Genomic DNA, 72,089 nt, shown 5'->3' with positions numbered 1-72,089 from the left:
AGAGGAAATTGCTCAGGATGTTGAAAGGCCTGGTTCTACATCACCATGAGTCGGGGAAACCAGCTCTTCTGAGCCACCTCAGTGCCCTTTCTGCAAAGCCATTGTTACGGGCTGAATGTTTGTGCCCCCCCCCCAAATTCATATGCTGAAGCCCTAATCTCCGATGTGATGGTATCTGGAGGGAGGGCCTTGAGGAGGTAATTAGGTGGCACAACTGCTTTTAGAGGAAAGATTGACTTATATAGCAGAGTACCCTGTTTTTCGCTCCGTAAGATACACTTTTCCCCCCCAAAAGTGGAGGGGAAAATGCCCGTGCGTCTTATGGAGCAAAAAATACGAAATTTTATTAAATATTTTAACACACCATTTGGTTCAGAATATTTTTTTTCTTATTTTCCTCCTTAAAACCCTCGGTGTGGGTCCTGGCCAATTGGCTCAGTGGTAGAGCGTTGGCCTGGCATGCAGGAGTCCTGGGTTGGATTCCCGGCCAGGGCACACAGGAAAAGCGCCCATCTGCTTCTCCGCCCTCCACCCTCTCCTTCCTCTCTGTCTCTCTCTTCCCCTCCCGCAGCCAAGGCTCCATTGGAGCAAAGATGGCCCGGGCGCTGGGGATGGCTCCATGGCCTCTGCCTCAGATGCTAGAATGGCTCTGGTTGCAACAGAACGATGCCCTGGATGGGCAGAGCATCACCCCCTGGTGGGCATGCCGGGTGGATCCCGGTCTGGCACATGTGGGAGTCTGTCTGACTGCCTCCCTGTTTCCAGCTTCAGAAAAATACAACCCCCCCCCCAAAAAAAAAACCCCAACAACAACAACAAAAAAAACCCTCGGTGTGTCTTATGGTTGGGTGCGTCTTATGGAGCAAAAAGTACAGTAATCACCAGAGCGATCACAGAACCCATCACCCGAACTGTATTCCACATACTTTCATGTCTACTGTCTTCCACTTTAAATGATAAGTCAGAGGGGGAATAAACTCACTAAGATCTGGTAAGTCATCATTTATTTATTAACACAACTCCAAGTTCAGAAACAGCCCTGACATGACAACGTTTCTATCTTGGTTTATGTCCCTTCCAGAGAACAGAGTGACAGGGTCATGGATCCCCCGTCAACAGACCAGAGAGATGCCTGCCCAGCGTGGCCTCTTCAGGGACACACCGTCATTCTGCCAGCCTTGCCAAGGCGTGACACTGGGAGGCGGGTGACCCCCGGGGGAAATGCTCTGTGCTAATTCTATCCAATCTCTCACTTCATCAAGCGCAAGAATCTGTGAATCAGATGACAAATCAGGTAAAGACATAAAAAGGCATTCAGAATAATTCTAGGAAGAGGGGGTGGGCCACTTTAAGAACGCCAGTATCAAAACAAGAGAAAGGAGGAGAAGGAGAGAGAATAGGAATATTTCACCTTTCATTTTCTGGGAATGTCTGCAGTCCACTCCCAACAGAGCAGTTTGAAATAAAGCTCAGGTGACGGGCCTTCGGTTGCCACGGCAATTACTCTGCGGTGTGAAATCACTCCTCTGCTTTCCCTGCCGCAGTGCACACTAGGTCGGCAGAGGACACAAAGTGCCTGCCCCAGACTCTGGGGACAAAGTTTGTCTCTGCCTGGCACATGGCCAGGATGTCTTTACAATTCATTCTGTTCCTTAACATGTTAGTGGTTCTTTTGACATAAAACGAGGCGGGCTGGAGCTCTGGCATACAGGACAGAGAATTTTATTGTTCCATAACTTAGTTACAATTTCTACCTTTCTCTTAAGGGGGTAGTGGAAAAACGTAATCAGTCGTTAGGAATCACTCCAGCTACCAGGGGTTGAGGGAAGGGATCCGGGGCGAGGGGTTGGCCACATACTGCCAGGTGTTGGCAGGGGACATCTGGGCCCCCAGGTTGTCACTTGGACCTCTCTCCTTTCTGTCCATGTGGCTACCTTTCTCCACTGCTCTGTTTCCCCTCGGTGCGGCCCTCCCTGAGATGCTGCCGGGGTCCTCTCTGCATGGACATGGACACAGCGGGCAGGCGGCTCCACTGCGGGGTCCTGACACTGCCCCCCCGGCACTGTCTGTGAGGTAGGGCGTTGACTTCGCTCCCCAGAACCCCCCAAACTCCCTGCTTTCATCACGTTCCCTCTACCTCTTCAAATATTTTTGTAGTTTGTGGTTAGGGAGGACTCTTTCTCCTTTTCTTCAAGTTCCTTCCAAACATTTTGTCTGCCCCCTAACCTTTCCCTTGCCCAGAAGCTTAGAATTTCAGAAATCCAAGAAGACTTTCTTTATTTCTCCTCTGAGATGTTCATTCATTCCTCCAACAAATATTTATTGAGCATCTACTACATGCTAAGTACTGTTCGAGGCTACAGAGATATAGTAGTGAAAAAAAAATACACAAATATCCTTCTGATTGTGGGGCTTATGCTCTAGCAGGGGAGATAGTCAATAAATGTTACAATAGGTCAAGTACAGGGCGAGACAGTAGGCTTGCAGTGGTTCATATGGAAAATAATACAATAATTAATAAATGATAATACAAGAATGAACTGTGTTTTGTGGCCTCACAACTGGAAACCTCCTTTTGTCCACCCCATCTACAGAGTGTGAGGCCAGAGACGCTAGGGAAAGACAGAGAGAAAGTGCAGGGGGGGGGGCGATTTTAGATAGAGGGTGGGCAGGTCTCCTGGAGAAGGTGACATAGGAGCACAGATGGAAGGAAGGTCGAGGGAGTAAGCTCAACGGGCGGGCGTCTTGGGGAAGAGTGTTCCCCGCGAGGGACCGGCTGAAGCAAAAGCCCTGAGTGGGAACATGTTTGGAATTGTGCAAGGACCAGCACGCAGACCAGTACGGCCGGCCGTGAAGGAGGGGGAAGGGAATACAGGGTGAGATCAGAGAGGTGTGTGGGGAGGAGGGTGTGTCTGTGTGCGCGTGCATGCATATATGGGTGTGTGTGTGTGTGTTCCCGCGCACGGGGTAGGGGGTGGGTAGAGGCAGCTTAGAGGTCTTATAAGCCCTGCAAGGACTGCTTCGCTCTGAGTGAGGGGAGGCATCACTGGAGGGTTTTGATTAGGAACATAACCTGACTTAAGCTTTAGAAGGATCACTCTGGCCTCTGCAATGAGAACAGTCCATAAAAGACAAGAGGGAGAACAGGAGACAAGTGAGAGAAACATGGCAGAAACCGAGGCAGGAGGGGGACCAAGGGATGATGCGAGCTGGTCAGATTCTGGGGTGAATGGTTAAACCCTCTTCCACCTCCACCTGCTTTTTTATGTCCCTGCTTCTTCCCTCTCCTCCTGCCCCTCCCCCACAAGCTGGGGCTGTGCCTGTAACACGTGACGGGTTTCCCTGGAGCTCTGCGTCCTGACCAGCAGAACGCCCCGGGATAGCGCAGGTCACGGGCAGTGCCCTGGCGCTTCCTGCCAACATGAGTCATTTAAACATGCTGTCTAGTAACTTGATTTTGCAAATGTCCCCTCAATTTGATTTGGATAATCTAAACTTTATTTAATCCTGGAGGACATGTTCCATCTTATGTTGCACCAATTAAGCACTTAGATTTTTCCTTTTTTTTTTTTTTTTTTTGCTTCCATGTTATAGCAATTTGTCTCACATAAGTGCTATGTAACAGCCCGGCTTTTATCTCCCGGGGCCTCCTGTGACTTTTGAATTAAATCTCAGCTCTTTCCTGGGCATATGCCCATATCCATTCTACACAATGACTTGGCTAGGGTTGCTCTGGTTTAAACCACAGGACTATTGGGAGTATTGGTGCAGGACAGGCCGGGGATGGGTTGGCGGTTTACTGTTACTCCAGCTGCTTTTTGTTCACATTCATTCCAGATACAGAGATTTCTTCTGCTCAGGAGCTTCTGAAGTGTAGTTGCAATGACTGTACCCTTGAAATAAATTTTATCTCTTTATTTCCACTACCTGAAATTCTTCAAGTAATAGTCAAATATATATACATATATATGTTTTGTTTTTAATCTTGTTTCTTTCTTTTCTTTTTTTTTTTTGTATTTTTTTCTGAAGCTGGAAACAACGGGGAGAGACAGACAGACTCCCACATGCGCCCGACTGGGATCCACCCGGCACGCCCACCAGGGGCGGTGCTCTGCCCACCAGGGGGCAATGCTGTGCCCCTCCGGGGCATTGATCTGCCGCGACCAGAGCCACTCTAGCGCCTGGGGCAGAGGCCAAGGAGCCATCCCCAGCGCCCGGGCCATCTTTGCTCCAATGGAGCCTTGGCTGCGGGAGGGGAAGAGAGAGACAGAGAGGAAGGAGGGGGAGTGGAGAAGCAGATGGGCGCTTCTCCTATGTGCCCTGGCCGGGAATCGAACCCGGGTCCCCTGCACGCCAGGCCGACGCTCTACCGCTGAGCCAACCGGCCAGGGCCTAATCTTGTTTCTTAAATCTCTTTAGTTTATTAGGAGCTAAGCCAATAGAATTGTCGGTTGTGACAAAGGGAAATGAAGCCTGGCCGGAAGGGGAAGGGTGTGCGCTAGACCACGGAGACGGTGATAGCTAGAGAACCAGGTTTAAGGTTGGGGGAGCCGGGGAGGAAGGAGAAGGTCAAGGCCAGGGCAGTGGACGCAACATTCATGTCCCCTAAAGTTCTCTGCTCAAAACCTAACCGCGATGGGATGGTGTTGGGGGAGGTCTTTGGGAGGTGATTCGGCAGTGAGTGTGGAGTCTTTATGAACCAGGTTCGTGCTCTAATAAGAGATCCCAGAGAGCTCTCCAGCCCTCGTCCCTGCTGTGTGAGGGCACAGCCGGAAGTCACCAGGCTGCAATCTGGACGAGGGCTCTCTCGCACAAACTGACATTTCCTTTGATCCCAATAGCCAATCTGTCACCAAGTCCTTTTGATTCTTTATAATGTCTCTCGGCCCCTTACTTGTCATTGTTAATTATGCCATCTTTGTTTAGACCCAAGTGACACCTGGGTTATTTTAAAATGCCCAATCAGTCTCCCTGACTCTGGGTTTCCCTACTTCAATTCATCTTACCCAGCATTGGCCAAACTCACCTAAGGACCTGGTTCCGTACAAGTGCCTGGGGCGGACCCAGCAGCGGGTCACCAGCTGGATGTTACGCGCCCCTCCATTCATCATCTTTGTCTACGCGGGTTGGTCCACCGAACACCATGCTCCCATCTCAGCATTTGGTTAGAACCTTCCCATTGCTCCTCTCCCTGCAGAAATAACTTCCTGCTCCGAAGCACGGCACAGTGGTGGCCCTGACCTGTGCCTACCCACACGTGGCCTCCTCCACGGAGGGTCAGGCGGTTTCATTCCTCAGTGCTGATTACATACGCTCTTCCATTCTCTCCACTGGGATGCCTGTCCTTACACAAACTCGTGGTTTTCCTTGAGTGTTTACCTCATTCATTTACTCCATAACTATTGAGCACCTAATGTGTGCACCATATGGTCTTCGATGCATTTTGGGTTGGTCAGACAAGATTCCTGCTCATTTTCAATTAAAAAAAGATTCCTGCTCATGGATCTTATGATTCAGAAGAACACCAACAATGAACTGGAAATAAATAAATGAGATAACTCCCGATGGTGATAAGTATTTTTAAAGAAATAAAACAATATGTGCTAGAAAGCAGAGAGAGGGAGCGGCCATTTACACTGATGTTCAGAGAAGCTTTTCTTAGAGAAAGTGCCATTTGATCTGAGACCCAAATGAGAGGAGAAACTAGCCAAGCAAAGATCAGGGAAGAAGATCCTTTGCACAAGAGCGGGGGCCTGAGCCAGGAACAGTTAGTGTATCAGAGGAACGACGAGAAGCCCAGAGCAGCTGAAGCACAGTGCATGAAGGCGAGAATAGAATACATGGGGTCAGAGAATTAAGAAGGGCTGGATCATATACCGTCTTATAATCTATAGAAAGGATTTTGAATTTTTTGATTCCTCTATTGAATCTTCCCTGACCTTCTTTCACGAGTTCTTCAAGCCCAATTATCTGATCCCGAGTGACCACTACTGAGCACAGCTCGCTGGCCACCCAGCAGTCTCACTCAACGTGCTGTGTGGGTCTCAGGTTATTGTCTCATGTGTTCTTAGACAATGAAACCAGCTTTGTTTCTTTGTTTTAAAATGGCACCAGATTAAAGGGAAAATGCAATTAAAAAGTGAGGCTAGCCTGACCTGTGGTGGCGCAGTGGATAAAGCGTCGACCTGGAAATGCTGAGGTCGCCGGTTCGAAACCCTGGGCTTGCCTGGTCAAGGCACATATGGGAGTTGATGCTTCCAGCTCCTCCCCCCTATCTCTCTCTCCTCTCTGTCTCTCTCTCTCTCCTCTCTAAAATGAATAAATAAATAAAGAATAAAAAAAATGAATAAATAAATAAAAAATAAAAAAATAAAAAAGATAAAAAAAGTGAGGCTATGCATAGCAAACATGTGGTTCTCAATGAATACATTACCCATATTTGCAAATTTGGAGATGCCAAAAGTGTGTGAACGTCGAAGGTCTATGCTATTCTCACCGTCCTTAGTTACCATCTGGTTGTCTATTTTTCAACTGAATTATAAACTCCTTCAAAGGTAGGTTCGGTGTATGAAATTTCTTTTTCTACCATGTCACCTTCTACAGAGCACCAAACACATGTGTGGTTTCATGGTAGGTGATTATTAAGTCTCTGTTTTCACTTTGAAGATCTTTGCTTACACTGACAGAGGGTTGTGTAAAGATGATGTGTAGTAGATAATGGTCAGGTTTATGACCCTCCAGTATTTTGGGGAGAATTTCCCAAGATAAAATGATGTCCCCCTACTGACCAAGATGGAAGCCAGACTTTCTTTCCCTGCCTCCCTTGCAGCTAGGGTACAGACACATAATACTCACTTCTCTGATCGGATACACCTATGTGCCACTTTAATTTGGAAGAAAGCAAAAAGGAAACAGCTGTTACCTAGAATTTAATTTCTGGTTGATGGAGAAACAAGGTATCTATCTTTCAGTAACAGAGGAGGGAGAGTTCTAGAGTTCTGGCATCCAGAACCTGGGGTCAGCAGCAGGAGCCGCAGAATTGGTATCTAGTGACAGTAACTATGTCTTTGCTGGAGTTGCCCTGCAGCTTGGTCTGCATGTTCACAGACTCTTAGTCTGACTCTGTCTTTCCAGGAATTTAGGTAAGTGACCTTATATCCTTTAATAAATTCCAATTCTGTGTGAACTGCTAGCATGCATTCTATTTTTCTCAACCAGGAACTCTGACCGATGAGGGCAGGGTGGAGGAAGCAGAGACACTTTCAATTAAGAGTTAGGATTGAAAACAAATCAGGGATTAAAAACAAAACTTCTGTAAGTTATCACGTAAACCGTGGGAGTGTGATAGCTGATTTATAAAAGCCCAATTTGCTCACAACCTCTTGGGGAGCATAATAACTATTGAAATAACATTGCTTTATTTATTTATTTTTTTTCATTTTTCTGAAGCTGGAAACAGGGAAAGACAGTCAGACAGACTCCCGCATGCGCCCAACCGGGATCCACCCGGCACGCCCACCAGGGGCGATGCTCTGCCCACCAGGGGACGATGCTCTGCCCATCCTGGGCGTCGCCATGTTGCGACCAGAGCCACTCTAGCGCCTGAGGCAGAGGCCACAGAGCCATCCCCAGCGTCCGGGCCATCTTTGCTCCAATGGAGCCTTGGCTGCGGGAGGGGAAGGGAGAGACAGAGAGGAAAGCGCGGCGGAGGGGTGGAGAAGCAAATGAGCGCTTCTCCTGTGTGCCCTGGCCGGGAATCGAACCCGGGTCCTCCGCACGCTAGGCCGACGCTCTACCGCTGAGCCAACCAGCCAGGGCGAAATAACATTGCTTTAAAAGCAGGTATTTGGCAACTAAAAACTTATAAAGACATTTTGACTGTGAAGTACCCCAGTGGGACACTGCAGAGGCATTTAAAATAAGGCTACTCTCTCACTTACCCTTTACCTGGCACACTGCTTGATGGTATTGCATCCTTTTCCAAAATAAGCTGTTTTCCTTCACCCTCAGCCCCCCAAGCATGTACAATGCCACGGAAGTGTTTCTACAGTGAGTTCGGGCAACTGAACGGGAGGTTTGGAACCACTTGGCAGAGCCGGTATTCTTGTCTTATAAATAGTTCAGGGTTCCCCGTTACCCCGACACTGTTTCCACATCCTCTGCTTTACTTCTAATGTAACCATGGTTCCAGGTACAGTATAGTTCTGCTAGTTGGGTCCTAGAGATAAAGCTAGCATCAACCCTGGGCTAAACCCGGAGATAGAACAAATCCCTCCTTAATTCTATCAATAACCCGATAAGGGAAGTATTATTTCTCACATCTTACAGATGAGGAAACTGAGACTCAGGAAGCTGCTGTTATTTGCCCAAGTCCTTGGTTGTGAGATTCATGCACCCGATCGCTGTCTGAGTCTGCCCAGGCTGCCAGAACAACAGGCGTTTCTCACAGTTCTAGGGGCTGGAAACACGGGGTTGGTGGGGGAGCTGGGGTGGCGGGCAGCACAGTGGGGTTCTGGGGTGCCAATGCGGACACTTTACTGTATCTTCACGTGACGGAACCAGGGGAATCCAGGGAGCTCTCTGAGGTCTCCTTTCACAAAGGCACTCATCCTGTTCACTGGGCTTCACCCACACCATCTCCCAGAGACCGCCGCTTCCACACACCAGCACATGGGGGGTAGGATTTCAACACATGCACTTTGGGAGAACACACACATTCCATCCATAATAACTATCATCATCACGTATGTATGTATAACGAGTAGAAAAAGAGTCAGAGTACATTGTGGCTCTCAGGGGTTTTATTTCACGAAACTATAGTTTTAAGGGCTTTTTAAAAAATACATTCAGATGTAAGTACTGGGTAATTATGTAAAATATACTACTTAATGTACATTGTAGTAAAAAAAAAACAAAACGGTTGGAAAGCTAATGTTTTCAGTCCAGTTGCTTGACGTTACAGAAAGGGAGACAGAGGCATAGAAAGATGAAGTGGCCGGCATCACTCGGCTGTTTAGAAGACAAGACAGGGCTAGCAATGAGTGAATTTGGTGTGCCCTAACCCCACAGGATTTGTGTCCTAATAATTTGGACACAGACACGCACACGCACAGAGAGACAACCACGGGAAGACACAGGGGAGAAGTTGGGTGTCTGTAAGTCAAGGAAAGAGAAACGAAACCTGCTGAGAACTTGACTTTGGACTTCCAGCCTGCAGAACGGCGAGAAGACAAATTTCTGTTGTTTAAGCTTCACACCCCGGGGTAGTTTGTCATGGCAGCCTGGCCTGAACTTGAGGCAGGAGAAGAGGGGAGTGCGGTGAGGGCAGGGAGGCCTAGGAGCCGGAGGGCACAGGGCTTCGAAGGTCTTGGTAAGGGCTTTAGAGTCTATCTGAGAGATAGATAAAGGCAGAAAGGGAGCTGAGAGTTCTGAGAGGAGGAATGACATGATGTGCACAGTCTCATTCTGGCTGTCAGGAGCCAAGGGGGCAGTCACAGGGTGGAGTGGGTCACAGGACCGCGGTGAGAGATGGTGGTGGCGCGGGTCGGGGCGGTAGCAGTGGAGTCCAGGTGGCAGTGGAGTCCAGGAGGAGAGGGCCCTCCCTGGATCGGCTGCAGTAGTGGAGCTGCCAGGGATTTGCTGATGGGTTAGACGGAGAGTGTGAGACAAAGAAAGGAGTTACACACACCTCCACGGCTCCTTGGTCTGAGCCACTGAGACACTGGACGGAGGGGAGAGAGCGAGAGTTAAAATTAAGCTGACATTCTCATTAGTCATCCAAATGCAGACGTTTAGGAGGCTGTTGGATACAAGAATTAGGGTTTGGGCGGGACCATTTGGGTGTCATCAGTGAATAGGTGGTATTTATAGCCATTACACTGGATGAGAGTATCTAGGAAGTGGGTGTAGATAGAGAAGATGTCTGATGACTGGGCCCCCACAAACTGTAGAGATTGGGGATACCATGAGGTTGTAGTAAAGGAGGTCGAAGAGTGGCCAGTGAGTACGAAGGAAGCCAGGAGAGGGAGTGGGGTGCAGGAAGCCCCGTGGAGCGTGTTTCAGGAAGGAAGGTGCTCAGCAGTGCCCAGCACGTCTTCTGATGGAGACAGAGGGGAGCTCACCTGTGACCGCTGCACTTAGAACTCTTTCACTGGAGGGATAGGGACAAAAATCTGACTTGAGTGGTATCAGGAAAAACTGGAAGGCCTGACCAGGCGGTGGCGTAGTGGATAGAGCATCGGACTGGGACATGGAGGACCCAGGTTTGAGACCTCGAGGTCGCCAGCTTGAGCGTGGGCTTATCTGGTTTGAGCAAGGCTCACCAGCTTGAGCCCAAGGTTGCTGGCTTGAGGCAACCTGGTCAAGGCACATATGAGAAAGCAATCAATGAACTAAAGTGCTGCAATGAAAAATTGATGCTTCTCATCTCTCTCTCTTCCTGTTTGTCTGTCCCTGTCTGTGCCCCTCTCTGACTCTCTGTCCCTGTCAAAAAAAAACACCCCACCAAAACCAAAAACAACAACAACAAAAAGAAGAAAGGCTGGAAGGAGAGGCAGTAGAATCAGTGAGAGTCAAGGGGTATTTCTGTACAAGGGAGAGAGAAATGGGAAGTGTCTGCATTGGAGATATAAGGTCAGGAGAGGTTTTTAGTTCTATATTTTGCTTGGTTTGTATCTCATCACGTCCTTACGCTGATGGGAGGGAGGGGAAACTTGGCGATGCAGGAAGGAGAGGGGCCACTGCAGGAGGGAGGAGGGGAGTGTTCTAGAGGAGGGCGCGGCTTCACGCGAAGTGCAGACAGCTCCACCCGCAGCAACAGGAGGAGACAGAGCGTAAGGGCCCAGGCGCTGCTACCTGGAAAGATGCGGCAGTGGTCGCACGTAACTTCCTCTTCTAATTGCTCCTATCCTTCAGAGAAATAAACGAGGGCATCAACATCTGGGAGTGAAGAGAAGAGAGGGGATGCCGGAGGTGGGAGGAGAGCAGGAAGTGTGACGTGATTATTCGGGGAGTGCAGACAGGACCGCCAACCTGCAGGCGGAGCCCCCCTGGGGACTGGTGAGGAACCGAAGGTGAGAGCAGCCAGCATGGCGAAAGCTCTCCTCCAGCCGCATGCAGTGGTTTGGGTGTGGGGCAGAGAGGGAGAGGGCTGGCGCTCCGCGAGGCGAGAACAAGGGAGAGGAGCACGAGGAGGACAAGGAGTGACGGTAACGACGCGCTGTTGGATCTGAGCCCGGATGTGGAGCAGGGAGGGGCAGTCGGCAGGTGCCGGGCCAATGGGGTGCGGAGCCAGTGAGGCCCAATCAGGAATCACAACATGTGAGTCGTCCTCCCTCTGGCAAGGGGGTCAGGTTATTGGACCGGGCGTATGACCCAGGCTTCCTCCGTTCCTACAGAATGGATTCTTTTTCAGGAGACTGGGATCCTCCTGCAAACAGCCCTGACACTCCTCCCCACCAGACATGGGTTGCCTCTGGGATCCCTGCGCCATAGTTTGAAACTCAGTATATCCAACTTAAAATTTCTGGGCGACATGCTACCTCTGGAGCTACCTGTAAGGTGGCCACCTTATAACCCCTCCCCCCCATCACCGTACCTCCTGACAGGCAAGGTGATTCACCTGAATTGGCTGTCTTAGCTAATCAAGCTATTAAAAACCAAACTGCAGTACGAAAAAGCGCAAGCTCAATTTAGGTGACACCTCATTGAACACTTGGCCCTGATAGACTATAATTAGGAGGGAAAGAGCCCACAATGGAGCCAAATGTAATAAAAGAGCAGGAGACCAAGTTGAGGGCGAAGGGGACAGGGCAGTGTCATCCACGAATGGCACCTCCTCAGAGATGCTTCTTTTCCCTCTCTCCCTGTCCTCCCAGCCGGTGGCAGCTCCTCCTCCTCAGGTGCAGCCTCCACCTTGGTGGCCCGTCCAGTGAAGCCTTAGGGTGCAGGGAACTTGGGGCGGATCTTAACACCCAGTGCTGGTGTGAGTGGGTGAGCCTGGGGTCCCGTTGAAACCATAGGATGGATTGTAGTGGGAGTCTCTCCTAATTCTCTCTGCCTCTCCTTTTCCAGGACTGTGGTCTACAGCAAAAGAGGCTTCACTGAAGGTCAAGGTCAACCTTCAGAAAAACAGAAAAGGGAAGTGAGGGAAACAGAAAAGCAACAGAGAGGGAGATGTGAGTCTCTTCTGAGACACTGTCCCCTGCAATCCAGTAGGGCTGGCCCTAGCCATAGTCTCTGACATGCTTTTTCTAAAAGAGAGAGACAGTCAAGCTGAAGAGAAGCTTGCCTGAGGGCGGCCACACCCAGAACTTCTTCTGAGCCCCAGAATGGCTGTGCTTCAGGAAGGGTTAAAGGGAAATGCTGAGTTCCACTGTGAGGCTGTCATAGGATCAGGTTACAGCCTGTTTCCGAGGAAGCAGCGACACCTGTGTCCAACGAATAATGATCTTTTATTTTCTCAAATCAATAATCACTAGAAGGTAAACTTCATGAGAGTGAGACTTTTGTCTGTTTTGCTCACTGATATGTCACTAGTGCCTAGAAAAGTGTCCAGCACGTGCAAAGTGCCCAGTACATAGTCTCTGAGTGTCGCTGATGGCTCTCTAACATCTGTGACCCAGAACAGTCCAACAGGACTTTCTGCAACCATGGGACTGTTTATATGTGCTGTTCCACATGGTAGTACTAGCCATAGGTGGAAATGTGGCTACTGCAATGAACAAACTGGATTTTAAATTAAATTAAGTTTAAATTCATTCACGTCTAAATTAAATAACCAGTCTAAATGGCCTTATGTGGCCAGTGGCTACCATCATGGACAGTGCAGTGAACAGCTTGTCACTCAAGTTATGGTCTATGAACCAGCATCTTAGCTTGACCCGAGAGCTTGGGAGAAATTCTGAATCTCAGGCTCCAGCCCCGACCCACAGAATCAGAATCTGTATTTCATTCCCATGTTTTGTGTACACGTCGCCGTCCGAGAGGTCCTGCTCTCACGAACTTGAGCACTTTCCCGTACTTTATTTCCCTGGACCTTCATAACACATTTGCATTGTGGTTACCACTCTTCCCGTTTACCAATGAGGTCACCGAGCCTCTGAAAGGTTATAAGATTTGCTCATAACCAGCAAATGGAGAGGAAGAGACTGGGTCTCCAAGGCCAGCATTTCTTCTGTTGCATTCTCTGTTCGGACTGTTGGGATGGAAGGCAGTAGGCTCGTTTCGGGCAATTTCAGTACCACTCTTTCTTCCAGTACTGCTTGTAAATGGAACAGGATCACAGCACTTCACTGCCGGAAACAGGAACTGGAGATGTAAGTGATAGAGAGAGGGGCTGCGGAGTGGGAGAGGACTGTCGGGGCAGGGAGGACATTAGCTGTTGTTCCAGTCTCTTCCCCAAGCCCAGCTGAGCGAGGAGGAACGAGGACATGGCAGGATGCAATGTCCGGCTGGCTTTTACCCACGAAAAAAGTGCTCCTTTTGTTGCTCAGGATCTATTTCTATTCATAAAGCCAGGGGCAGCAACATGTGTTTTTTTTCTGCTTGTTATTTCATCATGTGAAGAGTGGGAGAGACTTTTTTTTATTTTAACAATTTGGAGATTAAATATTGATTGGTTTGGTACAAGATGTCCTTTGGGAAGTCCCAGGAGTGTGTATGTGTGTGGCTGAATGGCTGTAGGTGAGGTAAAATGACAGAGAGAAATGAATATTGGTTTCAAATATGAATCCCAAATCAAGGGAAGGTCATAGGACTGAGACTCTGAATTATAAGATTTGTTTTGCTGTTGAGCGTCCTGTCATGGTGCTATCTCTCTATATAAGGTTTCAGGTTCACGTGAAATAAAAACACAAATGTATTTAATGATGGTAAATGAGTGTCCCAAGCAAAATTAAGAAGTCTGCAATAAATATGGGCCGGTGGTCACTGAGTTTTCACTGTGGTCACTTTCTTCTACGGAGCAACCCATCATCTGATCAACTTACATGATTTCAGAGGCCCCATCTTTGGAGAACCCAAGCCCTCAAGTGAAGGGCCTCGTTACAAAAGACAGTAGCTCAAGCTGTGTTGTGACTCCTGCTTTGCAAACCAGTAGTGAGAAAGAACAAGCAAAGGAACAAATAAGTAAAAAAAATGAACAAGAAAAAAATAAAATAACAATCAGATGAAAGGTTACCCATGAAGGCTTGAAATAACAGGCATCCCCTCCTCCTGGCCCACCAACCCCGTGACGGGCTCCTCCTCTGCTCTCTGGCATGGAGAATGGTCACTTCTTCACCCAGGCACTTGAACTGGGCACCCTGCAGTCACTAGGGATTTATCTCTGTAGGCATTCTTCACTCATCTCTCCCTCTCACCCTCCACACTTAATTGACCATTAAGTCTGAGCAACTCTAGCTTTTGGATAACTCCATCATATCAGTTCTATTCTTAGGGTCATCGTTTAGGTCTTCATCATTTTAAGTGGAATTTTGCCTCCTAACTACTCCCTTCCAATGCCATCTTTAATCTCATCCCTTAGCAGTTGATCATTTCTGCAAAAATAGAGAGCTAAGCATGGAGGATAATTAAACAATCATCTTTATTTCTGTCACCCAGAATTGCCGTATTTGTGTTGTCTTTTCTAAAATGATACTGCGGTGCTAGATAACACCCTCCTTATTCACTGACTCCTCATTTCCTTCCAGCTCCTCTGGAGGCAACTGCTATGATGAGTTCGGTGTGCATGCTAGATTTCTATTATTTTTTCATAATAACTTACTGCCTCTCGATTCAGTTGTTCTTCCTGGAGGCAGGACATAAAGCCACCATAGTCGAACAGAACCTGACAAAGTTGAGGAGAGCCACGGCTGATCTGCAGCCCTCATGCAATGTGAGTAAAATATAAATACTTGTTCTTGTAATCCATTAAGATACTGGGGTTACTTGTCACACAGCAAAAGCTGACTAATTAAAAATATTTATGCACGCGAAGGCTTACAAGATGCACACAAACGTATCTGTTGTGTTCTTTTTGTATGTCTTGATATATATGTATGCACAAGCAATATGTGGCAACGTGTAGTATGTGTTCTAAGGTTTACACAAATAGTTACATTCTCTCTGTATCTCTCTAGGTCTTGACTTTTATGCTCAGGATTTGTTTGGGATATCTCTCCATGTGCATGTGTATGGGCCTAGCTCATTCCCTTAACAGCTGTCAGAGAAACCTTTCTAAGTCACGCATTTGGTTTTGTCACTGCTCTGTCCAGAAGGGTTCACAACTGAAGGCAGTCATGACCAGTGCTCCCAGCAGCTGGAGTCCCTTGTAGGCGATACGTCAGTGACCACCAGAGTCCGCCCTTGCGCAGTTGGAGCCATCCTTCATGTACTTTCTGCAAGCAGCTCCTTCCGCAGTCCAGTGGGCCGCCTCCCAGGGCAAAGCTTTGGAGAGGAAGGAAGGGTTGTGAGATGAACTAGGGCCCTTGCTGCTGTAACCAGTCTAAGAATCACAGCGGATATCCATCCTCTCTCTCTACCATTCATTCTAGTTTCCTGTCACCATCAGCCACCACTTCTGCTGCCCTCAATGGCTTACTGGTGGTGTGACCCAGACTGGCATCCCCAAGGGGTCTGTGCCCCTGGACACCACAGCCTTCTCAGGTTGGGCTTGCTGCGTTCATGCACTTACTGTCAACATGGTGCAAGTACCAAGAAGCACTCAAGTGGGTCACCTGGGTGTCATATTCCTCCTTGCCCCTTTCCATGGCAGCAACTCAAGGTGGTTTTGCACAAAAAATCAAGCAAAACCCAGGAAGCTAATATTAAACCATTTCCTGAGATAACCAGCCCATTAATTTGATTCCTTTTCATTGCCCAATATAAGTTTATTTTAAAAATCTGATTACAACTGTATGCATACAAAAGCATATGTATAAACATGTGTATATGTATGTGTATGTGTATGTGTATGTATCTGTATAGATTGGAGGCTATAGAAAAATATAAGGGATTCCATGAGAACCACCTGGAATACCAACATCCAGAGGAAAACACTATTATCTTCCCAATATTTTTCTTTTTAGTCTTTCTAAAATAAAAAAGTAAACACATGTATATAGAAATTATTATCTCACCTCTTTTTAACATACCAGTTTGTTGTGACTATTTCCAAACCCCTCTATTTTAAAGTGCATTGAAAAAGTGGCAAAGTAATCAAGCTTTTGTGATTACTTTTAGATAGCATTCTTCAAAGTAATTTTTATAATAAGAACTGGTTGACTCAGTAGAATTGAAAAAAATAATAAGGTGATTTCTCTTTGGAAAACAAAAAGCGGCATACATAACACAGAATGCATATAATAATGACTACCAGAATAATAAGTGTATTATCTCATTTAATTCAAAGTTCGTATTATTATGTCTCTCTCTCTCTCTCTCTCTCTCTCTCTCTCTTTTTGTATTTTTCTGAAGTTGGAAACGGGGAGGCAGTCAGACAGACTCCCACATGTGCCTGACCGGGATCCACCTGGTACGCCCATCAGGGGGCGATGCTCTGCCCATCTGGGGCGTTGCTCTGTTGCAACTGGAGCCATTCTAGCGCCTGAGGCAAAGGCCACAGAGCCATCCTCCATGACTAGGCCAACTTTGCTCTAATGGAACCTCGCTGCGGGAGGGGAAGAGAGAGACAGAGAGGAAGGAAAGGGAGAGGGGTGGAGAAGCAGATGGGCGCTTCTCCTGTGTGCCCTGGCCGGAAATCCAATCTGGGACTCCTGCACGCCAGGCTGACGCTCTACCACTGAGCCAACTGGCCAGGGCCTATTATGTCTCTTATTACTGTTACTGCAGAGAGATTAATCACTTGCCAGCATCACACACTTAGAACACAGAACCAATGTGCAAATCTAGGTTTCCTGGTCTCAAATCCCACACTCATAACTACTAAACGTGGTTAAAACAAGCGCCCTGCGGTGACAGGAGCCCAGAAGACACAGCTCTCAGGGACAGAGGAAGTTTGGCAGAGCAGACAAGTCACAGCATCTGATGAAGACGGGGACAGCCAGAGCGACCAATTGAGGTTCGGAGCCGTGGTCAGAGGGCTCCCCTGAGATGCCAGGAACTCTGACCAGCAGGTGGGTGCAGGAGCACTTGGCCACATCTCAGCACAGGAGCTGGGGCTCCAAGGGGACACCCTAGGGAAGCACACGGGTAGGACGGCAGCCACCGGCTGGGGCAGGACAGGGTAGAGCCCAGGTATGAGAGAGGAGGTGGAGGAGGGTGACTGGGGAGGAAGGTGGGCGGGGCTGAAGGTCAGGCCGCCAGGATCCCCTTCCCTTCCCGTTCCTACCCTCCTCCCACTCTGGGCCGCCCTGCCTTGCTGTGACGCTGTGACGAGGGGGCGGAGGCTCGTCAGAAAAGCGGGGAGGCAAAACAGTGAAAACTAGATGATACACATTCCCCGAAAGACCAGAAGGCTCCTCACAGCACTATTCAACATAGCCCCAACCTGGAAACCGTGCAAATGTCCATCCAATGGGCGGCACAGAGACGGCACAATCACACTGGAATACTACACAGCAGCAAAGGGCACCCAGGGCACTTCCATACAACAGTAAAGTGGGGGAATCTTGCAGACCTAACATCCAGGGGAAACAGACAGGGAGCCACACATTCGGCAGGTACCGTTCATGCAACACGTCAGGACAGACAAACTCAGAAGTAAGGTCATGCTCAGGAGGTGAGAGGAGCGACTATAAGGGGTCAGAATGGGGTTTCTAGAGGACTTGTCACATTCTTTTTAAAAACGTGAGTGCAGGTTGCATTTATGCATTCTAACTATTTTATCTAAAACCCAAACAGGGATTTATTTGATTAACACTAAAGAAAAGAAGTAGGAGAAAGAAAATACATGAACAAGAGCAGCAGCAGCAGACTAACCCCAGTCATTATGATGAAGCATTTCATTTCACTCAACTTTCATCTATGGGTAGAAAATGGCACATATTGGGCCATCTGTTTCTATGCAGTTACCTCCAAAATGCCCTTGCCCAGTGATCACAAGAGAATCAGCCGGGGGAGAAGTTTCATGCTGTGGAATAATTTACAATTGTTCCAACGCACTTTGGAAGATTCGGAGCTCTGGGCTGCGGGGCACGGTTCCAAGTAGCTTTGAAGTGGTATTGCATTATTTCTAGCTAATGCAAATCGACAAAGCCTCTAAATTAGGCAACTAACTAGAAAATGAGGTCTGAAAGTCAGCTTTATTAGCAGCCAGGAATCCGGTCTAAAAGATTTCTGTTTGTGGTCAGGGCATGGGTGGGGCGTAAGTACACTTGCCGCTCAGGGAATCAGGACGACAGAAGCAGAGAGGAGGAGGAGAGCAAACGGAGAAGCCAGGGAACAGATCTGGGGTTGAAATTCTTTTTTCTGGGCTTTATTTAACAATTATTTGTAGAGCGCTTTCAATGTGCCAGCATTCTCTAAGTATTCACTCGCTGAATAAAGACTCATTGAATCCTTACAAAAACCGTCTGAGGTGGGTGTGATCACCATCACCCTCATTTTAAAGTGGAAGAAACTGAAGCACTCAGAGGTTAAAGGACACGTGTAAGGCCACAGAGCGCTAAGGGGCAGAGCAATGGTTCAAATCCAGTTACTTAGGCTCCGTGTCTCGGTCTTTAATATTGAGTTATGCTGCTTATCACCAAAATGGTGGCATGACTCTACAGATGAGGACCTTGGGTTTCCTCACTAATGTCCCCATTGGCAGACGGGGTATCTGCCTGCATGCTGTGACTGAAAGATCACTAAGAAGGCCCCCTGTCCCCCGTGCCACCAGCTCCAGTGTACTTTCCACATTGCCCTGCTGCTAATGCTTGCACTAGCACTGACATTCATCCTGTGGGTGAGTGCTCTGTTTTCCCCAATGTCCTTTATAAAAGCACAGATTCCCCTGGGAGTCCTCTGTGAATCAGCATCTGAGTGTAATGCACCTGTTTTTCTGGGAAGGGGTGAATAAGGACACTGAGGGCTTTCAGGGAAGAAGGTACCCAAGTTGGTGGTGGAGCCTGAAGGCCAATGTCGCTGACTTCACTGTTCCGTCTCAACACAGTGGGACAGCTGTGGGCTGGGGCACATTTCTCCACCTCGCCATTCAGTTTCTGCATTTGAGTCCACGACAGATGCACGATTTGATTCGAGGTGTCAGGCGGGGTATAATGGCTTTACAATCCTTACTACACCTTATGCATTGCCCATTTTAATTCACAGAACCCCGTTTTATAGGACCCTCCAGAATCATTATTATTCCCAATTACCCATGAAGAAAAGTAGGTTTAGAAAGTTTTTCTGAGCTTTCCAGGGTCACTTGGTTTATGGGTAGCAGTTCTGGGATCAGGGCCCACGGCTTCAATTCACCTCAGCGCTATGACTGGGGAAGGGACAGGAAACCATTTAACAGGGGCTTTTGTTTATATTGCGGTGAAGTACGCATAACATAAAATCTACCATCTTAACCATTCTTAAATGTGCAGGTTAGTGGTGTTAAGTATATGCACATTGTTGTGGAACTAATCTCCAGAACTCTTTTAAAAATCTTGCCAAAATGGAAACTGCACCCATTAAATAATAACTCTCCACACTCCACTCTCCCAGCCTCTAGAAGGCACCATTTTACGTTCTGTCTTTTGACTATTCTTAGTGTCTCATAGAAGTGGAGTCATACAGTACTTGTCTTTTCACGACTGGCTTATTTCACTGAACGTTATGTCTCTAAGTTCACCGATGTTGTGGCAGGTGTCAGAACTCCCTTTGTCAGGCTGGATAATACTCCATTGTATGGACATACCACATTTTGTTTATTCATTCACACACTTTGCTTCACCTGTTGACAACTGCAACTAATGCTGCTATAGACATAGGTGTAGGAATATCTGTTCGAGTCCCTGATTTCCATCCTTTTGGGTCAGGCGTTAACATGAAGATTATTAATCCTGTGACTAGAACTTAGAGAAAGCCTGGTGACAGCCAAAGCCAGACTGATGAGTGTGTAAACTGGACGTCTAGGGATCAGCCTATGAGACTTACGAGGCAGTGGTCAGAGCAAGGCAGCTTCCTTCCCTGGGCTGGTGCGCTAACCCCCATCCGTGCAGTTCCCGCCCCTGAACTTCCTTTCCCGGTGGCCTGTCCGATGGCCTGTACCTTCACTCAGCCCTTCCTGCTGTGAGCACCTTGTTCATGTGGAGGTTTGATCCAGGACTCCAATCGTTGTCCTGGGCTTCACGGCTACAGTTTAGTCTAGAAGATTGACTCTTTTTTTTTTCCACAGGGACAGAGAGAAAGTCAGAGAGAGGAATAGATAGGAACAGACAGACAGGGACGGAGAGAGATGAGAAGCATCAATCATCAGTTTTTCGTTGCGACACCTTAGTTGTTCATTGATTGCTTTCTCATATGTGCCTTGACCACGGGCCTTCAGCAGACTGAGTGACACCTTGCTCGAGCCAGAGACCTTGAGTCCAAGCTGGTGAGTTTTATTTTTGGTTTTTTTTTTCTCAAGCCAGATGAGCCCACACTCAAGCTGGCGACCTCGGGGTCTCGAACCTGGGTCCTCTGCATCCCAGTCCAATGCTCTATCCACTGTGCCACTGCCTGGTCAGGCTAGAAGACTGATTCTTAATCATTTTCAGTCCCAAGTGCTAACCCATCACATCCAGCCTGGCCACCAGCCATGGTCACACAGCTGGTGACATTCTTTCAGTAAAGATACCATAGAGCTCAGGATCCAAACCAGCTGTGCCAAAGGGCCACTGTCCAAGTGAACAACATTATAGTAGAATACACTTTGGGGCAGAACTAGCCTTTGAAATAGCAAGAGGAAGAGAAAGATTTAATCCTATATTAGGTGAAATGATCTATAATGGGCAAACTTTAAAACCCCCATCAGACACACTGCATCACAGACACAAGCACTTTATGGTATAAATGAGCCAAAATCATGCTTCCCTTTCTGGCCTTGGCCACTTAGCTTGGTGGAAGGAAAATACTTCCTCCACCATCACAACTTACAGAGAAGCTTGGTAGTCAAGGAGCAGCTAGCCACAGAAGGGTGGGGAGAAAGGAGTGTGGATGTCTTGCCCACCAGTGGAGACAACTCCAAGCACACATCCTCCTGCCAGCCAGCGACGCCTCTGTGACTTTATGAATGTCACCTGCTTGGACACGTGAGTGTAGGCTACTTTGGGTATAAGCTCTTTACCCCATAGCCCTATGCTAGCTTAGAAGGCAGGAACCTCATCTTGGGCCGATTTTTAATTTGTAATATCTTATCTCCTGACAAGACCTCATCTTTGTAGAATCTTTGTAGCATCTTAGCCTGGCTGATGGCACCAGAAACGACAGACGATAGAGTGATTCGCTTTTGGTTCTGAAGTCCCAAGCAATCCCTTTTAGGAGATGTCTTGATCAAGACCTGGTCTTTGGTGTACAAAGGCTGCAGGGCTTGGGCTGACGCTCAACACTTCCTTCCTCTCCACCTCTTCTAACACCTCGGAAGCGGATCATCAAGACCTCTCTGCAGGCAGAGAGCCTGCGGCAAGGAGGAGGAACCAGAGAGGAAGGAACAAGGGAAGGAGGGACCAGGGAGCGAGGACTGTCTTGTTATGGATCAAAGGAGTGAGGGTCCCAGGCTCCATCCCTCATCAGAGCACTGGGTTTTGGGCCCTCCGACCATCTCTGTCTCTCTGACTATTCTTTTTTTCTTTTTTTTGTATTTTTCTGAAGCTGGAAACGGGATAGACAGACAGACTCCCGCATTTGCCCGACCAAGATCCACCCGGCACGCCCACCAGGGGGCGATGCTCTGCCCACCAGGGGGCGATGCTCTGCCCCTCCGGGGCGTTGTTCTGTTGCGACCAGAGCCACTCTAGCGCCTGGGGCAGAGGCCAAGGAGCCATCCCCAGCGCCCTGGCCATCTTTTGCTCCAATGGAGCCTCACTGCGGGAGGGGAAGAGAGAGACAGAGAGGAAGGGGGAGGGGGGTAGAGAAGCAGATGGGCGCTTCTCCTGTGTGCCCCGGCCGGGAAACGAACCTGGGACCTCTGCACGCCAGGCCGACACTCTACCACTGAGCCAACCGGCCAGGGCCCTGACTATTCTTTTATGTACTGGAAATATACAGCAAATGAAGTCGTGGGCTGGAGAAGCACTGTTCCAAGCGGCATCCGTGCTAGGGGACCGGCACTGTGACCCCACCTGTGAAATCACTGGGGCTGTTCTCTCATTAGTCTCCCCATGTAACATCTGGAGGCGGTTGGCAAGCAGGGTCTGGAATGTGTGTTGTCACCATCTCTTCTTGGGCAAAACTTCAGGTCAAAGGGGGACAGAAGCCTCTGCAGAAAAAGAGATCTAAATAAAAACGAGAAGAGATACTTGGAGAAAGGGCGCTTTATTTTTGGGAAAAGAAAAGGAATTAGGAGGAGACCATGGTTGTCATGGCAACAGCAGAGTGCCCCATATATTGTATAGGCCCAGCTTAAAACCTGGTACAGGGAACTAAAGGGTTCCCCGGGGACTTGCTGGGAAAACACAGAGGGGAGTGAACGGCTGCCTAGAAACAACGTCTCACGTTAGTTCAACTGCCATTTCGCTGCCTGTTCAGAGGTTCTCTATTCTCCAGGCCTCTATTAATGTAAACCCCATGTTAAATGAGAGTCGCCATGTCCTTTTTATCCTCCGTTCCTAACTGTGCTCTAAACACTGGACAGAGAGCGGCAGGCCCAGGAGCACAGCTTGGAAACCTGGGATTCTCACGTAAATGGGCCGATGATGCCGGCAGCGTCTGCAAGCCTTTGGAAGGACCTGCAGGGACAAAATGACATGGTTGCTGATGTTTAAACATCTGGAGATTGCAGCTGAAAACTTCAAGTTTCTGCTTTTCCTTAAAAATGGAGGACAATTGACCATCCTGGATCTTTCTTTTCATATGGCCAAAATCAGCCACTGTTCACATAATTTCTCCATCACATGCCCTTCTGCCTTGATCCCATTTATATGGTTGCTGGTCTCTATGGGCATTTGGGTGTGGAACCCCCCCATCAAGTTACAGCCAAAGTCCTGCCCCCCAAGCGGTAGTACACATGTGAATTACCCAGAGGGCTTGTTGAAACACGATTTGCTGGATCCACACAGCAAAAAAAAAAAAGAGTTTCTGCTTCTGAGGGTTTGGTGTGCGGACCAAGAGACTGTACTTCTAACAAGTTCCCAGGTGATGAGCTTGCTTGCCTCTGGTCTAGTGACCAGATTTTGAGAACTACTGCTCTTGACGCATGGTTCCTATACTTTTGTTAGTAAAGACACCTCTTCTTGATGCTATTCCTCAAACAAATTTATATTAAGTTTAATATAGTGGGAAAAACTATTTTTTATTGCTGTTCATTGGAGGAAGAGAACTACTTTTGTGGCAGGGAAGGAAACACAATGATGTAGTTACAAAAGAGGTCGTCCAGACTGTTTGGCTGAGACAAGGCAAAAAATGACAAGGGGACAGAGGGAAGAAGGGGACAGAGAAGAAAGAGGATTTTAATGTGAACTCGGTAGGAGGAGGGGTCCTTGCCTGTGAGTTCCATCCCTGTGACCTCCAAATCTCAGTGAAGTCAACTAGTGCAATACAGCGTGTGTGTGTGTGTGCGTGTGCGCTCGCGCGTGTGTGCGTGTGCATGTGTGTGCACGCGTGTGTGTGTGTGTGTGTAGATGGCGACATAGTCACAGATTAAAACTGAATCACAGAGAAGGCAGTTCCAGAGCCAGAGAGTGAGGTCACCACGGGAACCGACATCCTGGAGATATACAGACACCCCAGTGAAGGCTTCGGTCTTTCTCAGACTACAGGATGAAGGGAGTCAGGTTTGCTCAGATCTCAGAGCTGCAGAGGAGCCTCAGCTGACCTCTGGTTTCCATAAGAAAAATGGTACTTGTGTCATGTTCTGAACATTTGTATCTCCCAAAATTCATAGGTTACAATCCTATCCCCTAAGGGGCGATGGTGTTAGGAGGTGGGGCCTTTGGGAGGTGAATATCATTATTGCCCTTATAAAAATGAGTGTGTGTGTGTGGGGGGGGTCAGGGAACTCCCTTGCCCCTTACAGTACGTGAGCACGGAGAAAGGAGAGCTGTCTAGGAAGAGGGTCCTCACCAGACACCAAATCCGCCAGCACCAGGACCCTGGACTGTCTAGGAGGAGAGTCCTCACCAGACCCCAGATCCGCCAGCACCAGGACCCTGGACTGTCTAGGAGGAGAGTCCTCACCAGACCCCAGATCCGCCAGCACCAGGACCTTGAACTGTCTAGGAAGAGACTCCTCACCAGACCCCAGATCCGCCAGCACCAGGACCCTGGACTGTCTAGGAAGAGAGTCCTCACCAGAGCCCAGATCCGCCAGCACCAGGACCCTGGACTGTCTAGGAGGAGAGTCCTCATCAGACCCCAGATCCGCCAGCACCAGGACCCTGGACTGTCTAGGAGGAGAGTCCTCACCAGAGCCCAGATCCGCCAGCACCAGGACCCTGGACTGTCTAGGAGGAGAGTCCTCACCAGACACCAGATCCGCCAGCACCAGGACCCTGGACTGTCTAGGAGGAGAGTCCTCACCAGACACCAGATCCGCCAGCACCAGACCCTGGACTGTCTAGGAGGAGAGTCCTCACCAGAGCCCAGATCCGCCAGCACCAGGACCCTGGACTGTCTAGGAGGAGAGTCCTCACCAGAGCCCAGATCCGCCAGCACCAGGACCCTGGACTGTCTAGGAGGAGAGTCCTCACCAGACCCCAGATCCGCCAGCACCAGGACCCTGGACTGTCTAGGAGGAGAGTCCTCACCAGAGCCCAGATCCGCCAGCACCAGGACCCTGGACTGTCTAGGAGGAGAGTCCTCACCAGACCCCAGATCCGCCAGCACCAGGACCCTGGACTGTCTAGGAGGAGAGTCCTCACCAGACACCAGATCCGCCAGCACCAGGACCCTGGACTGTCTAGGAGGAGAGTCCTCACCAGAGCCCAGATCCGCCAGCACCAGGACCCTGGACTGTCTAGGAGGAGAGAGTCCTCACCAGAGCCCAGATCCGCCAGCACCAGGACCCTGGACTGTCTAGGAGGAGAGTCCTCACCAGAGCCCAGATCCGCCAGCACCAGGACCCTGGACTGTCTAGGAGGAGAGTCCTCACCAGAGCCCAGATCCGCCAGCACCAGGACCCTGGACTGTCTAGGAGGAGAGTCCTCACCAGAGCCCAGATCCGCCAGCACCAGGACCCTGGACTGTCTAGGAGGAGAGTCCTCACCAGACACCAGATCCGCCAGCACCAGGACCCTGGACTGTCTAGGAGGAGAGTCCTCACCAGAGCCCAGATCCGCCAGCACCAGGACCCTGGACTGTCTAGGAGGAGAGTCCTCACCAGACCCCAGATCCGCCAGCACCAGGACCCTGGACTGTCTAGGAGGAGAGTCCTCACCAGACACCAGATCCGCCAGCACCAGGACCCTGGACTGTCTAGGAGGAGAGTCCTCACCAGAGCCCAGATCCGCCAGCACCAGGACCCTGGACTGTCTAGGAGGAGAGTCCTCACCAGAGCCCAGATCCGCCAGCACCAGGACCCTGGACTGTCTAGGAGGAGAGTCCTCACCAGAGCCCAGATCCGCCAGCACCAGGACCCTGGACTGTCTAGGAGGAGAGTCCTCACCAGACCCCAGATCCGCCAGCACCAGGACCCTGGACTGTCTAGGAGGAGAGTCCTCACCAGAGCCCAGATCCGCCAGCACCAGGACCCTGGACTGTCTAGGAGGAGAGTCCTCACCAGAGCCCAGATCCGCCAGCACCAGGACCCTGGACTGTCTAGGAGGAGAGTCCTCACCAGACCCCAGATCCGCCAGCACCAGGACCCTGGACTGTCTAGGAGGAGAGTCCTCACCAGACCCCAGATCCGCCAGCACCAGGACCCTGGACTGTCTAGGAGGAGAGTCCTCACCAGACCCCAGATCCGCCAGCACCAGGACCCTGGACTGTCTAGGAGGAGAGTCCTCACCAGAGCCCAGATCCGCCAGCACCAGGACCCTGGACTGTCTAGGAGGAGAGTCCTCACCAGAGCCCAGATCCGCCAGCACCAGGACCCTGGACTGTCTAGGAGGAGAGTCCTCACCAGAGCCCAGATCCGCCAGCACCAGGACCCTGGACTGTCTAGGAGGAGAGTCCTCACCAGAGCCCAGATCCGCCAGCACCAGGACCCTGGACTGTCTAGGAGGAGAGTCCTCACCAGACCCCAGATCCGCCAGCACCAGGACCCTGGACTGTCTAGGAGGAGAGTCCTCACCAGAGCCCAGATCCGCCAGCACCAGGACCCTGGACTGTCTAGGAGGAGAGTCCTCACCAGAGCCCAGATCCGCCAGCACCAGGACCCTGGACTGTCTAGGAGGAGAGTCCTCACCAGAGCCCAGATCCGCCAGCACCAGGACCCTGGACTGTCTAGGAGGAGAGTCCTCACCAGAGCCCAGATCCGCCAGCACCAGGACCCTGGACTGTCTAGGAGGAGAGTCCTCACCAGAGCCCAGATCCGCCAGCACCAGGACCCTGGACTGTCTAGGAGGAGAGTCCTCACCAGAGCCCAGATCCGCCAGCACCAGGACCCTGGACTGTCTAGGAGGAGAGTCCTCACCAGAGCCCAGATCCGCCAGCACCAGGACCCTGGACTGTCTAGGAGGAGAGTCCTCACCAGAGCCCAGATCCGCCAGCACCAGGACCCTGGACTGTCTAGGAGGAGAGTCCTCACCAGAGCCCAGATCCGCCAGCACCAGGACCCTGGACTGTCTAGGAGGAGAGTCCTCACCAGAGCCCAGATCCGCCAGCACCAGGACCCTGGACTGTCTAGGAGGAGAGTCCTCACCAGAGCCCAGATCCGCCAGCACCAGGACCCTGGACTGTCTAGGAAGAGAGTCCTCACCAGAGCCCAGATCCGCCAGCACCAGGACCCTGGACTGTCTAGGAGGAGAGTCCTCACCAGAGCCCAGATCCGCCAGCACCAGGACCCTGGACTGTCTAGGAGGAGAGTCCTCACCAGAGCCCAGATCCGCCAGCACCAGGACCCTGGACTGTCTAGGAGGAGGGTCCTCACCAGACCCCAGATCCGCCAGCACCAGGACCCTGGACTGTCTAGGAGGAGAGTCCCCACCAGACCCCAGATCCGCCAGCACCAGGACCCTGGACTGTCTAGGAGGAGGGTCCCCACCAGACCCCAGATCCGCCAGCACCAGGACCCTGGACTGTCTAGGAGGAGAGTCCTCACCAGACCCCAGATCCGCCAGCACCAGGACCCTGGACTGTCTAGGAGGAGAGTCCTCACCAGAGCCCAGATCCGCCAGCACCAGGACCCTGGACTGTCTAGGAGGAGAGTCCTCACCGGAGCCCAGATCCGCCAGCACCAGGACCCTGGACTGTCTAGGAAGAGGGTCCTCACCAGAGCCCAGATCCGCCAGCACCAGGACCCTGGACTGTCTAGGAGGAGAGTCCTCACCAGAGCCCAGATCCGCCAGCACCAGGACCCTGGACTGTCTAGGAGGAGAGTCCTCACCAGACCCTAGATCCGCCAGCACCAGGACCCTGGACTGTCTAGGAGGAGAGTCCTCACCAGAGCCCAGATCCGCCAGCACCAGGACCCTGGACTTCCAGGCTCCAGCACAGTCAGGAGTAATTGTCTGTTGTTCATAAGTCAGCCAGTTCACGGCATTTTGTCATCATCACCTGGCTGTACAAAGATAATCTGGGAACAATGTACAATTCATTTTGCTCATTTTTAATCATCAAAGATGTACGTGGCAGAGAATCCGAGCTCCTGCTCAACATGAGTTCACACCTGCGCAGACTTGATTCCAGACAGAAGCCGCAGCACTTGACCTTTGAGGTATCTGCGCAGGTTAATCCAGAGAAAGCTCTCTGTGGGCCTTTGCACTGAAGTGCCAGCGACAGCTCCTGGGAACTCATTATTTCTTTTGAAGACTTTGGGGGACTTGGGAATGCCTGGGAATTTCTCCTAGGCTGGCATGAAGTCTAACCCAGAGGGGGATCCTGTGATAATGACCCTTGGGGCACCATGTCATATATTCAAAATGACCAGTTTACTTGATGTTTCCGATATGCTCTTTAATGATGGAGTATATATAATTACACATATGAAAGCACATATAGATGGTAACATAACTAAATATCTTTCCTTCATTGAGCACCCACTATTTGTCCAACATTTTGTGTGCACTTTTTAGTTTAATATTGGCAACAACTCTGAAAGATAAGGAGAAAGAAAATTATACTCAAAGAGATTTTAAAATTTTCCAAGTGTCATTCGGCTGATTACTGGCGGAGCTGGGATTTGAGCCTAGACTTACTCAGCTCCAAATTCTCTGTTTTCTTATAACCACCCCACTGCTCCCCGCTTCCCAAAGGGAAGGGGTGGTTTTTCTTATTATTTGTACAGCTTTGGAAGGTGTCAAACAATTTTCTGGTCCACTTATAATTGTTCAATATTGAAAAGCTATCCCCCATCCCCAAGCAAAGCATGAGAGAAGGAGTTACACTCCTTTGAATGGTAACACTGTATTCCTGAGCTTAAACCCTGGAGGGGTCTTCTCTGTACTGGCGGTTCTTGAAAATGGCCCTGTGTCCCCAGCCCTCTGGGGTGTTTCCAGCCAGTAGTTGCAGCGGAACATAGATTTGCTTTGCTAGTAAGGAAGTCCCATTTGGCTCCCAATGAATCTAATCTCTCAATTTTCCTCAGTTGTTTGGACACCCCGGAATGAAATTCAGATGAGAGGCTGTGATCATGACCCGCCCTTCCTTAGCCTCTCTCCCAGCTGGGCTCCGTGTACATGCCCCTAAACCAGCTTCTCTTGGCAACGCGGGGGGCTGGCTATGTGCTGGGAAACTGAGCCACACCAAAAATAGCAGGCGGCCTCGCCGTTCTGCTGCGCGGTGCCCTGGTTGCCGTTTTGTGGAAAGAGAAGGAGGGGAAAGCCTTATCTAGGGTAGGAACTGAGGAGGGTGCTGTCAGGTCATCATGAGGTTTCTACGGGGAAAGCTCTCCGGCCTTGGACAGTCTGTTCACCAGTACGTCCAACGAGTCAGCACTGCAGCCCCTCTAGAATAAACTACCTACAGATGCTCGGCATGTTGATCCTGAGGAAGATTTTGACGTTTTCTAACAGTCACTCACCTGGCTTTTCTGCCAATAATCTGGTCCCACCCTACTCTTTACCTCAAGGTCACTCTCTCTAGCCACGAACATGATCTTTCTAGAATATGAAACCGAGCACATCATGTCCTGGCCTCAGTTGATTCCTTATAAGGTCTTTTATGACCATACCCCTCCTGACTTTTCCAGTCACATACTGACATGTCTTCCCGCTTCCACACGAGACAAAGAACTCAAACGGGATCATGTCACTGCCTTTCTCGGACTCCTGCCCCGCCCACCCTCCTGGTCTCCCATGCATGCAGAATGGAACCCTGGGCCCGTACCTTACACTAATGCAGGACAGCCTCTTCAATTAGCCCCTGCAGTTTCTCTAATGCCATCCCTTACTGTGTTCTCTCTCTCTCATTTCTGCTCCAGCCATTCTGGTTCTGGCTTCTGCACTGTTCTAAGCTCACCTCAGGGCCTATGCACTTCCTGGACCTGGAGTACTCTTTTTCCCAAGATGGCCACATGGCTCACCACTTCAGCCCCTTCCAGTTTTAGTTATGGGCCACATGTCAGAGAGGCCTTCTTGGACATCTGTTTATAAAATTAGCAACTCTTTTCACTCTTATCCTTTTACTTTGTTTTAGTGGCATTTTCATCAGACCTGAAATTACATATTTCTTGCTTTTTTCCCCCCTTATTATCATCTCCACAAAAATACATGGAATTGAGAATCAGATCTGAGTTCTAATCTATCACATGCCTTTTATATGACCTAATGTGATCTTAATTTCTCTCTGCCCAGTTTCATCATCTGTGGATTGTTACAAGGTTTGAATGAGATAATGTATGCAAAGCACATCCACCGTCCCCAACACAGTAAGCATTCCATAGACGGTAACATTTGGGGGAGCTTGTTCCCCAGTGCTCCATTCACGATCTGCACAGATGGGAAGCTGCAGCAAAGACATTTCCAGGAAGCTTACAGAATTATGAAATGATCTTTATGTTATAGTTCTTTTAACTGAACCAAGGCAAGAGCTGATATTCGTCTATATTTGTCAGTTAAATGACGATATAATTACATGCTGGGAGTGCTTTTGCTTTGTGGCAGAGGCTGTTATACCCCAATACCCATTCTTTCCTTTTCCCTTATAGTGTAGAGTTTTTCCCACTACCAAATAAGTTTTCTCAGAGTGCATGGCCAGCTGGAGGCTACATTTCCCAGCCTCCCTTGCAGCTGGGTCTGGCTTTGTGATTAAGTTCTTACCAATGGTGCTTGTTAACCACTTCTGTCTTCTCTTTTATTTGGGCTGACATGCTGATACAGTTTTCATGGTGAACCAGCTTTGATTAGGTGCACAAGGAAAACACCATGGATTCCTAGGAAAACATCCATGGAAAATACCACGGATGGCTGAACAACATGGTGGAAGGAACCTGGGTCCCTGAATGACCTAATGGAACAGAGTTGCCTATTCATCCTAGATCAGTGATAGTCAACCTGGTCCCTACCGCCACTAGTGGGCGTTCCAGCTTTCATGGTGGGCGGTAGCGGGGCAACCAATGTATAAATAAAAAGATAGATTTAACTATAGTAAGTTTTTTAATAAAGATTTATTCTGCCAAACTTAGCAAAAATCCGACACAAAGTACTTGGTAAGTAATTATTATTATATGCTTTAACTTGCTGTAACTCTGCTTTATAAATTTTATAAAGTAAAGTTGCTTCCCTACTTTAATAATCACCATTACTGTGGAACCAGTGGGCGGTTAGATAATTTTACTACTAACAGAGATACAAAAGTGGGTGGTAGGTATAAAAAGGTTGACTACCCCTGTCCTAGATGGTGATTACAGAGAAAAATAAAGAAATAAATTGCAGCCCTGGCTGGTTGGCTCAGCGGTAGAGTGTCAGCCTGGCGTGCGGGGGACCCGGGTTCGATTCCTGGCCAGGGCGCATAGGAGAAGCGCCCATTTGCTTCTCCACCCCCCCTCCTTCCTCTCTGTCTCTCTCTTCCCCTCCCGCAGCCAAGGCTCCATTGGAGCAAAGATGGCCCGGGCGCTGGGGATGGCTCCTTGGCCTCTGCCCCAGGCGCTAGAGTGGCTCTGGTCACGGCAGAGCGACGCCCCGGAGGGGCAGAGCATTGCCCCCTGGTGGGCAGAGCATTGCCCCTGGTGGGCGTGCTGGGTGGATCCCGGTCGGGCGCATGTGGGAGTCTGTCTGACTGTCTCTCCCCGTTTCCAGCTTCAGAAAAATACAAAAAAAAAAAAATTGCTATCATTGGAGTTGTGTTTTGGGAATATTTTTGTCATAGTAACTTAGCAATAATCTTAACTGAAAGCCTCATATATCTCTCTGGCTTCTCTGTGTATCCTCCCCCACCGCAGCCAGAACATTCTCCCTCTACCTTCCTACATAATTAGCTGTTTCTTCAGGTCTCAGCTTGGTGCCTCTTGCTCAGGGAACCTTCCCTGACCTCCTGACATGGCTTTCATTCTCTAACTACTTGCTTTCCTAGCACCATTGTCCTCTTCCAAACGAGAGGCCTTCTTACAGTTGCAATTTTATATTTAATTGTGTATTTTTTTTTTTTACATTAGTGCTCAACTCCCTCACTCTACCATAAAACCGATAAGAGGCGGGACCTCGTCTTAGTTTTTGGCTGTAGTATTCAGAAGAGCTAACGCAGCTTACAGCCTATCACAGGCAGTTAATAAGTACCATCAGTTTAAAACAGCATCAGTGTACTTCCCATCCCCATGGTAGTAGCTTATCCCTCTGTCACTGTTCTAGAGCACTCAGTGGGTTAAGTGACCAAGAACCAAGGGTCAAGCAAGGCCAAGGGCCTATTACACTGTGGGAAGAAATTTCCTTCTGTCTCCCAATTGCTCATTGTAAATGCCAGCATATCAGTGTGAGGCCCCGGCTGGGGCTGCTAATTATACCTTATTAGCATGTTAGATGGCTAATCAAAGCCAGACGATGGAATCGATATGTGCTCTGGCCACCAATGAGGGGTCTGAGTCGCTGGATGGAATCGGGTAATTTACTCCCTGGGTGTCACTCTGCATCCAAGTTGGTTGCTAAGACTCCGGCCATTCTAGCCTTTAATCACCTTTTTCTTTTCCTGGCATTAATATCATTAGAACAAACCTCGAAGGGTTTTAACCAAATTATATAGCTGCCAATCTGCAAAATAAAAACATTTCCCTAGTGGTAAAATGTTGTTCATTGTTTCTCTGCTAAATCAGATGGTGTTTTATTCCAGAAGAAAATTGTTTCTTTTCAGGTCTAGGTCAACCAAGCAGTGATAGGAATTGATGGGGAAGGTCTCGTCTCCCCTCGGGGGGCGCCGTGAAGGGAGAAGCTGCAAGTGTCGGAAGCCGCAACACCTCTTTGCTCAGCACTCGCCTACACATATCATTTGTAGAAGAATGGAGCGCTGTCTTCCCTTTCATCTTCCTGAATAACCTCACCGCATCTCTGAAGAGCGCATATAAATCAATTACTTTCCAAGCCGCCTGCCTCTGCAGAGATGGGTCATATTTATGAAAACAGTTTTTACAGACTCAAAGGCTGCTCTAAGATGTGCCAGGAAATAATACCACCATCATGCCAGGAGAGGCTTCCAGAAACCAACAGCACCTGCGTCACATTAGAAGCCGTTGAGCCTGAGAATTCTATTGGTGCTTGTGCTTGGCTCCTGTTGAAGCCCATTTTCTGTATTATTACTCAAGGGGAATTATTTTGGTATCCTTGAAGCTTCCTGCTTTATCAAGCTTCTCAAGTTGTTTTGGACGGATGAGACGTGTGCACAAACCCAGATTTCATTTGCACTTAGACCTTGGCATTGAGATTTCCCCCCCATGAAATGCCATAAGTCCATGAGAAGCACAGTCTGTGTAGAACCCAGGCTCTGAGGTTACTTAAAGGTTTCATGGAGAATCAGTAGCCCAGAGAAGATGCTCATGAGGGTGAGGAGCGGCCCCGTGACCCGGGGCTGATCCCAGAGTCCTCCTCCTCTGCTCGTCTGGGCTATTCCTTTCTGTAACAAAACACCTTTGAATAGGCCCAGGAGCCAGAGCCGCCTGGGTTCCAGTTCTGCTCCTGCCCGTCCCAGCAGCGAGAGCTCGGGCCAGAGCCCCCTGGGTTCCAGTTCTGCTCCTACTGCGTCCCAGCAGTGAGAGCTCGGGCCAGAGCCGCCTGGGTTCCAGTTCTGCTCCCGCCCATCCCAGCAGTGAGAGCTGGGCCAGAGCCACCTGGGTTCCAGTTCTGCTCCCGCCCATCCCAGCAGTGAGAGCTGGGCCAGAGCCACCTGGGTTCCAGTTCTGCTCCCGCCCATCCCAGCAGTGAGAGCTGGGCCAGAGCCGCCTGGGTTCCAGTTCTGCTCCCGCCCATCCCAGCAGTGAGAGCTGGGCCAGAGCCGCCTGGGTTCCAGTTCTGCTCCCGCCCGTCCCAGCAGTGAGAGCTCGGCCAGAGCCGCCTGGGTTCCAGGTCTGCTCCCGCCCATCCCAGCAGTGAGAGCTTGGACCAGAGCCACCTGGGTTCCAGGTCTGCTCCCGCCCGTCCCAGCAGTGAGAGCTCGGACCAGAGCCGCCTGGGTTCCAGGTCTGCTCCCGCCCGTCCCAGCAGTGAGAGCTTGGGCCAATTGTTTAACCCCTGTGCCCCATTTCACAAAACACCTTTGACTAGGCCCAGGAGCCAGAGCCGCCTGGGTTCCAGGTCTGCTCCCGCCCGTCCCAGCAGTGAGAGCTCGGCCAGAGCCGCCTGGGTTCCAGGTCTGCTCCTGCCCGTCCCAGCAGCGAGAGCTCGGCCAGAGCCGCCTGGGTTCCAGGTCTGCTCCTGCCCGTCCCAGCAGCGAGAGCTCGGCCAGAGCCGCCTGGGTTCCAGGTCTGCTCCTGCCCGTCCCAGCAGTGAGAGCTTGGGCCAATTGTTTAACCCCTGTGCCCCATTTCCTGATTTGTAAAATGTAGGCGATCCTAACAATAGTGCAGTGGCCAGTGTTCAACTAGGGAAGCAGAATGCCCATAATGGACAGGGGTAGGACGGCCAGTAGGCCTGAGACCTCCCACAGAGGCAGGAGAGGCTGGGGACCTGAAGAAAGCAGGCTAGGAAGGAGGACTTGGACCGGAAGGAATGGCACGAGTCAGCCTTCCTGAACCAGTGGGGCCAAGACCTAAGTTAGAGCTTGTGGGGAAATCGGAGAGGCCAGGTTGGTCCAGCAACCCAGTGGGACGGCAGAGGGAGGGAACAGGAAGCCAGCGCTGTGGTCCTCAGCCAAGGGGGCGTGTTGTGCCCCCGTGAGCAGGGTCTGCAGTTGGCGGGAAGAGCTGGGCATGGAGCAGGGGACAGCAAGGGGCAGCTGGGGGCCTGCTGGGCCCCTCTGCTCAGCCAGGTATCACCGCTTTTCAGTTAATAATGTCTGTGGTTCCTTCCCACCTTCTAAATCTCACACAGGCTGGCTAGCTCTAACCTGGGACCGTGCAGGAAAGGAGAGTCTGGAAAACAAACGTCCCCAGTTAACCAAACGGAGATGCACAGCCACCACGATCACCCACTGCTGGGCTCACGGGATCCCTGGGGTGACACAGGGGGAGCACAGAGTACCACAGCCACCACGATCACCCACTGCTGGGCTCACGGGATCCCTGGGGTGACACAGGGGGAGCACAGAGTACCACAGCCACCACGATCACCCACTGCTGGGCTCACGGGATCCCTGGAGTGACACAGGGGGAGCACTGAGTACCGCTGGGTACTGGGTAAGTGCTCAGTGGGTCTGCAGGTCCGCACTGTTACTGCTGCCGCTGTGAGTGCTTCCCTTTGCCCATGCAGAGAGTGACGGAGGGACGCACTGGTGGTCAACAACAGGAGAGAGACTGCTTTTAGTCTGTGTTCCCATATTATATGTGGAATTGATATATTCAAAATTTTTTTTTTTTTTAGTAAAAATAATGATTTCCTCTTTGTCCTGGCTATTGAAAAGCTCAATGTTAAAGCTGTTATTTAATCATAGTAACTGCATACATACACTTTTTAAAAAACCATTTCTTCTAATATTCTAGTTCTCCCGCTCGGATTACACGACAATTTTAGCCGCTCAGAAGGATGTCTGGTTAATCTAGTCGTGACAGGGACCGCTCCATTCCACTCCATATCCATTCTCCAGTTTTCCCGTAGTACCGGAAGCCTCCTCCCAGCAGGGCGTGGCCCTGTGCCTGCGTTCTGGCCAGGGAGCTGGAAGGGTGAATTCTGCGTGGGACTTCCAGGAAGGCTGCCTAGAGAGTCCCACTGGAAGGGGACTCTCGTCTTTCCTCTCTTCACTGACCCCGTTGACTGGGTAGTGACTCTGGCCCAGCAGGTGCCATCGTGGACCAAAAGCTATCCCAAAAGGTGGAAGCCATCATTAGGGTGACGGAACAAAAAGATAGGTCCTGGGCCTCGGGCTCCTCGAAAGTTGCCCGGTCAATACCGGCCTGCCTGGCTACAGGCTCTTCTCAGGTGAATCAGAAATACACTTTTATTTTAATGAAGTCACTCCTATTGTGGATTTTTCTAATAAAAAGGGTTACTACAACTTTTTGCAGGACTTCCCAGAACTCTTCAAAAATGTCTTTCAGGTTCACCCTATTTTTTAAGACAGATCATCCCAAAAATATCCTTCAAAGTTAGTGAAAATCTGTCTCAACATTTTTGTGTGCTGTGGTAATCAGACAAACATTTAATCTTACCCTTATAGTTAGTTGTGCCTTTTGTGGTGGGCTGGATCAAATTCTTTTGGGGAGGGTGTAGCATATAAATATGATAAATAAGCAACAGTAGTCACCAAGGTATAAAAGTACTGTCAAGTGGTAGCATCCCCATCTTCTTCAATGAAAATGTGTTTGGAAATTGAAATTAGCATAGGACTGTATATAAAAGAAACTGTCTAATGAATATTCTATCAAGGATACAGAATATCCCCGTAAGACTTATTGATGTTGTTCACCTGTAGAGAAAATCACTTTTTTATAGATTAAACCAAGATAAATATCAGCCCACTCTCTGTCCAAAGTGTCATAAATTTTGTATTAGTGAACTAATGTGATTTAATAAAATCCAAATGAAGTCTTACAGTCCTTTGCAAAGATTCTTTCTTTCCTTTCAACCCTAGGTCTTTCCACTCATCTTCAAAGGGAGCATTAATGAGAAGCAATAAATCTCAGCATGACCGTGATTAAATTTCATGAATTAAACAGAGGTACTTTTGCAAAATGGTAAATTCAATCAGTAAAACAGATATTTTCTTTCTCAGCCAAACTATGGGCCAAATTTGTATCCAGATCTGGGCATACAAGATGACATTTTTATTCTTTCTGTTAAGTGAGGATGTTTTTAAATACATTGGAGAGTAAATTACAAAATTATAGTAAAATTAGTGCCTTTAAAAAAAAATAGGGCCTCCTACTACTGTCTTTCCTTCCCCTCCTTCCCTCCCCAACCTCCATTTCCTGCCCCCAACACACATACACATAGCGGTGGCTTTTGGGGGCAACATCGAAAGACAATTATGGTTCTGGGTATAGAACTCAGGTTTAAAAATCTGGATTCTGTTGTAAGTGAAAAGCAGCAGCTTGGAAATCATTTCTCCTCGTCACTATAGGTTTTCCAGGGCCCTGGCAATAAGAAACAGCAGCTTGCTGACAGCATTGTAATGACCTACATTTGTGTGGAAAGCCATGTGGTCCAGCCCAGCAGGATTTGAGGTGGGGGGAGATGCTCTGGCACTGACTGCTTATCAGGACAAGCCAACCCCAGCTTCTTCCCGCTTGGTTTCTCCATCTCACCATCTGCAGAACTGCTGATTCATTAGGCAGGTGTCTCTCCTGCTGCTGGAAGGGTCATTTGTTCCCTGTAATTTGCCACTTTTCCAAATGGTTAAGGGAAATTGGATTCACTGCTGGATGCCAGAGGCGGGCAGGGCTGGGAACGATGTGGGTGAGCCGATGCCAGCCCTCATCCGTGGACATGCTATTTGTGAGGGTCAAGGCTCACATGGCGAATGTTTTCCCAGCTAACGTGGAGTGGACACCTGCAGGGACAACCAGCAGCCATCATGACATTTTGTGAATAGGCCTCGTTTAAAAAGCTGGATCCTGTTGTCTTCATACTTATCAGGCTGCGTACCTGAATTTTGGTTTGGAGAGTATTGTCACTGTGTTCAAGGTTTAAAATAGATTGCTCAGAGCATGTCCAAACAACTACGACTCCAAAGCCAGGAGGTTGAAGGGGACCATCCCCCCACACTCCCAAGGACAGCTCGGGACCAAGAATACCTTCCTTTCAGTAGGGTCTATGATACTACTTGTTAGGTCCCCTTTGCCTTCAATGTTGGTCAAAGTTCTCCTCTTTGCTAATAATTTTATTTCTGCCCAATTTCAGGTCCCGTGTCTCCTCCCAATCCCCAGACACAAGGACATGACTCAAGATGAGCTCCAGTCATTGTACCTCACTCCCCTGGACAGAGTCATTGGGCTCAGAGATGGCCAAATTGAGACCGAGTCTGTCTATTTCGGGAAGAAGCCATTCATTTATTCACAAATCCTTTACAAAACTTCCACTTAGAGAGAGGCGCTATTCTGAGTGCTGGAGAAGTAGCCATAAGCAAGAGAGACATAATTTCTCTCTTTACAGAGTTTACCTCCTTGGGGTGGGTAAGGGAAGAAGGGAGGCAAGTGACACACAAATACATGAACAAGATCATTTGTGAGAGTGCCAGGTGTGATGAAGGGTATAAACTGCTGTGATGGTGACGGTGAGCGGGACTAAGACTCAGTGAGAAGTGGAACTGGGCCCTGGCCGTTGGCTCAGTGGTAGAGCGTCAGCCTGGCGTGCAGGAGTCCCGGGTTCGATTCCCGGCCAGGGCACACAGGAGAAGCGCCCATCTGCTTCTCCACCCCTCCCCCTCTCCTTCCTCTCTGTCTCTCTCTTCTCCCGCAGCCGAGCCTCCACTGGAGCAAAGATGGCCCGGGTGCTGAGGATGGCTCTGTGGCCTCTGCCTCAGGTGCTAGAATGGTTCTGATTGCGGCAGAGCGACGCCCCAAGATGGGCAGAGCATCGCCCCCTGGTGGATCCCGGTCGGGCGCATACGGGAGTCTGTCTGACTGCCTCCCCGTTTCCAGCTTCGGAAAAATACAAAAAAAAAAAAAAAAAAGAAGTGGAACTGGAGGGGAAGGACACCCGAGAGCACTTGAGTTGCTGGTTGTCCCTGTCCCACAAGACCAATCCCAACCTCGCTTTTCCTAGGTTTTTATATCATGAGCCAGTCAGTTCTCCTTTGGGGCCAAACCCAGCTCTGAGCCTCTACCCCTGTATTCCTTACCCACTCTCCAACACCGCCAGGACCCTGACTTAAGAACGGCCCTTCCAACCGCAAGTCTGTGCTCACTCAGCACTGACTTCACTGTGGTCAGTTCCAAGATGAGCCAGTTATGCCCATTCTCCCGGGGAGTTTCTCATTAATGTGGGGTGCAGGGGTGGGCACAGATGCTTATGAAACAATATCAAACCGTGTGTTGGCCACAGTATTGACTGGTCTACAATTTGTACAAATTAGGCTTGTGATTAGAGCCAGGTAGCACTGATTCATGGATATTCATGATGAGCCCTGGAGAACATATATTAATATTATGATATGGATTAAGTGTTGAACTATATGCTAATTCTTGGGGTTGATATCCTTGTGTAAAAGCAGAGCCACTCCACCCTGCACTACAAGTGAGTGCCCTGGTTATGGCCAAGATTTTTCTTAGAAAACATCTCTGATCCCATATGACACTGGATGGATGAATGACCGAGGGCCTCAGTTACCCGCTAGAAAAAAGGTATGGTCCTTTTAGCTTGGGACTATTCAAATAAGTACCATCTCAGCCACGAAAACAAAGCACCCATTGAATATCTAACATTAACCAATTAATTACAAAAGATAAATTCACTGCAAAAGTTTTAAGTGTGCAAATAAATGAGTTGACTTTCTATTTGGTGTAGACAGCTAGAAAACAATTAAGGTTGGAGGGTATTTATTCCATATGAACATTTTTATTTGGGAATAGTTACTTTACGTGATTATTTTCCACTTATTTGTCTGCGGGACAAATAATTGACCTCTTTAAGCCTGTTTACTCTCTGTGCAATGAATCAGTAATATTACTTGTGTCGCAGGGTTCTTGGGAGGAATCAATGAGATAATTCATGTAAATGGCTTAACATCATTCTCAGTAAATGTTACTGTGGTCTTACAGAAGGACTAGTTGTCTATTAAAGTCACTCCACGCCCCAGTCGCCTAATGGATAAGGCATTGGCCTCCTTCCGAAAGTCACTCCACTTTCATGACAATGAAGTCTTGTAATCATTATAAAAAAGTTTGGGGAGAGAAGAGAATGCATCAACTTATGCTAAAAATGTTTAGGCACTGAGAAAGCTCTATTCAAAGTGATGACAAAAGTTAATTATCTGAATAATGCAGGACAGCTGTCATCAACTCAGCAATATTGGGGTGACGAAGTTGACAAGGACACCACCCTTGCTTTTGGTATCCTTCAATATAAAAGGAAAGTAGTAAATAGAGGTCTTGTTCCTACAGAGAGAGTTTTCATAATTCAATTGGATATTGACCACAAGGTCAGTGAATTAAGAAACACAATTTGCATTACCCTGATTGACATTGGTAACAACAGGCTTGTCACTGGGGATTAGTCCTAGATGAGCAGGATGACAGGCACTAAGAACAAAGGGCCAAAGGGCCAAGATACACAGTGGTGTGAGTGTCTCTTCCTTTGTACACCTGTTCATTCTTATGTTCTTGCTCCCTGTGTGCTATGCATTGTGATGCCAGCAGAGGTGCACGGTCAAGGCCAAGAGGACTGAGGTTTAGAAGGCTCATGAGTGTGTGGTTTAGGAGGCAAATGAGATGTTTGGGTTCATTTTTGTCTTTCCTGATCAAGCAATTTCATATTTTAGCTTGCAATTAAGTACTCTAACAGCTACACAGCACCTTTATTATTGAAAACCCTGCAGGAGAACTACTGGATTTTTTGCTCCATAGGACGCACCTGACCATAAGACACACCTAGGGTTTTAAGGAGGAAAATAAGAAAAAAAAATACTCTGAACCAAATGGTGTGTTAAAATATTTAACAAAATACCGTATTTTTTGCTCCATAAGACGCCGGGCATTTCCCCCTCCACTTTTGGGGGGGGGAATGCATCTTATGGAGTGAAAAATATGGTAACTCTATCTTGCAATGCTCAAACACTCTAATCTCAACCCCTTGTATCTCTCACTAATCAATTGGTTTTGCAAATCAATTTTGATGAAGTGAGCTATCTTAGGAACCCAATGATCTTTTTATAGCATATCAGACTTTGTAAAAATACAATGCAGGACCTACCGCAGCAGAGGAATGCATGGAAGTGGAGGGGAACTGAAATGACTCTGCCTCGGGGGTGTGGGGGGGGGGTAGAGGGAGGCTATGGAAAAGAGGGAGGGAACACTTGTGTTAGAGACTTAGAAATAAACATCTGTTTCCCAAATGGATGGAACAGGAAAGGAATGATGAAGGGAATGGCTTGAATATACAAAGCCTGGAGAGGTGCAAATGCACATCAAGTACCGGAGATAGTGGCTGGTGAGCATTTGCTGGACAAATTTAACTGAATGCACAGCGGGTGCAGTGTTAGGCCGTGGCCACAGGCTGCAAAGAACAGAGAAGACCGGGAAAGGCCGGTGGGATCCCGGAGACAGCTGGAAGACCCCATGCATGGTGGCTTTAGAGTCTGCATTTACTTCTGAGTGCAGTGTGGTTTCTAAGCAGAGAAATGCTGAGATGAGAACCAAGTACAGAGGGAAAAAGCAAACAGAATGGTACAGAATGGATTAAAGAGAGGAGCAACAGGAAAGGTATATAGTAGTCCAGGATGGACTGGTTTGGGGCAGTAGGGATGTATGGTTTGAACGAGCCTCATTAACGTATCTGTCCCTATATCCGGGCACCCAGGGGACCCATTTCCCTGGCTTCCCAACTTTTTTTGTTAGTACCTGCTCTAATTTTCAAGGAATTAAAAAAAACAAAACAAAAAACACACCACCCAACAATCTAGAAAGTTAAATTGGACTCTGTCTCTCTTGGAGCTGAAATTACCTTGGCAAAGACAACAGCTTCTTTTAGTTTGCAGGGTCCCATCTTCTTTTCTAAAGGTTAAAAATAGAAAACAGATTAAAATCCTGAGTATACCCCCTAAAATGGGTTCCTGCTCCCTCCCTGCGGGGAGATACATTTAAAGGGCTGTGGGATCTAGAGGCCGCCTCTGAGACACTCTCTGCTGCGGGCATTCTGATTTCAGTGGAAGCAGCAGTCGAAGACAGGGCGGTGTGCTCTTTCACAGAACTGGTCGTTGTTGTGCTGCAGGTGTTCTCTATTTCGCATAGCGGACCTGCCACTAGTAGCTTCTGTTATTATTTCTGGTTAGGTGGGGGACAGAGATAGTGAGAAAGGTGGAAAGGGAGGCCTGCTTTAGCCTGTGCTTCAAAAATGAACTTGGCTTCTACGGCAGATGTCTATTCTCTTAGCCTCCTTCCTTTGGGGCATGCCCAGAACAGCAGCATCTCTTTCCCACTCTGTCAAATGTCCCTCTGCCCTCGAATTACAACCTGCTTTGTGCCGCTGCCGGCTCTGCAGGACTCCACTCTGGATCACCCAGAGGTGGCCCGAGGACACATAGGAGCCCCCGGCTGGGAGCTCTAACTGGGCCTTTAGGCTCTCATTGGGCGAGCCAACTAATCTGGCCTGGAAATAATGAAACTCATCCAAAAATCTCTCCTAAGCCTTCTTAGCCTTGGACCCAGGGGTATTAACTGCAGAGTGGGGGTGGGAGGGTGGGACATCAGAGGCTCTGGGCCATTAGCCTCAGTGGTTATGTAAATCAGGAAGCTAACCCCAGCACACAAGCACGCTGGGGGCCCGGAATGGGGGGGTGGGTGGATGGCAGCCCCTGGTTCCTTGACATCCTCACGAGAAACGTTACCTTATGCTAGGGATGACAGCGCACGTGTCAGCATGTTTAAAGTCTCCCTTTTCACACTTTCTGAAATAGCTGATAAAATCATAAGTTGTCATTGTCTGTTGTCTCAGAAAGGTGTCATTTTAAAAATAAGTTGTCAGTGAGTGAAAAAGAAGAAATAAAGAAAAAATTCATGAACACAGGCAATAGTGTGGTGATTGTCAGGGAGAAAGGTGGAGGAGGGTAGAGGGGGAATGAATGGGGATGGATGAAGACTAGACTTACTTTGGCACCTGAAACCTGTACAATTATGTTAACCAGTGTAACCCCAATAAATTCAATTAAGAAATTAAATAAGTTGTCATTGACTTCACTTTCTAAAACTCTTCTGAGAGATCATCACCATCATCTCCATCATCACCATCACCACCATCACCATCATTACCATCACCACCACCATCACCACCATCACCATCACCACCATCACCACCACCATCACCACCATCACCACCACCATCACCACCATCATCACCACTATCACCATCACCACCATCATTACCATCACCACCATCATCACCATCATTACCATCACCACCACCATCACCATCATTACCATCACCACCATCATCACCATCACCACCATCACCACCAGCATCACCATCATTACCATCACCACTGTCATCATTGTCATTATCATCATCATCATTTATGCCAAGAAATATTTTAAAAATTACACCCTTAGGACCAAAGATTTTTAGAGCCAGAAATTTGGGATAGCAATAAAAGCTGAATGAACTAAGACAAGGGTAAAAGGTGGCCACACACTCTTGAACATCCCTTCCATTAAGAGGTGGGCCTATGCCCTTTTCCCTCCACCAATCAGATAAGCAGAGTAAGTGACTGCAGCCAGTGGCCAAGCCTGAAGGCATGGATAGCATCTCTGACTTTCCAACTCTGGGAACATGCTCTTTGGGAGCCTGAGCTTTGCTGTACGACAGCTGACCATTTGGCTGGAGACACCATGCAAGAGGCCCAGCGGCCAAATGGAAAGAGGGTGGGACCCGGCTGTGCCCGCCAAAGCCCCCGACATGTGAGCGAACACTTTTCGGACCCGCTAGGCCAGACCAATGCTACATCGCGTGGGAGACCTACCCGAACTCCTCCATAAATTATGAACATAATAAAACGATTGCTATGTAAACCTCTGCCATCTGAGTGTTTTGTGACAGAGCAATTGATAACCAGAACAGCACATCACCAGACAACTAAGGCTTTTATGGAGAAAGGAACGGAGAGGGGACCTTCAGGGAGTGTCTTCATTCGAGAGGAGCACGCCAACATCATTCTGCTCCTTCTTGAAATAGTCACAGAACCAAAAGACTATAAGAAAGGTGTCATTAGAGGCCTCCCTGCCTCCTGCCCTCACACGAAGCAATGCAGAGCAATTAGGAGAGAAGGGAGCCTATGTCCTGGTCCTGGGACCCTGTGAGCGTGTCAGCACATGGGTTGTGTGAACTTCTTCTGTCATTGTCATTTTTAAAAGGCCTTCTCCCCTAGTGCCAGAGGAGCAGCTGGATGAACACCAACCTGAGGCTCCCGCCATCCTGGGCGCTCAGCTGGAACAGGCCTTTATTGGCCCATTGGAAAAAGAAGATGCCCTCCCCCCCAGGCCCCCTGCAACATGCAGGGGTTGCGCAGGGTTCAGTGAGAGAAGGGTCTGGGCGGGGCCAGCCTCTCCTTCGCATTGACAAGAGGAGAAACCCTCCTCCCTGAAAGGATGTGGATTTTCACCTATGGAGTGTTTTGGAATTCCAGGCAAAGATGAGAAAGCAATCCATTTCTCACAAGGCTGTCAAAACACGTACTGGTTCATTCATTCCTTCCACAGATGCACTGAGCCAGAGCAGGGACTTAGCTCCCAGACGATGGGGGGGGGGGGGGGGGCACAGAGGTGAGAGCACGCAGTGCCGGCGTAGAGACAGAAGAGGGCGATGAGCCCAGCCACGCTCCCGACTTATCAACAGGGGCTCGGGGCTGGCTGCGGCCAGGCTCACAGATGCGCCCACAGAGCCCAACACCCCAGCTCTGGCCACTGCGCTTTCCCCCGGTTTCTCCAAGGCTGGGCTCATTCCTAATCCATCCCAGACTGAAGTCATGTCTGTCTCTCCTCTCCTCCAATCCCTGCGCTTTCCAAGGGCCACATCCTGCCCCTGTAGCCACACTCCTAGGAGTCACTTAGCTTTGTCATTCACTGGCTGTGTGACTTTGTACGAGACACTTGACCTCTCTGAGCCTCACATCCTCCATCCATATAACGGGCCACAATACTTCTTGTGTGGATTAAGTAAGAAACTGGCAGTACAGCATCCAGCACAGATCCCGGGCAGAGCAGTTAGACCAGGCGTCAGCTCCTTTCCCTCTTTCTGACGCCGGGCTCTGCCCATCCACAGGGACTATGCTAGGTTGCCCAGTGTGGTCATTACTGATGGCTCTCCCCTTCCCCACCTGCCCGCTGGCCCCTGTCCAGTCCAGCCACAGGCATCTCTTAGCTGCAGGACCCAGGCCCTTCAGGGGGCCTTGGGCCTAACACAGTTTTCTGACTTTGGGGAACAGTAATTAAATTCCAAGGTTCCAAACCAGGTGAGCCCCAGAACTAGGGGCCCTCTAACCCTCCAGGCTCACTTCCCAAGTGTAGCCTCACACTTAACATTTCTCTTGTTGTTGTTCAAAATGTCTCCGGAAATAGCAGTGAGGGGGAGGGGCAGCCCTCCCAGAGTGACCGGTATGTTGACGTTGGTCTCAGTCAGAGCAAGCATCCACTGCTCCACTCACCTGTCCGTGAGGAGACGCAGCCACATCGCTTACCTCTGATGGAGATACGAGTCCCTGGGGACGCTCTCACATAGGAGAGGCAGCATCAGGTCAGGCGAAGGGTGCAGACCTAGGAGTCAAGCACAACATGGAATCACAGAGCTGAGCTGGAAGACAGTCTGTCGTCACATTGCTCAGATGTGGGAAGTGAGACCTGTAGAAGAGAAAAAGGGACCCGGCCAGTCAATGGAAGATGCTAGTTCCCCTATTTCCCAGAGCAGGGCTCTTTCCCAATTGCAACTTTTTAAGCTTCCTTGCAAGTGTAGGACATTGCTGGTTTACAAAAATGAATTCTAGGTGAAATTGGCTTCAGGCATGGCTGGATCAAGGAACTCAAGCTATGTTCCAAATCTCTATTACTGTGACTCTCTCTCTTTATTGACTCTGCTGCCTCTCTGCTTTGTACATTGCACTCACCATCTCCTGCCTCAGACAGAATCTTTTCCCAGAGCTCTTTGTTTGGCAGATGGGCCAGAGATAGCTCTCCTTGGAGTCCTTTTCACCCAGGATGGTCCATTCTCCCAGGAGGCCTGGAGAGGTCATGTTTCCTAGGAGGATCCTGGGATGGGGGAGGGCCATATGAGAAGCAGGAGAGAGAACCTCCCCCCCCCACATATCAGATCACTATTCTCCATATTTTTAATATGGTTGCTAGTGCTTTTTTAAATGCAATTATGTATTTTACTGTTTTTAAAATTAATTATTTAAAAGTATTACATGTACTGATTTTTCAAAGAATCTAATATGATAGCATAATATAAGAAGAAAATGAAAATGTTCTTCTCGCCCCTTAATTTTCAAGCCTCACTCCCCAGAGACAACTCTGTTAACAGTTTTTCACCTACTCTTTCAGAAAATTCTCTCCGCGTAAATGTCTACTTATTTTTTAAAATTACAAATGGGATCATACTACATATATTACCCCAAATTTAACTATGTTTTAAACCATTGTTTGCTAAACTTAGTTGCATGGAAAATTTCTATGAACATCCTATGAATATTATAAAGACAGCTTGGAGAAAACCAAGCTGCTTCATTACACAAACACCAAGTACTGTGTGCCTGGTGATACAAAATAACTAGCTGTCCTTATTCAAAGACTCACTCTGTACTAAGAGAATAAGAGAGAAAGAAATGGAAACTATACAGTATGTTATCATATAAGTATAGACAAGATTCTACAAAGTAACTAACTCTTCCTGGGAAGTAAACATGAGGCTTCAAGGAAGAGAGGAGAAGTCATTTGACATTGGGTCTTAAAGGATGAGTAGGAGTTCAATTAGTTGGCCATAAGGTTGGACATTACAAGAAGAGAGGGCAGCATGTGCAAGAAAGAATATGGCATGCCAGGAAATGACAAGAGCCCAGTGTGGCTGCACAAGAGTATGGGGGGACAAGGCAGGGTGGCGATTCAGGAAGAGGATTTGAGGTCCATGGGTGAACGACCTACAGAAATTTGAGCTTCAGCAAATCTTCAGTAATGTTGAGTCACTAAATGTTTTTTTCTCACTAGGGGAGAGAGGACTGAACTTGTTGTGTTTTAGAAAGATGAGTCAGGCCCAAGTATGGAAGCTGATTGGAAGTGGGGTGATCCTCGAGTCAGGGAGAGCATTTGCGGGGCGGGGGCATCCCCTGAAATGGAAACACCATTTAACCAAGACCTTGGTAATGGAGGGACAAGAGCCAGGGTGAATGGGGGCCTGTTAAGATGTACAATAGTAGGGTTTGGTGGCTGATTTGAAAGGAGGCTTCTGGCTGAGCAGCAGGTGGATGGCGGTTCCCCTGGCCGAGGCTTCAGTGACCTTGTGCTTCTCCGGTGTCTGCTGGCTGACGCGCCCCATGAAGGTGTCACTCTTTTCTCATGTCCGTAGAACATCCACAGTAGCCAGGGCAGAATCACATACACACGTGCTGTGTAGCAACTACTTACAACACGAGGGGCCACGGCGTCCTCATTTGCCAAATGGGTATAACAGATAGACCCGGATAAAACGGCTGGAATAAAATCCGAACAAACTCCGGTTTGTGCAATCTGGCCCCTCCCCTCGCTGACGTCACTCCTGGGCCGGCCCCCTTGAGGCGCCCACTCCAGCTAAGCAGTCTCTCTTTCCAACTCCAAAGGCACTGCCCCCTCAGGGCCTGTGAAATCACTCTTTCTTCTGCCAAGTATATCCCTCCCCTAACATTTTCACAGTTTGCTCCTTTGCTTAATTATGTTCCTTAGAGAGGTCTTCCCTGACTGCTCTACAATGGCTCCTCAAACTCACAGTAACTCTATCCTCCCTTATCTTGCATGAATGCTGTTGTCTCCAGAGCACAAATCACTCACTCCTGAGAGCTTATTCTATTATAGATCAATATAAAAATATATAATAATAAAGTATAAAGATAAGCAATATATTATAAGGTGTTGTGACTAACAGTAATACAATATAATTATAACATAATACATAGTTATACTATATAATTATAGTATAGACAATATATGTTAATAACTTAATGATTTCATCTCATTGTAATATAATAGTGATATATCTTAGGTCTCTCTTACTGATTTACCAGCCCAGTGAGTGCAAGGGCCTCCTCGCTCTGGTTCTGTGCTGTGTCCCCAGGACTGGGACAAGAAGCTGGCACACAGAAGGGCCACTGTAAATGCTGACTGACAACATCTTAGAGATGGATCTTTCCAGATTCCTTTCAGGAGTTTTTTTCTTTTCTTTGTTCTTTTAATTTTTTCATGATTCCCCCAAAGCCTTGTACCTGCAAGGTCTTCCTATGTTTGTAAGGCTGGTGGGAGGCCACGTTCTAGGAAATTTAGAAGTTGGCTTCGGTGCCCTGCATGGCTCTTGCCATTTCTTTTTATTTGCAAGCAGCATCTTTCCTCTTGATCCTGTGTGAGGTGCCTTAAGGAAATATTTCTCAGAGAGCTCAGAGGGGCTGCTTTCCCTCCCGGGCCGGTGTGACCCTTGGGGTCGCGGGGCGAGGAAGGGAGGGGTGGGGAGGTGGCTGTCCGCCAGGGCCAGCGTTTCGGACAGCTGGGGCCTGCTGTCAGTCTCCTAATGCGCGCTCCTGTCAACACCGCTGGTCCTTCTCAGACTCATTACCATTTTCATTATCCTCCCTGCTTTACAGAAACACTTGACCTTTTCTGACCTATCTCAATCTGCAAATTCACCCTGGGTGTTTCAGACTGGCTTAGTCTCCAGCTGATTCTCAGTTTTGTTCAACTTCAGCAAGGGCTGGGCAGCAATTCCTTGTACAATTTCTCTATTAAACAGATCTAGTTTGGAGCAGAGGCTCCACAGGATCAGAAAGGTGAACTCTGGAGTCAACCGGGCTGGAGTGGGATCCGGATTCGACTACTTTCTCACTGTGTGACTTTGGGCAAGTATGTTATGCTCTCTCTCTTCAGTTCTTGTCAAAATGTAATTTTTTTTCTGAAGTGAGAAGCAGGGAGACAGACAGACTCCCGCATGAACCCGACCAGGATCCACCCGGCATGCCCACCAGGGGGCAATGCTCTGCCCATCTAGGGCATTGCTCCGCTGCAACTGGAGCCATTCTAGCACCTGAGGCGGAGGCCACGGAGCTGTCCTCAGTGCCCAGGACCAACTTTGCTCCAATGGAGCCTTGGCTGTGGGAGGGGAAGAGAGAGACAGAGAGGAAGGAGAGGGGGAGGGGTGGAGAAGCAGATGGGCACTTTTCCTGTGTGCCCTGGCCAGGAATCGAACCTGGTACACCCACATGCTGGGCCGTTGCTCTACCACTGAGCCAACCGGCCAGAGCCTCAAAATGTAATTTTAAAAAAATATTCTTGGAGGATGACGTCAGAGTAATGGCGGAGTAGGAAGCGATACCGATAAATCTCCCCCAAAACTCAACAAGATCTTCAACCAGAAACAGAAAAACCTATACTTGGAGCTTCCAGATTCTTCGCAATACACCCAAAGGTATGATTGAGTGAAAAATTGGCTAAATATATAACCAAACCCCGAAGGAAATAGGGAGTAAGAAATGCTCCGCCTTCCTCACTAACCTAAACGGGGCGGCTTTCTCTGGTAACTGTGAATATAGAAACTGAGGCGGGCAAAGGGGGTGAATAGATCCAGGCCGCCGCAGCAAAAACGGCCGAACCAGGCTGTGACTCAGAGATCCAAGCCGAGGAAAATCTGATCCTGTGGCAACCCGGGCAATACAAGCTAACACTCGCGCCAAACCCAAACAAAGAAAGACAAGCAGAGCGGCCATTTTACCCGGTCTCCTGGTCGGTGCGCAGTTAGTGGAAGAGAGATTTCTTCCTAAGCCGCGGAAGTGGGTGCCCGTGTTGCCCCACGGAGAGGCAGGGTCAGAGGCCTTTCTGTGGGCTGAGGGCAGAGTCTCTGGGCAGCCCCAGCGCCCTGGGAAAGCCACGCACGGGAGGGAGTGAGAACTACTTCCAACGGTGGAGATTTTCCGTGCTGGAGGCTGTTTCACTCAGAGGGAACCGCGGCCAGCCTCATATCCTGGTTTGCGCGCGCAGATAAGGAGTGAGCGATTCCTCCGAGTGCCTCGGCAGTGCGCGCCCGTGTTATCGCACAGAGAGGCAGAGTCAGGGGCCTTTGTGTGGGCCAAAGCGGAATCTCGGGACGCCCCAGCGCCTTGCAAAAGCTGCACACGGGGACGGAGCGAGACTCAATTCCAACGCTGCAACTTTTCCCTGCGGTTGGGGGTTTCACTCAGAGCGTGAGATTGCTGGCCGGATATCCTGGTTGCAGACAGTGAGTGAGAGTTTCCTCCAAGCGCCCCGGAAGTGGGCGCCCGCTTGTGTTACCGGATAGAGTGGCAGAGCCAGAGGTCTTCGAGTGGGCGGAAAGCCCGCCTGATTATGCTAGCAGCTCTGACTGACTGAGCCTTACCCAGAGCCCTGTGCTGAGTGGAAATAGAGTGGGGAGTTGCCAGCAATTTGAGCCTCTTACTATCCAGGCAGAGGCAGCAGCAACCCCATACCTGGACTATCAGGCTACTAATTGAGGAAGGAAAGACTAGGAGAAAGGCTCCAGGAACACGGACTCTCTCACTGTCGGAGCCTATAAATGCTAATGAGCCTCGACTACCAACGAGAATAAAGCACAATACATGACATTGCCATAGAGACTTATCAACTGCAAACCTCTACCTGAGCGTGCCAAAGGGGCAGAACCCGGGGTACAGAGTCACCGACCAGGAAGAGGGAGAGAAAAGAAAAAGCAAGAAGATAACCTCTCAAAATCAAGAATAATCTGCAGACTTTATAACCTATCCCATTTTATTATATTTGTTCGTTTGTTTCTCTTATCTTCATTCTTGAGACTTTTTTTTCCTCCTCCAATTTGGCCGATTAACTCTCTACCGGTCTTACTCTCTCCTCTCCTTGAACTACACTACCCATAAGTGTTACATCTCCCATTATCTTTTCTCTTCTCTTCCTTTCTCTCTATGAGGGTTGCACTCCAAAACCCTTAACTCTCTCTCTCTCTCTCTCCTTTCTTTTTTCTTCTTTTAGTGGTTCCCTCTTTTTTTCTCTCTCTCTCTTTCTTTTCTCCTTCTATATTAGTTTCTTCCTTTCTCCTTTACATCTCCTCTCATTCAAACCTCAATAACAAACAAATTATCTTATCTGGGACTCAAACCTATGTTTGTGGCATTTTGGGGGGTTTTTACTTCACCTTTTTAACTCACTAGCAGTGCTCCCATCCCTGGCTCTCCATATTATCTAGTTCTTGTTCCACTAAATACAATAGTAAGTTTTTAATTTGTCCCCCCATTTTTCCATTTTCCTCTTATTCCTCTCATCATAACTCTTAGAAAACCAACACCTAAAAGCAAATCATTTTATTCTTGACCCAAATTTTTTCCTTATTTGCTTTTTGTGGGTCCATACGCTCTTTTTTTTTTTCTTTTTTCTTTTTCTTTTTTTTTTTTTTTTTCCTTTTTTTTTTTTTTTTTTTTTTTCTTTCTCTCTTTTTTGCCCCTTTATTACTTTTCCCCAATTCAGGCCCTCCATCACAGGCATTGTTTGTTATAACTCACAGTCCACCACAAGATTTTCTCAAGAAAGAGGGGAGAGGAGAGGAGAGGAAAAAAAGAGGGGGGGAATAATTTCCTTTTTTAAAAAATTTTTATTTTATTTTATTTTTCTTTATTTCATTATTAATTTTTTTTAAAAAAAAACAACTCTTTTCGATTTGTTATTTTTTTATTTTTTTTAACTTTTTATTCTTTATTAAATCTCATTAATACTATCAACAAAACCACCCTCAGATGCCATTAAGGAAGAGAAAATCGAATATCATGGATACAAAAGAAAGAGAGGTAACACAGCTAGATGAGGAAAAATCTATGGAGAAAAAATTTAATATATTGGAAACCTTGGAGCTAAATGACAGAGAATTCAAGATAGAAATCCTAAAAATCCTCCGAGATATACAAGAAAACACAGAAAGGCAATATAGGGAGCTCAGAAAACAACTCCATGAACACAAAGAATATATGTCCAAGGAAATTGAAACTATAAAAACAAATCAAACAGAGATGAAAAACTCAATTCACGAGCTGAAAAACGAAGTAACAAGCTTAGCTAATAGAACAGGTCAGATAGAAGAGAGGATTAGTGAAATAGAAGACAAGCAACTTGAGGCACAACAGAGAGAAGAAGAAAGAGACTCAAAAATTAAAAAAAATGAGATAGCCCTACAAGAATTATCTGACTCCATCAAAAAGAATAACATAAGAATAATAGGTATATCAGAGGGAGAAGAGAGAGAAAATGGAATGGAGAACATACTTAAACAAATAATTGATGAGAACTTCCCAAGCCTGTGGAAAGAACTAAAGCCTCAAGTTCAAGATGCAAACAGAACTCCAAGTTTTCTTAACCCCAACAAACCTACTCCAAGGCATATCATAATGAAATTGACACAAACCAACAGCAAAGAAAAAATTCTCAAGGCAGCCAGGGAAAAGAAGAATACAACATATAAAGGAAGGCCCATTAGATTATCATCAGATTTCTCAGCAGAAACTCTACAAGCTAGAAGAGAGTGGACCCCAATATTTAAAGTCCTGAAAGAGAGGAACTTTCAGCCACGAATACTATACCCATCAAAGCTATCCTTCAAATATGAAGGAGAAATAAAAACACTCACAGATACAGAAAAGATGAGGGAATTTATCATCAGAAAACCCCCACTCCAGGAATTACTAAAGGGGGTTCTCCAATCAGATACAAAGAACAAAAAAAAACAGAGCCACAAGTAAAAGCTCCAAGAAGAACACAATAAAACCAAATTTAAACTGTGACAACAACAAAAAGAAAGAGGGGGAGAAGACGGAGATTAACAGTAGCAAAGGACGATGGAGTGCAAAAGTACTCACAAAATAGTTCGCTACAATGAACAGGGTAGGGACCCTTTTCATTACTCAAAGGTAACCACCATTGAAAAAACCACCACAGAAGCACATGAGATAAAAAAGATAGCAACAGAGGAAAGATGTATGGAATACAACCAAATAAAAACAAAAGATAGAAAAACGAAAGAGAAGGATCAAACAAGACACAAAACTAACAGAAAGCAAGATATAAAGTGGCAATAGGGAACTCACAAGTATCAATAATTACACTAAATGTAAATGGATTAAACTCACCAATAAAAAGGCACAGAGTAGCAGAATGGATTAAAAAAGAAAATCCAACTGTATGCTGCCTACAGGAAACTCATCTAAGTAACAAGGATAAAAACAAATTCAAAGTGAAAGGCTGGAAAACAATACTCCAAGCAAATAACATCCAAAAAAAAGCAGGTGTAGCAATACTCATATCGGATAATGCTGACTACAAGACAGGAAAAGTACTTAGAGACAAAAATGGCCATTTCATAATGGCTAAGGGGACACTGAATCAAGAAGACATAACAATTCTTAATATATATGCACCAAACCAAGGAGCACCAAAATATATAAGACAGCTACTTATTGATCTTAAAACAAAAACTGACAAAAATACAATCATACTTGGAGACCTCAATACACCGCTGACGGCTCTAGATCGGTCATCCAAACAGAGAATCAACAAAGACATAGTGGCCTTAAACAAAACACTAGAGCACCTGGATATGATAGACATCTACAGGACATTTCATCCCAAAGTGACTGAGTATACATTTTTCTCCAGTGTACATGGATCATTCTCAAGAATTGACCATATGTTGGGCCACAAAAACAACATCAGCAAATTCAGAAAAATTGAAGTTGTACCAAGCATATTTTCTGATCATAAAGCCTTGAAACTAGAATTCAACTGCAAAAAAGAGGAAAAAAATCCCACAAAAATGTGGAAACTAAACAACATACTTTTAAAAAATGAATGGGTCAAAGAAGAAATAAGTGCAGAGATCAAAAGATATATACAGACTAATGAAAATGACAATACGACATATCAGAATCTATGGGATGCAGCAAAAGCAGTGATAAGAGGGAAGTTCATATCGCTTCAGGCATATATGAACAAACAAGAGAGAGCCCAAGTGAACCACTTAACTTCCCACCTTAAGGAACTAGAAAAAGAAGAACAAAGACAACCCAAAACCAGCCGAAGAAAGGAGATAATAAAAATCAGAGCAGAAATAAATGAATTAGAGAACAGAAAAACTATAGAAAAAATTAATAGAACAAGGAGCTGGTTCTTTGAAAAGATCAACAAAATTGACAAACCCTTGGCAAGACTTACCAAGGAAAAAAGAGAAAGAACTCATATAAACAAAATCCAAAATGAAAGAGGAGAAATCACCACGGACACCGTAGATATACAAAGAATTATTGTAGAATACTATGAAAAACTTTATGCCACTAAATTCAACAACCTAGAAGAAATGGATAAATTCCTAGAACAATACAACCTTCCTAGACTGAGTCAAGAAGAAGCAGAAAGCCTAAACAGACCTATCAGTAGAGAAGAAATAGAAAAAACCATTAAAAACCTCCCCAAAAATAAAAGTCCAGGCCCTGACGGCTATACCAGCGAATTTTATCAAACATTCAAAGAAGACTTGGTTCCTGTTCTACTCAAAGTCTTCCAAAAAATTGAAGAAGAAGCAATACTTCCAAACACATTTTATGAGGCCAACATAACCCTCATACCAAAACCAGGCAAGGATGGCACAAAAAAAGAAAACTACAGACCAATATCTCTAATGAATACAGATGCTAAAATACTAAACAAAATACTAGCAAATCGAATACAACAACATATTAAAAAAATAATACATCATGATCAAGTGGGATTCATCCCAGAATCTCAAGGATGGTTCAACATACGTAAAACGGTTAATGTAATACACCATATCAACAAAACAAAGAACAAAAACCACATGATCTTATCAATAGACGCAGAAAAGGCTTTCGATAAAATACAACACAATTTTATGTTTAAGACTCTCAACAAAATGGGTATAGAAGGAAAATATCTCAACTTGATAAAGGCCATATATGATAAACCATCAGCTAACATCATATTAAATGGCACTAAACTGAAGGCTTTCCCCCTTAAATCAGGAACAAGACAGGGTTGTCCACTCTCTCCACTCTTATTTAATGTGGTACTAGAGGTTCTAGCCAGAGCAATCAGACAAGACAAAGAAATAAAAGGCATCCATATCGGAAAAGAAGTAAAGGTATCACTTTTTGCAGATGATATGATCCTATACATCGAAAACCCCAAAGAATCCACAAAAAGACTACTAGAAACAATAAGCCAATACAGTAAGGTCACAGGATACAAAATTAACATACAGAAGTCAATAGCCTTTCTATATGCCAACAATGAAACAACTGAGAAGGAACTCAAAAGAATAATCCCCTTCACGATTGCAACAAAAAAAATAAAATACTTAGGAATAAACATAACAAAGAATGTAAAGGACTTATATAATGAAAACTATAAACCATTGTTAAGGGAAATCGAAAAAGATATAATGAGATGGAAGAATATACCTTGTTCTTGGCTAGGAAGAATAAATATAATCAAGATGGCTATATTACCCAAAGCAATATACAAATTTAATGCAATTCCCATCAAAATTCCAATGACATTTTTTAAAGAAATAGAGCAAAAAATCATCAGATTTATATGGAACTATAAAAAACCCCGAATAGCCAAAGCAATCCTAAAGAAAAAGAATGAAGCTGGGGGCATAACAATACCTGACTTCAAACTCTATTATAGGGCCACGACAATCAAAACAGCATGGTATTGGCAGAAAAATAGACACTCAGACCAATGGAACAGAATAGAAAGTCCAGAAATAAAACCACATATATATAGTCAAATAATTTTTGATAAAGGGGCCAACAACACACAATGGAGAAAAGAAAGCCTCTTCAATAAATGGTGCTGGGAAAACTGGAAAGCCACATGCAAAAGAATGAAACTGGACTACAGTCTCTCCCCCTGTACAAAAATTAACTCAAAATGGATCAAAGATCTAAACATAAGACCTGAAACAATTAAGTACATAGAAGAAGACATAGGTACTCAACTCATGGACCTGGGTTTTAAAGAGCATTTTATGAATCTGACTCCAATGGCAAGAGAAGTGAAGGCAAAAATTAATGAATGGGACTACATCAGACTAAGAAGTTTTTGCTCAGCAAGGGAAACTGATAACAAAATAAACAGAAAGCCAACTAAATGGGAAATGATATTTTCAAACAACAGCTCAGATAAGGGCCTAATATCCAAAATATACAAAGAACTCATAAAACTCAACAACAAACAAACAAACAATCCAATAAAAAAATGGGAAGAGGATATGAATAGACACTTCTCCCAGGAAGAAATACAAATGGCCAACAGATATATGAAAAGATGCTCATCTTCTTTAGCTATTAGAGAAATGCAAATCAAAACGGCAATGAGATACCACCTCACACCTGTTCGATTAGCTGTTATTAGCAAGTCAGGTAATAGCAAATGTTGGAGAGGCTGTGGAGAAAAAGGAACCCTCATACACTGTTGGTGGGAATGTAAAGTAGTACAACCATTATGGAAGAAAGTATGGTGGTTCCTCAAAAAACTGCAAATAGAACTACCTTATGACCCAGCAATCCCTCTACTGGGTATATATCCCCAAAACTCAGAAACATTGATACGTAAAGACACATGCAGCCCCATGTTTATTGCAGCATTGTTCACAGTGGCCAGGACATGGAAACAACCAAAAAGCCCATCAATAGATGACTGGATAAAGAAGATGTGGCACATATACACTATGGAATACTACTCAGCCATAAGAAATGATGACATCGGAACATTTACAGCAAAATGGTGGGATCTTGATAACATGATACGAAGCGAAATAAGTAAATCAGAAAAAAACAGCAACTGTATTATTCCATACGTAGGTGGGACATAATAGTGAAACTAAGAGACATTGATAAGAGTGTGGTGGTTACGGGGGGGAGGGGGGAATGGGAGAGGGATAGGGGGTGGGAGGGGCACAAAGAAAACAAGATAGAAGGTGACAGAGGACAATCTGACTTTGGGTGGTGGGTATGCAACATAATTGAACGACAAGATAACCTGGACTTGTTATCTTTGAATATATGTATCCTGATTTATTGATGTCACCCCATTAAAAAAATAAAATTATAAAAAAAAAAAATATTCTTATACAAGTATATAGGGAACATATGTTAAAGATTTATTTAACTCACTTTATAGTTAATTTTACGTGTCCACTTGAGTTGATCCTGGGATACCCAGCACCTGGCTAAGCATTATCTTTGGATGTGTCTGTGAGGATGTTCCCAGAAGAGATCAACATTGGAGTTGATGAGCTGAAGAAAGCACACTGCCCTCTCCAGTGTGGGTGGGCATCCTCCAGTCCAATAGAACCAAACTATGGAGGAAGAGAGCACTTATTTTCTCTCTGGCTGCCTGACTGGATGAATTGGGGGCTGACATTTTCTTCCTTGGAGCTCCTGGTTCACAGGTGTTCAGACTCAGATTTGGCTCACAACTACTGGTTCTCCAGCTCCCCGGCCTTCACACCACACCACCAGCTTTCCCGGTCTCCAGCTTGCAGATGACAGATTGCGGGACTCCTCAGCCTCCAGAGTGACACGGGCCAGTTCCTTATAAAACATTTTATTCTCACCATCTACATACTCTCTTGGTTTTGTTTCTCTGAAGAGCTTTAACTCAGTAAGGAGGGAACCTATAGAGGGTCAAGCTGGGTCCAAGAGCATTTGAAAACAGGTATTTGTTGAAGATATTTAGGAACAGATGTTTAGTCTCAGGAAAGAAATGTTGCAATAAAACTGCTAAGTGAGAAGTAAGGTTGTTGAATGTTCTACAGGACAACAAATCTGTAATCCTTGGGGCTTTTTATACAGAACAGGATCTCTACTGAACAAAATTATTTGCAGCTTGTCAATCTTTCTCAAGCTAACACTGAACTTTGCACAGGCAAAGCCCTAATTAATAGTAAATAGCAAATGACACAAAAATATGCTTTCCTAGAGGATTAGAAAAACCTTGGGAGTATTTGTTAGACATTGTCCCCAATGTGACATTAAAAGACATGCAATGCTCTTTGCCTTTTTTCCAAGTTTTGAATAATTTTTCTCAACATTTTCTTATGTGAGATAGGGCATGGCAAGATCTATTGCATATCATAGAAGAGACAGTATATTGAGTCATATACAAGGCCCTTCTTTCTTGGCCAACTAGACTGATAATTTACCAAATCATTGCCAGTTATTAATCTTGTTATGCATCAGTAGCATCCCGGGGCAGAGAGGTGTCCCTCCTCCAACCTTCACGGCTCCAAAGGCCTCGGCTTCTCTCCTTTGTTGCTCCAGCCCTATAGGTTAGTAGCTGCTTCCTGCCATTATTATCTCCGAGTTACCTTGGAATTCCCTTTTAGCTTTATCCTTCCTTCAACATCTGGTTAATAAACTTATTATATTATATTCTCTGTTAAAATAATGGGTATGGTTTCTGTTTTCCTGACTCAAGTCTGACTGTTACAGGTAGAGAAGGAGTATCTATTTCTCAACTTCTGGGTGACAAGGAAATGTCCTATTGAAAAGATGACATGACTCCTAAAATTACAGGTGTTATTACATTCAGAACTATTACTTTTACTGCTTCTGTCAAACACTTGTTGAATTTATCCTAAAAACAACACTCTCTCAAAGCACTTTGCATACATTATCGCATTTAATCCTCAAAACAGACCTGGTGGCTCTTTATTACTCTGATCTCAATTTGAAAGATGGAGACACTGAAGTCCGGGGAAGTTCAGTAGCTCCCTCATGGTCCCACTAGCAAATGATGGGTCTGGGATTTAAATCCAGGCACCAAAATCCACTCTTCATAAATTGTGACTCACGAGTCATGGATCCTGGTTGTGTTGTGACAATGAAATAAAGGGCAAACTTTTCATCATGATGAAAAGTGAAAGCAGGAGAACCCACAAGCAGTGGGAGTACTCTACACCAGTGGGCCCCAACCCCCGGGCCACAGACCGGGACCGGTCCGTGGGCCATTTGGTACCTGTCCACAGAGGAAGAATAAATAACTTACATTATTTCCGTTTTATTTATATTTAAGTCTGAACAATGTTTTATTTTTTAAAAATGACCAGATTCCCTCTGTTACATCTAAGACTCACTCTTGACGCTTGTCTCGGTCATGTGATACATTTATCCGACCCACCCTAAAGGCCGGTCCGTGAAAATATTTTCTGACATTAAACCGGTCGTGGCCCAAAAAAGGTTGGGGACCACTGCTCTGCAAGAATCAGTGGGGTCCCAGAGAGAGGACACATAATGTCTTTGCAAACAGTGCCTGTTCAGGACCATGGACAGCAGTGTCCGCGCTCCTTGAAGGACCACCACTCTCTGCCCCCAGGGCGATGCCAAGTACATTTCATCCTGTGCACACTGCCCTGTATTGCTTTATGGCTTGTGTCCTGCATATGGGGTGCTGGCTAAGGGGGTGAGGGTGGACTCTATCACTAAACTGCCACCAGCGCAGGACTGCGACTCCTCTGGAGAAGGAGCATCTTTTGAAAGTTCTCTCACAGAAACCCTGTGGCTGTTAATGGTCCTGTTACTGTGGGTCCTGGTCAGTGGTCTGGAAACGGCCCAGTAGCTGTGAGCCGACACAGCAGGAGTAAAACCCAGGCAGGCTGAGTTCTGGTGAGGAGAGGAGAGAGGGATACTATTGTGGGATCTGGGAGGCAAATTTTAGAGAGAGCCTTGGAAAGCATGAGGATGGCAGCAGGTGTTTGAGAAGAAAAGAAGGCAAAGAAGACAGAAGGCTGCTGAGTGGAAGCAAATTTTTCAAACCTAAAATGAAAATCATGATTTTGCCTAAGGGCTGGCCCCAACGTTAGATCTGAGACAGCAAAGAGAGACAAGTAGTTGCATTCAGGAGACCTGGGTTAAATTCCTAGCTTCACAATTGTTAGACCTTGAACTTGAAAGCAGAGGTTATATTTAATTCATCTTTGTATCCTTACCTCTGAGAAAAACATGTGAGATGATTCTGCATTGAACCAAACTACTTGCAGATTCTATGCAGTCTTGAGCCAGTCCTTCCACAAGTGTCTGAGACTCTTCCCTCACATGCAGAACAGGGTCCTGTTGTCTTTACAGGGTCATTGTGAAGATAAATGAAATAATTGACTTGTTTGTTGTATAGTAATGATGCAAACTGTCTGATCCCTGTTTTTATTTACCCAGCGTAGAATATACTTTGGAGTCCACAGGAAAGTGTTTTGGGAAATGGAAATACATTTAATAGGCTGCCACTATAAATGCTGTTTGAAACTCAGAGTTCTATATTGAAAGTGGAGGAGTCACGAGGTCTATTTAAAATGAAATATTTTATAATTAAATTGTATAAAACATGCATAATTAAAATGATATAAACACATGCCACTTCAACTTAATAAAAGCAACCTCTACACCTTCAGGTTTTTTATTTGTTTGAAAAGCCACTAGTTGACAACTTTTTAAAAATCCAGCATTCAGCACAAACCCACCAGGCAAACTCCACCAGGAGATGCAACACTTTGATCTCCAAATCCAGGCCGAGATATTATGCAGAAATTATTTCAAAACTGTGGAGTAAAGTTAAGACCATGGCAGGTGATTAGGAAATAAGAAGGGAGAGAGAAAGAGAAGGAAATGGAGACAAAACATCAAACGCGTCTCAAACCCAAGCAAATTTAGAAGCTTTTCCATATCAGGACACCTGCTGCTAAGACTAAAATACCCACTTTGAGGCTTTAAACAGGCGAGTGCCAAAGTAACACTACTGATGTCATTCTGGAAAACACTGATCCATTAGGGTCATGTTTCATGACGTTCTTTCCAGAGATGTCAACATTATTTGTCCCAAATGAGGAAAGAAACAACACCAGTCTAAGTCACGCTTCTCCAGCCATTCTTCTTACAGCATAAATTAATGATCTCACAGTTTGCTCTGACAGATACTCAGAGGTGTTTAATCAGCTGTCTCTGACAAAACACAGTGTTGTTTTTTTTTTAGGTTGGCACATTTACAAATAAAGAAAAACCAGCCTGTAATCCCTCATAAAATGGAGCCACGATTCCGCTCCATTTGATGAAATGATCACTCCATTTGATCTCTCATGAATGCATAAATAGGGCACAGCTTCGGGGTGGGGGGTTCAGATACGTGTAGAACATAAGTATCGTGTGGGACACATTAGCCAGGGTCCACAAGGAAGGCATCTCAACCTCCCGCCTCGGGTGAACGGAGGAAGGGAAAGAGGGTATATCCAGGGCAAGAGAGTACGTATCGGCTCCTGATGACTCTAGATCGGCAGAGAGAAAGCCTGCTGCCCAGTGGAGGCGGCAGGGGCTGTGAATGCAGGTGACCGTGGCAGACAGTCCCTTGAGCAGGGGAGCATCTGTGTATACGGGACACATAATTACTACCTTCCCTGACTGTTGCCTCCTTGGGAGCGAAAGGACGGAAGTGCTAAAACGCCTCCTTGAGTCGGGCCTAGCCATTATTGGCAGTCTGCGCACAGACGCAACGATGGCCGAATGCCTGTGTACGGGACTGTGGCCATGGAGGTGATGAGGGTGCCCCTGCCACTGAGGGGCTCACCATCTCCGTGGGGAGGAATATGTCCGGGCTTTCGCTGGCAACAGAACCCAGTTCTGGCGGAGTTAAGCAGAGGAGGACATTGGAGGGCTTCCCAATCGGGGCCCAGAATAGGACCAAAGCTGGAGCTCAGGCCCAGCTTGCACCACTGGGGCCACCGACGCGGGGCCCCAGGCGTGGCCCCTGGAGCCGCTGCCAGGGCTGCAGCCGCCCTCCTCCGCGTGCTGTGCCCAGGGCCTTGCCTCTCTGCACCCAGTGTCTGCGTCAGCCTGGCAGAGGGTCCTGCCTGCAGGAGACCAGCAGGAGACCAGCAGGAGCCCTCACGTTAGCGAGAGGAAGGCCAGGAGAGGAGGCGCCTGGCATTTCCTGTTTCTGTAGCGGGAAGTAGGCGTATAATTACGGGGATGGCCCATGCACGGGAAGGGGGTTCAAATGTTAGGTGGTCCAAGAGAAAGACAACTGTGCATCACAGGTGAATAAAACATGCGTTTCAGAATATACGAGTAATGTCCGACACAGGCATGCGCAGGGAGTTTGGGGAGCACTGAGTAGAGGGGAGGGGAACTTGTCTGACTGGTGGGAAGGCCGCAGAGTCTGAACGAGGAGCAGGAGTGAGCCCAGTGGGTACGGGGGGGGGTGTGGACAGTGCGGAGCCCAGGGAGCTCAGATCCACAGCAGAGCGGGTGGGCTGGGGGTTGGTGAGCGGAGTCTTACAAAGACCATAGAAAGGATCTTCTAGGCCATAGTGGGAGCTCAGAGTTTATTTTATTGACACTGGATAACAGGAGGGCTTCGCAAAGAGGAAAGATGCAAAATTTGCACTTTAGAAGGGCCGTTTAGGCAGCAATATGTGAGGGCGGTTGAGGCAGGCAAACCTGAAGCCAGGGAGGCCATAGGCATCTGCTGCCATTGCTAGATGTGGGCTGAGAGCCTGAGACCGAGTGGAGAGGACTGGGTGGATTTAGGAAATGTTTGTGGAGCCACAGACCAGGAGTATGTAGCCATGTCCACTAGGCAGTCGGCTATTCTGGAGTTTATGAGGGAGGTAATCCTGTGGTCTTCTAGTAAGCCTACTCTCTGAAGGAAAGCCCCCTGATTTGTAGCATTGGCCGGTTTCCATGGTGTAAATGTGGCCGCCATGGCTGATGTCAAGTTAGCAATGGCTTAAGAGCCAGCTTGCAAATTTCTTAAATATTTTTTAACCAACCTTTGTGAGTACAGCCAACCCAGCTCCAGTATACCACTAGGGGTTAAGATTAGAGATAGAGATTTTGGAGTCAAAGATGGCAGACAAAACCCTGAAGATGTTTACAAGAGAGGGCATGGCACAAAAGGAGAAAGTGTCACAGGCCCAATTCCTTAGCATCCAGCCCTTCCTTCTCCTTCCTGAAGCAAAGAACAACCTCTCCATCAAAAGCACGGCAGTAATTGCATGGGGCTCTGTATCCGGGATGCATAGGTCTGGACTCAGGAGCCCATAGAACTTGGGCTCCTAGGGAATAAAAGGTCACCTTACGAGGATGAAAATTCTTAGGGCCAACCTCAAACAGAGAACAGCCACCTGCAGAAGATCCCTCACCTTGAGGCAGTCTGGGAATGTGCTGCCCAAGAGGTCTGGAAACAGCCTGGCCCCGCGGGGTAGCCTGGGCGCATTCCCAGGACCCAGGCATCACTGAAGCAGACCGCGGCTCACCAGCTAGAAGGCAGCTGGGCGGGTGGAGCGAGGGTGCTCCCGTGGGAGGGCAGGGCCTCCACAAGGTCCAGAACTAAACAGTGAGGAAAGAGCCATCGTCAGTCTGTCCAGCACTGGCTGGCCACCCCCATGTCTCCCTCCTTGCCATGGAGACTGTATCTTTGGGCTATAAAGTAGCTCATTATCCTCCTCTTTAAAGAACAGCTGACACCGTTGCTGGGATCTGCACACCCACGAACTCCCAGGCTGACTCGTAAGTTCCCTGCAGTGGAACGATGCTTCAGGACTTGAATATTCTAGAGTATCTGGCAGACAGATGTCTTATCTTTGGCTCTACAGTCTGTCAGTGGGTCAGCGTCTTGTGGGTTAGGTGGAATCAGTTCTGTTTGTGCTTGGCAATCCCTCAATGAACCATCGCAACCATCATTAGGGCTGTTGCAGGTAGTACCAGGCAGGGGGCCAAGCACTTGGCTTACGTGATCTCAGTTTATCCTTCTGACAACCTTAGACAGGGATTGCTAACTCCGCTTACAGATTGGAAAAGTGAGGCTCAGAGAGTTTAAGAAATCCGCACTGAGGATCAAACCCGGGCCGTCAGACGCCACCCTCGGCCTGGCCAGAGCAGCCGGGGAAGCTAAGCTCCTGGTCCCTCCATCGCTCCTTCAGGCAGCAGGTGCTATTGCCCTGGGCGGGGCAGTGGCGTCGCCGCCTCCCTCAGGGAGAACACCGGGGGGAGAGAAATGAGGGAGGGGCTATGGAACACGAGTGATGAGACTCCAACAAACAAGACAGAGCCTTGATTACGAGGGTGGCCGTGTGTTGAAGCAGAGCTGTCGAGCTGTCTTTACTTAATTCTGAGCAGCTTTGGTGTCTCCTTCAGGGGCTCTGCTTCCCAAACCGTCTGAGACTTGTCATTGCAGTAGGCATCACGTGGGCACTCCGGCCATTCCGAGGGCACCTGGCTTTCCTCAGGGCTGTTTGACTGACAGGAGGAAGGCAGGGGGCAGCACAACTAGACAAACATCCAAAACCTTCCTAGCAGTCACGGGGCGGGCCTGCTGCTGGAAAACGTGGCATTGATTAGTAATGGCAACCGGGGCAGTGACAACAGTGATGGTAAGAAGGAGAGAAGATACGATGTGTGCAGAACACGCTAGGAGCCAGGCTCTGCGCCAGCGGCTCTGGACGTTCACCGAGCTGACAGCTCACCCAGGAAGTAATGGACACCTAGCACGTCCCAGACGGGGCAGGAAAAATACTGAATTCAGTGGTTCTTCTACCTTATGAGCTGTGATCTCCTTTAACTGACGATCAGAGGAATTTTCCTCTCAAGCTAGAGAGGTGCCAAGGGAGACAGCTGCGGACACGGGGCAGGTCATCTGGAGGGCGCTGCAGCCAGTGAGTCAGAGGGCGGTGGCTGGGCACCAGCGCGAGCACTGTGGCCAGGGTCACGTCCGGCCTCTGTGGAGGGCCGGAAATTAAAGGGCCTGATTTAATTTCAGTCAAGACGGTGTCCTCCACCTCCTCGTGACAAGATCAGCAGACAGCCCGAGCTCCAGCCTTTCCTCCGTGCCTCCGGAAGGTCATGCATTGCTCTCGGGATGACCCACACTGGCCCAGGAACACTGATGCATGCATCGTACCCTCACTTGGTTTCCAACCTTGTGGAGCTTCCTGACCCCCGGCCAACAGTGACCTCGGCCTCAGGGTGTCCATTCCACTGATCGCTGTGCCTTTCCGGAGCCCTCCCTGCCAACAACTCTGGCTGGTGTTCTGGTAAACACTTCTATGTAGAGTGGCTTTGTAAAGAGAAGGGGCTTCCTGCCTCACCGCTAAGTATTCTGACCCTTCTTTCTGTAACCTATTCTATCCTTTTCATGGGACCTTGAGGTCTCCACCCATCCTGAGAGTCACTCTTTCTCTGGTATATTCAGGGGAAGGCATTTGTCCCACGCCGACTCCTGGGTCAAGCCCACGTCTCCACCATTTCTCCCCAACACCGGCATCCCACAGGGCCTCTGCTCACCTGGCTAGAGCCATTTCTGTCCTCTCCCAGTGACTCATGGGCCCTACGCTGAGTGAGCAGCCACTTCCCCGACCATTAGGAGGAGTGGAAGAGGGGCTCACGCCATACCAGATACGGCAGACCCTTTACAGTGGTCACTAGAACCGTCCTGAACGGCCTTTGGACCCTCTCCTTTCTCAGCCGGTCCCCGCCACCTTGCTTGGTGCCATTTCTTCAACTCCGTCCTTCCTGAACTCTCTTCCCAAACCCCCAATTGGTATTTTTTATTATGAAAAGAAATTTTAGTTCTTGTTATGTTATTACTTCAGAGTTGTGTGCTGAGGACTGTCTTTTTACTACCAACTGGCTCCCAGAGAATTTTGCCAAATAAATATCCTTCTAGTCCACAGGAAAATCATGCCATTCCTTTGAAGAAGCATATGTGACTGCAGGCCGCTGTGGTTGGAGTATTCTGTACTAACTCACTCTTTCCTGGTAGGTAGCAAGGTGGGCACATGGAGAGATGCCAGCTCTTCGCTATCATTGTTCTATATCAGATCTCTTTGGCTGAGTGAACAGGGCAGAAGGGACCTGGATTATTTGTTCATCTTAGGCCTCTCTGTAACAGACATCTCCCTATATCTTAGCTACTCAACTCAGCAGGTTTCTCACTGACATGTAGCTCCAGTGTGGATCCGGTAGGGAGCGCTCTGCTCCATGCGGTTATTCAGGGAACAAGGCTCCTTCCATCTTGTGGTTCCAACTACCGCTAGGATCTGAGTCTTCTCCCTTCAGCAGGCAGATGGGGAAAGGGAGCAAAGATCGCTTGTGGGAGGTTTATATGGGTCATGCTTGAAAGTGATCGTCATTTTGGCTGACATACTATTGGCCAGAATTCAGTCACATGGTCATACACAACCTCAAGGGTGGGTGGAAAATATAGTTTAGAACATGGATGTTGGTGAGCTCTACCAGCCTCTGCCACACTCCTTTAGGAGTAGCTTTCCTTTACTTGAGAGTAGAGCATTTTTTAGTGGTACATACCAGTTTGAAAAGAAACCCTGGCACTCTAATATAAGAATGACCTCCTGGGCCCTGGCCGGTTGGCTCAGCGGTAGAGCATCGGCCTGGTGTGCGGGGGACCCGGGTTTGAGTCCCGGCCAGGGCACACAGGAGAAGCACCCATCTGCTTCTCCACCCCACCCCCTCCTTCCTCTCTGTCTCTCTCTCCCGCAGCCAAGGCTCCACTGGAGCAAAGATGGCCCGGGCGCTGGGGATGGCTCCTTGGCCTCTGCCCCAGGTGCTAGAGTGGCTCTGGTCACGGCAGAGCGACGCCCCGGAGGGGCAGAGCATCGCCCTTTGGTGGGCAGAGCGTCGCCCCTGGTGGGCGTGCCGGGTGGATCCCGGTCGGACGCATGCGGGAGTCTGTCTGACTGTCTCTCCCCGTTTCCAGCTTCAGAAAAATACAAAAAAAAAAATACAAAAAAAGAATGACCTCCTGAATCTTTTTCCGGATAACTCCACTGCAGTCAAAGACAAAGCTATGGGCAGAGACCAAGTCTCCTGATGTTAGAAGGAAGGCCACTGAGCCAACAAAAACAAAAACAAAGATTAAAAAAAAAAACACCTTGCGAAATCATAGCAACTTAGTGGGAGGAGAATGAAATGTTCTCAGCCATTTCTTGCTACTGAAGATGTAAAGGAATATAAATAAACATAGACTGAAGCACAAAATTATCAGGTTTCAATCTACAGAAAAAGACTGAAGTTTTTTGACACTAGTAGGTACATTATGTGCAGTTGGCTTCGGATTCTTGCAGAAATGAGACTCCCTGAACAGAGGCTTGATGATCAGAGAGAGAAGCAAAAGGGAAGGTGGCCATTCATTCTGGTGTGCCTAAGATAGCCATAGGTTATGACATTCTCTCTTGAAATCACTTATAGCGCCTTGCTTTCAAAATTAAGCCCGAGTCCAAGCTCCCACCATGCTGAGTTACTCTCACAACATGCAGTGGCGTAGCGAACATAACGGGCGCCCCGGGCACGACACTTTATTGGCGCCCCCCCCCCCAACTACGCTTCTACTACGCTTTTCTTGTTTGTCTGGGAGACCATTTGGCGCCCCTCTGTGAGTGGCGCCCGGGGCATGATAGACCCCCTTACCGCCCCCTCGCTACGCCCCTGACAACATGTCCCCAAACACTATGTACTTCTTCAATTTGGGTCTTACCCATGCTGTGAAAAGCACTTTTCCTTCTACAGGGACTATTACTCCCAATTTCTCTGAACTAAACTCACTTCTATGTACCTTTGTGTCTCAGATTGCAGAGAACCTCTTCCAGGAAGCCTTCCTTAAATACCACCGACAAGGCTAGTTTGGGGGTTCCTCTAATGAATTTCATTACTCTTGATATATACTTCATTTATTTATAATCTTCATAGTTTATCATTGCCCGTCTTCTCCACTGGACCCCCACCACCTGACTCTGAGCTCAGTGCTAATAAGGCAGTGTAAAGTCCATAGCTTCGGCCACCATCACAGCCGCCTGGCTCTTGCAGGTTCGCATTTGATCCAGACAGACAGTAAAGAAACTGCAGAGCCAAAAACTGCTGGGCCATTTACCTTTAATCATAGCTCACAACCAGCAAGCAAGTAAATACACACAACAGGAAAAACACTTCCCTTTCCATTCAGGGTTCCCAAAGCCACTGACTTTTCCGAGTTTCCTAGAATCAAAGGCTTCCACCTCACCAGCCTTATTCACCTCTGTTCCCCGCCTCCTTCTCTCTGCACAAACTGGCTTCTCCTTCACCATTCTGCCATTTTTGCAACCTCCTCCACATGGCCTCCCTGCCCTGCAACAACATGGGCTTCTCTTTCCTACAAGAATGTGGCCACTCTCTCCAAAATGGCCTCCTAGATCCTCTTTTTAAAACTTTTCAGCAGCACAACCCCCCCCCCTCCAGCACACATTAGCATAACCAAGCCCCTTCCCAAGCAAGAAGGCAATCAGCTGCCCCATGTGGACAGCGGCCATCTTTAATGAGGTGAGCATAAATTAACTTATCTGCCCAACAGGTACCAAGTGAACACTTCTTAAATGTAAGTTGAAAAAGTAGAATAAAAATAGCATGCTTGCTATGAGTATCACACTGTAAAAACACTTGAGCAAGGGAAGCATGTTGAGAAGGAATTGTACCAAATGGGCTATAGTGGTCGTGTTTGTGTGGTGAAATTATTGGTGGTTTTATTTATCTTTTCTCTATTTCCTAAATTTTCTGTCATCCCCTTTTCTGTAATGTGATTATATTATTTTCTAACTTTAAAAAGCGTGGTTTAAAAGTACACGCAACTTAACGTTTTCATTCTCATCCTGAAGCTGGCTGGTGTCAGACTACATTCCACAGGAAATGGTTTCCTTGTGACAAACGGTTTTGAAAGGTGCCCCTAATGGGACTTGGCATATATGTTGTTAATTTGGGGCCATGACCTCCCTGGGGAACGGCTCATTACTGCCCTGCGGGGTTTGGATAGCGAGCACCATAGTGACCTTGGCAGGTTGGAATTCTCCAGATGGCCAGCCAGGCCTGGGGAAACTGCATTATAAAAATGTGCTGTAGCTCAAATGCTGGGAGGCCAGTGGGGTCTGGATGCTTTTTACTGAGGTGAAGGTACCTGGCATTATTCCCCCAGTTCTTAGCTTTGCCCAAGGAGAGAGAAGAAGCCCAACACTGGCAGATAGTCACCGCCCAGTGTGATGGCCCCTACTGGGCCTAAAGAAGACACACTCCCGTGGTGGTCAGTAGCTGTCCGGCCATGCTGTACCCGCAGTCTTGGGAGAGGAGCCAGGACTGGCGTGGAAGTTAGAATTGCTGAAGGGGAGAGATGATGTGGAGGTTGGTAACGGGGCAGGGTATGAGGATAAAGGGCAACAGCACCTCACCTGTGCCAAGCTCTGTGTGTGGGTCCCTGAACAGGCCTCTTTGTGGTCTCCCCAACAGCGCCGACCCATCTTCCTCTTTTCTGGCTGCACGGCCATCTGCTGCTGTGAAGGATGGAAACGCCAGCAGGCTGCTCCGCTGCTGTCCCGCAGCTAGAACAAGAGAGCCCCTCTTGGCCAGTGAGACCCAAGGAGGAGACTGTTGGGGGATTCTAGGGTTCTCTTCTCCAGGAAAATGTGACAAAGGGGGGGAAAGTGTTCCTTCTGGCAGACACTGCCGGACCTACAGGCAATGTCTGGAACTGTGGCAGCCGTCTTGCGGGCACGAGGAAGCAAGACTAAGCGCAAAGTCGAAGGACGCCGGGGACGTCGGTGCAGAAATGTGGGAAGAGCCTGAGCTTCTGAAGATACTGTGGAGCTGGTGAACCGATGCGAACACTGCTCTAGCCTGAAATCCTAGCCGTGTTAAAAACTAAGCCCCTTTAGTGGCATGTTCTGTGACCTGTAGCATCCCACACTCCTCTAATCCTCATGAAAACCCTTTGGTGATTGTCCTTTCATGCCCATTTTACAGACGGGGTAACTGCAAGCTAGGACGGCTAGATGGCACCAGAATCTGTGTTCATTCCTCCACACACCACCGGATTGTGTCCACCACTCGGAGGCGGGGCTGCTTGTTGGAGCAGTTTCTTTCCTGACCACACAGAAGCCGAGGAAGGTCTGTGAGCGCGCTCTGCTTTGTGAACTAGCGCTGTCAAGACGTCAGGCCTGGCGTCTATATCTCCAGGCCAGATGTTCTCCTAGTCACTGCAGAACCACTAGGGAGCTCAAAAGTTCTGGTGTCCCGGCTGCAGGCTGGCACAACTAAACCAGAGGCTACGAGGCGCAGATCCCAGACACCAATGCCTTTTCAAAGCTCCCAAGTGATTCCCATGTGCCCACCACAGTTGAGTTCCACAGTTTCACGGAAAGCATTATAGGATGGCTTGTAAGCAGAGGTAGTTTGAAATTACTTAGTCAATTAGATTATAATTTTAAATGATTATAATCTCCTTGAAGGCAAGAAAAGTCTACCTTTGCATCTCTCTGATTTCTTCTCCCTCTTCTTGTAACCCATAGGCCATTTCTTTTTGTAGCATTTAATGTGCTAGTGGATCTTTTATTCCAGGGGGGGGAAAGGTCTGAGTTGTAGCATCTGCCAATTTCTGTGGTGTAAATATTCCCTCCATGGCTCACTTCCTCCTACCAATAGGATATCTGGCAACATTCTGCAAATGTAGCCATCAGCTCTCATTAGTCAATCTGAGATGTATCTAGTCCTATATTAATAAGGTAGGGGTCACATACTAAGTGACTTTCAGGGTACAGGCAAGGAATTTAAATGGCTGTGGTAGACCAGATGTAGTACATTGGAAATGGTGGGGACTATGACAAACTGGAGCCTGTGTAATGATATTCAAATTCAAATGTCTGGCGGAACAATGCCCAAAATAGAAAACTGCTTACAGATTGAATTCAGCCCCTATAATCCTCAATTTAGGTGACTGGTTGTTTGATGAATAAATAAATGAAATTAAAATTCCATAATGGAATTTTTGTTCCCTGCCACATCCTTTTCCCAACGATCTGGCTTACCACCCAGGCTGAGGGACTTGCCTTGAGGACGTCCTCTCCAGAAACTGCAGCTTAACCCCCCCGCCCCAGCTCTGGCAGGTCCCAGAGATGCCGCCTGGTGGGAGCTGCGGCAGGAACGTCTAGCACTGGGTGTGGCTACTTCTCCTTGATGGACTTGTTTGGGAAGTAGTCAGATTTGGGGTACAGTTTGGAGGCAGAGCAGGGTCATAATGGAGTTGGCTTCATGGGGGCCCTCCTCATCCCTCCCGCTGAGCCAAGGATCCACTGGTACTCTCCATCCTGGGGTGGGCCGTGGAAACAGATGATGTCCCTGTATCTTCCTACCTCTCAGAAGCCTACCATAGGTCCCCAGACAAAGGCTGTGACAAAGTTTTGCAAGTCTTACCCCACACTGAATAGCAAATCAGGTCCATGATAGCTGAATGAATAATTCAAATTCTGTTGCTTGTAACCAATGGTGGCTAACCCTTTCTTAATCCTCATGAGAACAGTATGATGTCTGTCTTCTTGTCTCCATTTTACAGATGCTGTAAACCTCTCACTCTCAGGCACTTCAGACCCCACTTCATTCTTGATCCCTACCCCCATCTCCCCCCCCAAGTGTGCAATCCTGGCTGGTCTGCACCGAACCCCTCTGAGACATCTGGAATGCAACTTACATGTCTCCTGCCCTGAAGCCACCTTCCGGGCCTGGCGTTGGCCTGACCAGCAGCCCTGGGCAGTCCCGGTCAGCACAGTCCCTCTGCACATCTAATGACTCTGGGCTTGGGACATCACAGCTCAGCATTCTGGGCTTGAGGCAGAACCAAGCTGCTGCCCTTGACCCTGACGGTCTAAAGAGATCACTCTTGACAAACACGGTCTGTTCCATGATTCATAGAAACTCCTGATTGCCTGACCCCTGCTTGGCAAGACCTTCAAGGCAGTAAACCTCATTAATCCTCATTACATCCTTGGAGAGAAGAACTTATTTATAAACTCACGTGGGTTCGAACTCACAGACACGAGAGTCCCACAGGTGTTTTACTGCTTGGATGGGCAGGTCACTTGTGTGAGAACCAGCCTCCAGGTCTGTTGACATTTGGCTCCTGCTCCCTTCTGTCACCTCCTCTCCTGCGCTCTCTGTCTTCACCTACACTGACTTTGTTTACAACTCTTGAAACCTACTGATCTCCCTCTGCCTGGAAAGATCTAGACATCCCTCTAGCTTTCTCCTGCTTGTCACTCAGATCTCAGCACAAATACCCCTCCCCCTACCCACCACCCACTTACCCCATTGCTGGAACCTAATACTATCAGATAGTATTGGGTTTATGTACTTGGTCGCATCATTTTTGTATTGGAAGGTCTGTGGGACAAAGGTCCTTATCTGGTCACGTGCATCCCTTTGTCTCACACCTAAAACAGTATCACCTCGTCACAGGTAACCAACAAATAGCTGCTGAACAAATGAATACTCTGGGGAGTCAGTCACCTGACAGGTCAAACTGTATTCTCCAAGTTTCATACAGTAAAATTCTGGTGGAACCAAAAACATCAATGATC

This window comes from Saccopteryx bilineata, chromosome 4 (genome assembly GCF_036850765.1).
Source record: "Saccopteryx bilineata isolate mSacBil1 chromosome 4, mSacBil1_pri_phased_curated, whole genome shotgun sequence".
Classification (NCBI taxonomy): domain Eukaryota; kingdom Metazoa; phylum Chordata; class Mammalia; order Chiroptera; family Emballonuridae; genus Saccopteryx; species Saccopteryx bilineata.
The sequence above is the reverse complement of the archived record's forward strand: the minus strand, read 5'-3'. Positions refer to the sequence as shown.